At 51.2% G+C, this 71047-nt stretch overlaps 1 protein-coding gene across 2 annotated transcripts; it reads right to left on the minus strand.

Annotated features, from left to right (window-relative positions):
* Positions 1-22933: 22933 nt before the first annotated feature.
* Positions 22934-51465, minus strand: GNA13 (G protein subunit alpha 13). 2 transcript variants are annotated; one of them, XM_068977866.1, is made up of 4 exons: positions 51183-51465; positions 48567-48793; positions 25292-25342; positions 22934-23918 (listed from the first exon to the last, which is right to left on the minus strand). In XM_068977866.1, the coding sequence occupies exons 1-4, from the start codon at positions 51463-51465 to the stop codon at positions 23346-23348; spliced, it is 1134 nt and encodes a 377-aa protein (XP_068833967.1). In that variant the 3' UTR covers positions 22934-23345. The 2 variants fall into 2 exon arrangements, with proteins under 2 accessions (XP_068833967.1, XP_068833968.1); XM_068977867.1 differs by lacking the exon at positions 25292-25342 and having other exon boundaries at positions 51183-51457.
* Between the last annotated feature and the right edge of the window lie 19582 nt (positions 51466-71047).

Raw genomic sequence — 71047 nt, forward strand, 5'->3', positions numbered from 1 at the left:
CCTTGGGAACGCTTTTGCAACACACGCAGTTCTGGGAAGGTAAGCACAGTCACTCTTTATGCACAAGGACACATATCCACACAAACAGAGAATATCTCCCTCTGCGCGGTGCGGCGCTGGGTGGCTCCAGGAGAGAAGAGGCTGGGTGCTCCCAGTCTCTGTCTTCAGGGGGCTTGCAGTGTAGACTACACTGTGTGACTACAGTGTCTGACTCTGTGTGACTCCATGGACTGCAGCCCACCAGGCTCCTCTGTCCATGGGATTCTCCAGACAAGAATACTGGAGTGGGTTGCTATTTCCTTCTTCAGAGGGTCTTCCCCACTCAGGGATCCAACCCACATCTCCTATACTGGAAGGTGAGTGAGTCGCCTGGGAAGCTTTATAGTGCATCTAACCACCTAAGCCAGAGCAGAGCACAGAGCCCTGCGGAGGTCTCCAAGCCTCCCGAGATCAGAGGGTTGAGGATGGCACTGGCCGGATGGGGTCGGATGAAGAAGGACTCCTCGCCGGGGCGACCTCTGGCTGCCCCACAGTGTCACGAGGTGGAAGGAGTGACCTGAAAGCATGCAAAGTCAGGGGAAAGAGTGACGTGTCCTCGGTGGCTTCTTCTGGGCAGAAGAGAGAGAAGAGGCAAAGGGGAAGTGAGTCTGGAAAAAGGGGGTGAGATCAAGAAATGCACAAACGGAAAACAGGCTGAGGGAAGAACCCAGAGTCACCCCACTGTTCGTGTGCATGCTTGTCAAACACGGAAGTGTTCCCAAATGTTCACTCGAGAGGTGGGGGGAACCAGCTTGTCCTCCGAGCAGATGGTTCATCCCACTGAGAGTGAGTTCTGTTCGCACACTGTTGGTGCCCCGGGTGAACTCACTCCTGGGGTCCAGCGAACGGTGTGAGAATCAAGTCTGGTCCAGCTATGTCTGGGTGAAGGTGGCCGTTGAAGACCACACGGGTATCACTCGCTTGCCAGGTTAGATGCATCCAGAGAAACCGGCCAGGGAATGAATTTTTGAAAAGAAAATTTGTTTCCCGATTTTTCTTTTTGGCAGATTTAATTTATTTTTTATTGGAGTATAATTGGTTTACAACAGTGTTGGTTTCTGCTGTACAACAACAGGAAGCGGTTAAAAGTATACCAATGCCCCTCCCTCGTGGACCTGTCACTGCCCCCATTCCAGCCCTCTGGGTCATCACAGAGCCCAGAGCTGAGCTCCCTGGGCCATACAGCAGCTTCCGCTAGCTACCTGTTCTGCACACGGTCGTGTATACATGTTGACGCTTCACTGTCAGTTCATCCCGCCTTCCCCCTGTGGCCACAAGTCCATTCTCTCCATCTGCATCTCTATTCTTGCCTTATTTCCTAATTTTTCAATTAAAAAAAAAAATGAGAGTCCTGGGCTCTCAAACCTAATTCGCTCATTTCTTATCAGTTTTCTCATCTGTAAAATGAGAGTGTGGCCCATGTCTCTACATTCCCCTTCAACTGACCCAAAGGAAAGTTCTTGGTGAAGGAGGAGTTGGGGGGTTACAGGCCCGCTTGGAGGGCCCAGGGCACCTGCGGTTCCCTTTGTCCTTTCTGGATAAGGTGGCTGGAGGGGAAGCTGGTCTGGGAACCAGGAGCCCACAGGAAGGGTGCTGAGGGGTCCCAGCCCTCCGCCCACTGAAGAATCGATCACCTGGAAAGGCAAGGCCAGCAGAGTGCCTGCCAGTGGCCAGCACAGCTCTGCAGTGGACCATGCCTTCTGTACTCAAGCCCTCCCCAGGTGAAAGGTGCCTCCACTTGACCCCGTCTGCTTCAAGCAACAGGAAGGGACAGGGGGACCCTGTACCAGCTCTCAGCCGTCGCCTTAAGGAAGCTCGGTGGATCCTGCTTTTGCCCTTTTGGAAGACCAGAGCTACCACAAAACGTGTGCCCTGAGTCCTGATGGAGAGGCCACAGGGCGAACGATGCCCTGGACCCCGTGGAGAGCTGAGCACCCAGCCAGACGTTTGCCCCGTGCCAGGCCATCGTCCACCACCCTGCCTCTGACTTCTGAGTCACCTGACCCGGGGGCAGGGACAGCACCTCGGATGTTCCCCAAGACAGAGACCAGGCACCCCGTGGTCTTGTTTAAATTCCCCCCTGATCTGTGAACAAATAGCGTCGTGGCTATTTTCAGCCCTGACGCTTCAGGTCCAATGACAGGTCATGAAACCCCACGCTCTCTGGAAAGGTGCACCGCCCTCCCCCCAAAATATGCCAGGAATCTGTGCCGTCCAGCTGGTCAGGTTCTTCAGGGTCAGAAGAAAGGAGAGCGGAGTTTAAACCACAGAATGGAGGATATCCTGTTGGGAACCAAGCAGGCGTTCCCTGTGTCCCCGGTTCCTGGGCTCCGGGCTGAGGGGTGACAGGACCCCAGGTGAGCTTCTCAGAGCACCCTGGGCCGAGGGACCCGCCCTGACCTCGTTCAACTACCGCTGCGCCTCCCCAGACACAGTGACTCAGGGGCTGCGTTCCCTGGAGGCAGGGCGGGCGGGGCGGGGGGAGGCTACTGAGCCTCCTTCCAGGAGGCAGCAAGAGCTAAAGGAGACAGGGGCGGTGGGCGGGGGCATGGAGGCGGAAAGCCACCCCGCTCGGCAGCAAAGGCAGCTCCTGGGGTCCCTTCAGTCGCCCTAGGACAGGAAGCAGGAGGGAGAATGGCCGGAGGGACCCCGCCAAGAAGGGGCCTAAATTCAGGGCACGCGCAGGGGCCTCTGCAGGCAGCGCTCACTCCGCGGGGTCGAGAGGGGCAGGGTTTTCTGCACCCGGGGAGGCCCCTGAAGGTGCAGAAACAGGAGGGCAGGCCTCCTGGCCGTGAATGTGCCGTCCCTGGGGCAGGAGGGCAGGTGAGAAAGGACCCGGCCGGGTTGAGCCCACGGAGGGATCAGACATTGACCCACTGCAGCTCGCACCGGAGACGTGCTCGATGCACTTTGTTGAACAGGAGTTCACTTCCGGGTCAAGGGAAGAGTTCACTTCCGGGTCAAGGGGAGGCACTGACGCTGTGTCCACCAGGGTGAGTGGAGGGACAGCGGTGAATAGAGTGGTGAAACGGCTGCTGGGGGGGACCAGCCAAAGGGGAGATGGGGGATCAGGCCCCGAGCAGGGGGCGGTGGGGCCAGAGAGAAAGGATGGGGGACTTGTCTTCAGGAAGAACCTGGCCAGGAGGGGCGGTGGTAGGAGGGGTGTCCGGGCCCACAGGCTCTGCTCCAGCCTGCGCATCCCAGCGCCAGGTGACGCGGGCCGGCAGCCACCTCTCTGCAGGGCTCAGCTGTGTCTGAACCGAAGGGGAGAGGTTCCCTTTTGCTCGGGGACCTGGTGGCTCTGAGGCCTGGTGACTCATGTGGAGAGCGATACGGTGGTGTCAGGAAGGGCAGGAGCCAGGAGGATCAAAGACAGCTCTGGGGAGGCTCGTGGAGAAGATGATGCAGCCGTCAGCAGGAACCGGAAGTCAGGGGCGGACGGGGCTGCGCTGGGTGGGAAAGCCGACGTGTTCGCCGTTAGGGAACTTCGAAGAGGAGGATGTGTCTCCAAGTGGGCAGTGGAGGTAGAAGATCACGGCCAACGAGAACATCCTCGCTACTTCCCCCCGCCCCACAGACATCAGTTCAGTTCAGTCCCTCCGTCATGTCAGACTCTTTACAACCCCAGGGACTGCACAGACTCCCAAAGCTTCAGCATCAGGGGCTTTTCCAGTGAGTCAGTTCTTCGCATCAGGTGGCCAAAATATTGGAGTTTCAGCTTCAGCATCAGTCCTTCCAGTGAATATTCCGGACTGATTTCCTTTAGGATGGACTGGTTGGATCTCCTCTCTGTCCAAGGGACTCTCAAGAGTCTTCTCCAACACCACAGTTCAAAAGCATCGATTCTTCCGCTCTCAGCTTTCTTTGTAGTCCAACTCTCATATCCATACATGACTACTGGAAAAACCATAGCTTTGACTACACAGACTTTGTCAGTCAAGAAATGTTTCTGCTTTTTAATATGCTGTCTAGGTTGGTCATACCTTTTCTTCCAAGGAGCAAGCATTCTTTTAATTTCATGGCTGCAGTCACCATCTGCAGTGGTTTTGGAGCCCAAGAGAATAAAGAGATACCCAAGTCCTAATCCTTCAAACTTGCCAGTGCAGGAGAGGTGGGTTCATTCCGTGGTACAGGAAGATCCTCCAGAGAAGGAAATGGCAGCCCACTCCAGTATCTTTGCCTGGAGAATCCCATGGACGGAGGAGCCTGGCGGGCTACAGTCCAGTGGGTCACAAAGAGTCGGACACGACTGAGCGACTGAGCACAGTGCGGGCTTCCAGGTCCTGGTAACGGGAATGGCGCCTTCTTTCAGTGCCCAAGTCATTAAGCCACTGCGTAGAACAACTGCACTCAGAGCCCATTCGTCCCATCGGGACCTTGAGCGTCTGTCTCCTGGCACCTGCTCTGTCCCAGGGGAGCAAACAGGGACCCTAAGAGGGCGTGTTTTGTTCACTGCCTTAAAGCTGGTCCCCAGTGTTACAGTCAGAATGAGAAGCGGATTCAAGATGTTCCAATCCAGCACCTCAGGTCTATTTTAGAAGCACCTGAGCAGCTTAAATATGAAAAGAGATACTGGCTTGGTTACGAGACCCTTGCCATCCAAGGCAGTCCCAAGACCAGGCTCCAGAACTAGGGTCTGAAGTCGGATGTACTCTCTGGACACAGGCATCCTGCACACGTGAGGTGTGATGCTCGCCCCCACTGGGAGGTGCAAGGCAAGCAGGACAGGGCACTTTGCAGACCACGGTTTGGATGGGTGGTGGGGGGAGTCACTTGCCAAAACAGGTCCCTCCATTGGCTGACTGGTGGCCCACCAGGGTGCCCTCCCATGAGGCGAGCTGTTGGATTCAGCAGGGCAGCTCACCGGAGTGAGCTGGAGAAGGCGGAGAAGATTGATGAGAGACAGACAGACGGACAGATGACACAGAGCAACCTGTCTCACTGCAGAGCTGCCTTGCATCCTGAAAACTTAGCAGAAAGAGACCTCTGTGTCCTCACTGCCACCACCCTTAAGGCAGCCTCAGCAACTCTCATTCCTCCGGGAGGGTCTGAGGACCGCCCCCCCCCCCCCAGCCCCACGCCCTGTGTAGGTCACCAGACATAAAGCGGAGGCAAGCTTACACGGTTCGCAGTGCCCGCCCCAATTGCTGTTCTGCGTCTTTGCAGTGAGATGTCTACATCTTTGACTCTTTTTGAGGTGATAGTCTACTTTAAATGCTATTTTATTGACACAGAGCTGATTTGCAATGTTGTGTTCATTTCTGCTGCCCAGCAAAGTGATCCAGTTACACACATACCCACGTTCTTTTCCATGTTCTTTTCCATTCTGGTTTATCACAGGACATTGACTGTGCTCTACAGGAGGCCCTTGCTCTTTACCCATCCTGCGCCTAACAGTCTGCATCTACGAACGCTGACCTCCCCCTCCATCCATCTCCTGGCCCTCCCCCTTGGAGGTGATGTTCTTAAATGCCTTCCTGAACTAATTTTGCTGCCTGTCACCCCTGCGGATGCATCCACCTGGGCAAGTCAGATTTGCAAGGGGGCCCTCTCTCCAGAGACAGGTCCTGAGAGGGCCCCTCACAGGACCAGTTTCAGGCGGAGACCTCCTCAGGTTCCTCTTTTTCACACTCTTAAGAGCCAGAATGAGATGGGGCAACCTGGGACCCCGTTTTTTCTATATCAATGTTCCTGAAGGAATAATGCTTGAAAAATGAATGTTAAACCCTTCACCCATGGAGGAAAAGTTCAGTATCTGCCTGAACACAATGCTAACTTGGAAAAAAGTACCTATTCTGTGCTTTTCTGTAGTAAAATCAGAGGAGAGCTGAGCTATGTTGGTTGTCGGTCATGGACACGACCCGGGTTTACGCTGTGAGCTCGGCGGGCCACAGGGGCTGGGGCGCGTGTCCTATTAGCACCATTTCATCTAAAGTCTCTTCATTTGAGCCCCTGTCTAGGCAAAGCCCCTAATTGTTACCCAAAGACTCTCTTCGAAGACCTGGAACAATGGTAAACATGTATGAGACTCTGCTCCCCCACCATCTGGAGAAGAAAATATAGGCCTCTTTCTCCTAAAATAATTGAGAACAAGTAGATATTATTTCCTTGGGTCTGTAGTTCAGCCTTGGCACTGATCCTGTGTTACAAAGAGTTCTATTGGATGCCTAAAATTAAAACAGATTGGTTTCATACAATTTTATTTGTCAATCTACCTCAATAAAGCTGGAGGATCACTTGTTTTCATGAATAAATGTTAAAATACAAAAAAAGAAAATGATTCTTGGACTGTGCTTAGGGATCCCATTCTTAGGAGGGTGACCGTGGCCAACGACACTCTCCCTTCCCCACCTCCTCCCTCCCCCCAGCATCCACAACGGGGACGTGAACTCACTATCACCTTGGGTGACAAAGGTGGGATTACAGACTGGGAATTTCACATGTTGCTTTCTGATTTCTCTGGGGGGAACCTGTTGAGGTGAAAAACAAAGGAAGCAGAAAGGAGGCCAAGAGGCACAAGGAAGACAAATTCAAGTGAGTGGAAAGAATAACTTTAAAAAGATGAAATAAAAAATAAAAAAAGATCATTGTAATGTTCCTTTTGGTTGGCCAAAAGGTTTGTTTGGGTTCTTCCAATACATCTTGCAAAAAACCAGATGGTTTGGCTGACCTAATAGCTCCCCTCAGTTTCTACCTCTGGCCCCGGGGCCTTTTCTGCCTTGATGGTGTACAAACAAACTTGCCGTACAGGTGTCTGCGGTGAGGCGCCCAGTGCCCAGAAAGGCAAGGCATCTGCCTAAAGTCACACGGCAGAGGAGCCTGGGGGTTTGAATCCATGTTCTTCTTAAAGCTTCAAAGCCCATGTTCTTGTTGATCAACGGCAGAAGCACCCTGTCCTCAGCCCTTAAAACAGAGGAAAGAAATAGCAGCGGAGTCCCCAGGAAATCATTCAGAGTCGAAACTTGGGTGGAAAGCATTTAGCGCGCCTGTCCTGTGCTGGCCTCAGCCGTGTGCACCTCTCGTGTTGTTGAACAGAGAGACCATTAAAGAAACAACACACACAGAGCCTGGTGGGGAAAAGTGCAGCCCCCTGGGGGACACAGGGTAACCACGTGAGGACCAGACCAGGGCTGAAAGCGTCTTGATGTTAGGGGGCCGGCGAAACTCCACCCCAAACGCCTCCGGCTCGGCTGAGGTGGTTTTTACACTTACAACACTACCCACACAAGACTATGATTTCTTTCTTTTTTGCTAACTTCTGCTACGAACAATTTCCAAACGATCGCAGCATCTAAAAGAATAGCACGACGAGGGGCTTTCTTGGTGTCTCGGTGGTAAAGAACCCGCCTGCCAGTGCGCGAGACATGGGTTTGAACCCTGGTCCAGGAAGATTCCACAGGCCAAGGGGCGATACGCCTGTGCCCTAGAGCCCGTGCCCGCAAACCACCGGAGCCCGCTCGGCCAGGAGCCCAGGCTCCAAAGCGAGAAGCGCCGCGACGAGAAGCCTGCATACCGCAACTCGAGAGGAGCCCCTTCAGCAACAAAGACTCAGCATGGCCAAAAATGGATGAATAAATAAAATTATGAAAACAACTTAAAAAAATAAAGAATAGCAAAACAAACAGGTTTTTTTTGACCTGTTGTCTTATTTTATTCAAATACCAGGCTGCTCACACATGGTCCAAGAACACCCGAATAATAAGGCAAACATGATCACTTGTTATGTATTGGTCTTCAAACATCACAACCAGTGATGCCACACTTGGCTATGATCTCACCAGCATGAAACCACATCCACAGCTCAGTGGTCACCAAACCACCCAGGAGAGCTGCTTTAACTGGGAACTGATTGAAGCTAGTGGCTTGAACACTATTCAGTTCAGTCACTCAGTCGTGTCCGGCTCTTTGCGACCCCATGAGCTGCAGCACACCAGGCCTCCCTGTCCATCACCAACTCCCGGAGCTTCCTCAAACTCAGGTCCATTGAGTCAGTGATGCCATCCAGCCATCTCTGTCGCCCCTCCTCCTCCTGCCCTTAATCTTTCCCAGCATCGGGGTCTTTTCCAATGAGTCAGTTCTTCACATCAGGTGGCCAGAGTATTGGAGTTTCAGCTTCAGCATCAGTCCTTCCAGTGAACATCCAAGACTGATCTCCTTACTGTCCAAAGGACTCTCAAGAGTCTTCTCCAACACCGCAGTTGAAAAGCATCAATTCTGGGCTCAGCTTTCTTTTCGTCCAACTCTCACATCCATACATGACTACTGGAAAAACCATACCTCTGACTAGATGGCTCTTTGTTGGCAAAGTAACGTCCCTGCTTTTTAATATGTGGTCTAGGTTGGTCATAACTTTTCTTCCAAGGAGCAAGCGTCTTTTAATTTCATGGCTGCAGTCACCCTCTGCAGTGATTCTGGAGCCCAAAAAGATAAAGTCTGTCACTGTTTCCATTTTGCACTATGGATCGTCTTTTTTGGCATTTTGTCCCAAAATGCAGCCAATTGAGGCTTTGAGTAAGTTGCTGCAGACTTAACCAGCGCTGGGGGCTTCTCTGCAAAGTTATGGATGAACTGGGCCATGGTTCTCGGATGGAAAGTCGGTCGCCCCGACTGAAAGCTTCTGATTTTGCCCTTGTTCTGTCTCTGACTCTGGGTCTTGCTGCTGCGTCCTCTCCCCCCAGAGCCCGCCCCCTCCTCCTGGGTGAGCCCAGGCCTCAGGGCCTCTGCACCTGCTGTGCCCTCCGCCCAGAATGTCTTCGTCCTGCTTGTCTCTGTAGAAAAGTTAGCAAGTGTGGAGGAGACCGGGTGTCTTGTGATTACCATCCCTCCAAAAGAAAGTTCACATTTTGGTGTTTAGTTTGTCTTTGTGTGTGTGACTGAATGAAGGCTCAGATTCTTTCCTGCAAAAACAGTCCTACCGTGTATCTAATTAATGTACTATAAAATTCACAGATTTAAATACACAATTCAACAGTATGGTACTGGCACAAAGACAGACATATAGATCAATGGAACAAAATAGAAAGCCCAGAGATAAATCCACACACATATGGACACCTTATCTTTGACAAAGGAGGCAAGAATATACAATGGAGTAAAGACAATCTCTTTAACAAGTGGTGCTGGGAAAACTGGTCAACCACTTGTAAAAGAATGAAACTAGATCACTTTCTAACACCGCACACAAAAATAAACTCAAAATGGATTAAAGATCTAAATGTAAGACCAGAAACTATAAAACTCCTAGAGGAGAATATAGGCAAAACACTCTCAGACATAAATCACAGCAGGATCCTCTATGATCCACCTCCCAGAATTCTGGAAATAAAAGCAAAAATAAACAAATGGGATCTAATTAAAATTAAAAGCTTCTGCACAACAAAGGAAAATATACGCAAGGTGAAAAGACAGCCTTCTGAATGGGAGAAAATAATAGCAAATGAAGCAACTGACAAACAACTAATCTCAAAAATATACAAGCAACTTATGCAGCTCAATTCCAGAAAAATAAACGACCCAATCAAAAAATGGGCCAAAGAACTAAATAGACATTTCTCCAAAGAAGACATACGGATGGCTAACAAACACATGAAAAGATGCTCAACATCACTCATTATCAGAGAAATGCAAATCAAAACCACAATGAGGTACCACTTCACACCAGTCAGAATGGCTGCGATCCAAAAATCTGCAAGCAATAAATGCTGGAGAGGGTGTGGAGAAAAGGGAACCCTCCTACACTGTTGGTGGGAATGCAAACTAGTACAGCCACTATGGAGAACAGTGTGGAGATTCCTTAAAAAATTGCAAATAGAACTACCTTATGACCCAGCAATCCCACTGCTGGGCATACACACCGAGGAAACCAGAATTGAAAGAGACACATGTACCCCAATGTTCATCGCAGCACTGTTTATAATAGCCAGGACATGGAAACAACCTAGATGTCCATCAGCAGATGAATGGATAAGAAAGCTTTGGTACATGTACACAATGGAGTATTACTCAGCCGTTAAAAAGAATTCATTTGAATCAGTTCTGATGAGATGGATGAAACTGGAGCCGATTATACAGAGTGAAGTAAGCCAGAAAGAAAAACACCAATACAGTATACTAACACATATATATGGAATTTAGAAAGATGGCAATGATGACCCTGTATGCAAGACAGGAAAAAAGACACAGCTGTGTATAACGGACTTTTGGACTCAGAGAGAGAGGGAGAGGGCGGGATGATTTGGGAGAATGGCATTCTATCATGTATACTATCATGTAAGAATTGAATCGCCAGTCTATATCTGATGCAGGATACAGCATGCTTGGGGCTGGTGCATGGGGATCACCCACAGAGATGTTATGGGGAGGGAGGTGGGAGGGGGTTTCATGTTTGGGAACACATGTAAGAATTAAAGATTTTAAAATTTAATAATAAAAAAAAAAAAAAAAGAAAAAAAAAATTAAATACACAATTCAACAGTTTTTAGTCAATTAACAGTTAGGCAACCATATCTGTGATCTAGACCTGGTTTTTTTTTCTGTGCCATGCGTTAATCTATTTTATTATTTTTTAATCTGTTTTTTTTTTAAATGAAGTACAGCTGAACTAAGACTTTAAATTTTTTTTTTTTTTTTTTTTTTTGGCCATGTGGGATCTTAGTTCCCTGACCAGGGATTGCGCCCTGGATCCATAGCAGTGAAAGAGTAGAGTCCTGACCACTGGACTGCTAGGAAACTCTAATTTGAGAACAAGACCATCAGACCCCAAAGAGACTCACATCCCATCTCCCATCCCAGCAGCCCCAGGCCAGCACTAACGTGCGTTCTCTATCTATAGATTTGCCTGTTTGGGATATTTCATATTTGTGGAATCATATAATGTGATTATAGAGATATATCCATCTTCTTTAACTTAACATGTTTTCAAGGCCGTCGATGTTGTAATGCACGTCAGTACTTCATTCACTTTATTGAGTAATATTCTGCTGTACGAATCTTCCCCGTTTTATCCACATGTCAGTGGCTGGAAGTTGGGGTTGTTCTCATTTTTTTCTCTATTATAAATAAAGCTGCTCTGACTGCTCATGTACACATTTTTGTATGGATGTGTTGACACTTCTCTGGGGTAAACACCTGGCGGGGGGGGATTGCTGGATGATATGATAACTCTGTCTTCCCAGGTGGCTCATTGGTAAAGAATCCACCCACCAATGCAGGATATGCAAGAAATATATGAGTTTAATCCCTGGGTCGGGAAGATCCCTACAAGAGGAAATGGCAACACGCTTTGGTGTTCTTGCCTGGGAAATCCCACTGAAGAGGACCCTGGCGGGCCACAGTCCACACGTCACAAAGAGCTGGGCACGACTGAGCAGCTGAGTATAACTCTGTGTTTTACATTTTAAGGCCCTGACTGTATTCTAAAGGAAAACAATCTCACCAGCAGTCAATGAAGGTTCAGATTCTCCTCCATCTCACCAACACTTGTTATGGTCCTTTTTAAAAAATTCTAGCCATCCTAGTATGGAGATGGAAATGGCAACCCACCCTAGTATTCTTGCCTGGAGAATCCCATGGACAGAGGAGCCTGGTGGGCTGCCATCTATGGGGTCGCAGTCGGACACGACAGAAGCAACTTAGCAGCAGCCATCCTAGTAAGTGTGAAGTGGTTCTCATTTGTGGTTTTGATTTGCATTTCCCTGACGGTTAAGTGATTTTGAGCATCTTTTCATGTGCTTTTTGAGAGCTCAAATTCTTATTTGGGCATTGCTACAAAGATCTTGGTTACTGTGCCAGAGACAAGTACCAAGTTGCCAGTGAATAAAAACCCAAGCTTGGTAACTAAGCACCCTTCTGAGCTCTCCTGTCAGTTTAGAGCTGGTTTCTGTAAACAACCATGAGGACCTCCTTGGACACACCCCTGCTGCTGGACACGTGAACTCACCACCACAAGAAGCCCCCAAACCAATAGAAGAGCGATGAAACGATACTGACATTTAATTTTATGACGTTGAAATAAAATGTATATGCATCGGTATAAATATATGTATACCTATGGCTGATTCACGTTGACATTTGGCAGATAACAACAAAATTCTGTAAAGCAATGACCCTTCAATTATAAATGAGTAAATTTTAAAAGTCATTATTTTTCATTGTTAAATGGGTGAAAAATTATTTACTATCAGATCTAGAGATAGCGTATGGAAAGCGAGAATGTTTTTCACAATACCAGCGATAACATAGAATGCAGGGTTAGTTCTAAAGAGTTCTGCTCAACGGTACCACAAAGAATCTGAGGTTGGATGCTCAGGAAAACCTGGAAGACCATAGAGATGGTGGATTTATGAGAACATAGGATGATTTCAGAAGCAAATGCCTGGACTCAGAAACCATCTGACTTGCAGAAAGTTGAACACAAAGTAGGCATGTGAACACAAATTTAATCATCGTTGTTTCTATTTTTTAAATAACTGTATTACTTAAGTTGTTTTGTCTGCTCTGGGCCTCACTGCTGCACAGGGCTCTCTCGGAGCTGCTCTCTGGGTGTGTGCACGGGCCTCAAGGCGGCAGCCTCTCCGTATGCAGCGCAGGCCCCAGGCGGCCGGGCTTCAGGAGCTGTGGTTCCCGGGCTCCAGAGTGCCAGGTCAGTCATTGTGGTGCACGGGCTCAGCTGCTCCGAGACATATGGGATCTTCCCGGACCAGAGAGAGACCCCAAGTCCCCCGCATTCACAGGAGGACTCCTAACCACTGGCCACTAGGGAAGTCCCATAGTTGCTACTGTAAGAACAGTTCGCCCCACTAGCTTTGGCAAGAAGTCAAAGTAGAAAGATACAGGCAAGCACAAGGTGAAATATACAGCTATTTAATTATCACTGGGACTTAAGCTAATGACATGTTAATGAATCATATATACAGAAAATGAACTAGACAGAAATACTGAATTTATTTTTAGTGGTTGTGTAGAGTAGTAAAATTGGGGTGTTTTTTTTAAACCAAAAGTTTTTGGTCTTATATGGAGAATATAATATTCACTGCAAGGACTGATGCTGAAGCTCCAATACTTTGGCCACCTGATGTGAAAAGCCAAATTACTGGAAAAGACCCTGATCCTGGGAAACACTGAGGGCAGGAGGAGAAGGGGGCGACACAGGATGAGATGGTTGGATGGCATCACGGACTCGATGGACTAGAGTTTGAGCAAAGCTCCAGGAGACGGCGAAGGATGAGTGTGCAGTGCTGCAGCCCACGGGCTGCGAAGAGCCGGACGCGACTTGGTGGCTGAACAACAGACAGAGCTTCACCAAGAGGCGTTGAAGAGAAGATTCTCAGGAGCTCCTGGATTCTCATCACAGGCTTCCCTGGTGGCTCAGTGGTAAACAATCTGCCTGCAATGCGGGAGACCTGGGTTCAATCCCTGGGTCGGGAAGATCCCCTGGAGGAGGAAATGGCAACCCACTCCAGTATTCTCGCCTGAGAAACCCCATGGACAGAGAAGCCTGGTGGGCTACAGTCCATGGGGTTACAAAGAGTCAGATATGACTGCAGGGACTTAGCATGCATGCACACATATTAAAAATGTTCTTTTCCATTATGGTTTAATCTAGGATATTGAATATACTTTCCTATGCTATACAGCAGGACCTTGTAGTCTCTCCATTGTATTAATAAATACAGAAGCTTACATCTGCTAACCCCAATCTCCCGTTCCATCGCTTCCCCAAGCCCCCAGCCCCTCCCCCCTGGCCACCACAAGTCTGTCAGTCTGTTCCTGCTTCCTAGGTGGGTCCATCTGTAATATTCTGGATTCCACAGGTAAGTGATGTCATGGTGCTTGTCTCTGCCTGACTCGGTTCATTTATGATGATCCTCTCGGTCCGTCCATGTTGCTGCAAATGCCACCCTTTCGCTCTCTTTCATGGCGGAGTGGCGCCCCACTGTGTCTGTGGGCCAGACTTCTTAGCCTTTCCTCTGTCGACGCATCTTTTGGTTGTTTCCACGCCCTGGCAATTGTGAGCAGTGCTGTTATGAACACTGGGATACACGTATCTGTTTGAATCATAGTGGTCTCCAGCTACAGGCCCAGGAGTGGGCTGGCTGAATCGTTTTTAGTTTTACGAGGCACCTCCGTACTGCTCTCCACAGTGGCTGCACGAACTTCAGTCCCTACTAGAGAACTTTTTACTGCAGGTTGAACTGAGGTAATGACCAGACAATGAATGAATCTGACTTTCATATACCTGAATGCTCCAGTGAGTTTTTGAGGACCTCAGAACCTAACTTTCAGCACCTCAGAAAGACAACACACTGGAATATCTATGGCCTATTACAAGGACATTCTCCATGAGGAAAAGAGGGCAGGAAAAATTGACAACACACTGGTGGTGGGGGGCAGTGATGGTAAATTTTTTTCCAAAAATCTGTTGAGTTACCCCTAGAGTCTTCAGAGACATGTAGTTATAATTTTCCCCATAAAATCCTGTCTGTTTTTTTTTTTTTTTTCAGGAAAACTTGAAGACCTTATCATAGGAATTTTGTATCATAGACCATAATCCTATATTACACTATGGACTATTTTTGTTGCGTCGGAATATTCCAGAAGGCTTTCAAGAATCTGGGAGTAGCAAAGAACATGGGAGCCCTGGAGCTCGAGCTCCTTATCCCCCGACAGTCAGTCTAACCAGGCCACTCTCTAAGTTAGTGGCCATCCACCGACGGGCCGCTTGTCCCCAAGGGCGGGCTGAGCTCTCTTCACCCCTCAGGCTGGCTCCCCTCAGTCTCCGTCCCAACGGGGCAGCAAGTCTTCTAAGAAGGGGACCCTGTGTTGTGCCTCCTGGGGAGTCAGACACGTCAGACGGGTGCACCGTGAAAGCATGCATGTAATAATGGTGGGTTCGCATCACCCCGAGCAGAAGAGCTCAGTGCGGACGTCAGTGGCTCCACAGGAACTGCCCTGAGACAGCTGCAGCCTGGGGTGGAAGCCGTCCTGCCGTCTCCCTCTCTTGCAGCCTCAAAGAGTGCGTGAGATTTGCTGTTGTTCAGTCGCTAAGTCATGTCCAACTCTTTGTGACACCATGAACTGCAGCACGCCAGGCTCCTCTGTCTATCACTGACTGTCTCCCAGAGCTTGCTCAAATTCTTGTCCGTTGAGTCGGTGATGCCATCCAACCACCTCATCCTCTGTCGTCCCCTTTTCTTCCTGCCTTCAATCTTCCCCAGCATCAGGGTCTTTCCAGTGAGTCAGCTCTTCGCATCAGGTAGCCAAAGTATCGGAGCTTCAGCTTCAGCATCAGTCCTTCCAATGAATATTCAGAGTGGATTTCCTTTAGGATGGATTGGTTGACTCTCCTTGCTGTCCAAGGGACTCTCAAGTCTTCTCCAGCATCACAGTTCGAGAGCATAAATTCGACCTAGGGGTGGAACCCACGTCTCCTGCAAGGCCTGGTGAATTCTTAACCGCTGAGCTACTAGGGAAGCCCTTAGCAGGATTTTGCCTGTGGCAGAGAGAACCAGGGGAGAGGCGTCCGGCAAACAGCCGCGTGGTTCAGCTGGAATGAAGGAAGCAGGAGGGGCAGGCTGGCTGGAGAGGGAGGTTGATGCCTTGAATGTTGGGCGGAGGTCTGAGCAGTTTTGTTTCCTGTGCTTTAGAAAGGGCTGTGCTGGGGCTTCCCCGGTGGCTCAGAGGTAAAGAGGTTGCCTGCCCAAGCAGGAGACACGGGCTTGACTTCTGATCTGCGAAGTGCTCCAGAGAGTGCCCCACAGAGTGCTCCTGTGCTCCAGAGCCCGTGCTCCACCTCGAGAGTAGTCCTCACTCACCGCAGCAGCAAAGACCCAGCACAGCGCAGAACAGAATGTCGATGAGTAAAGAAAGGGGCGCGTCTAGGGCACGTGTGTCACACCGAGGGTTATTATTGCCGTGAAACCGGGCAGCCACCCTGGGTCTGGAATGTCCTCTTTCAAAAATGTATATATTTATTTGCCCATGCTGGGTCTTAGCTGTGGCGTGCAGGATCTTCGTGGTGGCACGCCGGCTCTAGTTCCCCGACCAGAGATGGAACCCAGGCCCCCTGCATTGGCAGTGTGGCATCGTCCCTGCTGGACCACCTGAGAAGACCCTCGCCCTCTGTGACACGGATTCATTGCATCGTCCCCCAGAACTGCCACCCACTACAGAAATGCAGGGACGGCCTGGACACCACACACTTTCCTGTCTGCAGAGCCTGGGTGCTGTGATGGTCTCTTTCTCAAGATCGTTTCAGTGGACTCGTTCTGGCGTAAAATGAAACCAGCGAGTGAATTCTCACAAAGCTGAGAACTGGGATTTTCCACGGAGAATAGAAGAGAGCACGCACCCTGCTCCTCTCCCGAGGTCGACAGTGTCGGGCCTCGTGGCATCTTAGGAGTTTGCTCTCTCCCTTCTCCCACGTTTGACGGGCGGGAAGTCCAGACCAAATCTAAAGTGGCCGTGAAGTCGGCTGACAAAATGATCAACTCTTAGAGAGGCTTCCCTGCTTGTCTTCCTTTCATGTAACTTCATGGGGAGGAGACCGAGCAACACTGCGCAGTCGCTCATCCTGGTGGGAACAGCCTCCTGCCTCCCTGGGGCCTCCGCCCCGCGGTGCCCTCGGATGGAGCCCCGCGGGAGCCTCTCGCCGTCGTGGTGGGTGTGAAGATAAGGACGCTCGGGGGGTCGTGGCAGTGTTTCTGCCCCTCCTTGCTCCAGCTGCAGTTCTGTCTGCCAGGGGCCCCACTCACTCCCGAGGGAAAGTTAAATAGTATGGCTTTTAAAACAGTGCCCAAGCCTTTTTGTTTTTTGCAGCGTTTGCCAAATTTCCTGTCACCCAAACAAACTTCTGGTTTAACCTATGAACTGCGAGTTTCCTGCATTCTCAAGGGACAGAAGTCTCTTTTCTCTTTCAGAAACCCACACTCTGGGCTACGAGCAGGCCGTTTTGCCATGGCGACGTGACTGCCAATCAGCCATGTCCGCGGTGCCCAGCACTCTCCTGGACAACAGGTTTTTAGCCGTCTCTATTGACAAATGATCATTCTCTTGTTCCAACAACAGAAGAAAGGTTGTGGGATTTTCTTTTTTTTTAAGACCTCTGGGTTTGCTTTGGGCAATTCAAATGCACAAGTGAGTTTAGTTTCAATTTTAAAAGATCTTAAATCTCACAAAGAAAGCCTGTTTGCAGTCTACAGATTGGTAGGTATTTGTAGATTTGGAAGTACCTCCAGATTTTTCTCAATTTTTCTTGTGGTTATCAGGGAAATCACACAGTAAATATTGAGTTCTTGGGCACAATTTTTGCCAGAAACGCCTGGAACCAACGAGCCCTGGATTACAGCCATCACCACGAATTGCAGTTCACACCTGCTCTGCAATCCCAATGGTAGGAAAAGCCCCTTCACTCTGCTCCGGGGAAGAAAAATCCTGCAGCAGCAGTTAAGGAAAGGAGTACACAGACCGAGTCATCAACAAACGACTTCTAATTGAGCTGAAGCTGCAAAGCGAGAGGGCGACTGGCGTCACTGCACGAGTGCGACTTCACTCTGAGGTCCCGGACACAGAGCCCCGTCTAATCACGAGGAGGACACCAGGCTGCTCCCGACAGAGGGACGGCCGACTGAACGCCGGCCAGCATCCCTCCTCAAACCGCCGAGGCCACCAGAGCGAGGGGGGTCTGCGAGGCTGTGACGGCCCAGAGGAGCCCAGACAGACAGGGCACCACCCTAAGATAGATGGACAGACTTGGAATAGAAAAGGGCAGCGGGGAAAACCAAGGTCTGAATGAAGTACAGGGTTAGTTAAGAAAAAGGTATCAACACTGGTTCATTAATTTTAACACACGCACTGTGATGGGACATGCGTGTAACGCCAAGATGCTATCGACCAGGACAGTTCAAGATGGTATCCGGGGAAAACTATCACCCACAGTGCGGAGCTTTAGGGAGCTGCTCTTTTTGCAATTTTTCGGTAAATCATAAAGTTCCTTGGAACAATAAAAGGAGAGGTGTCCTATCACTTTGCTCTTAAAACGCCATTTCAGCTTCAAAAGACGTAACAGTGTTAGGCCTGCAGAAGGGCAACCCGTGAGCCCAGACACCTGTGCACGACTTCGGAGATTCTAAGAGCAGCAGAGAGAAAAGGCGGCGTTTCCTGCTCCCGGCTGCCACAGCAAAACAAGTGTCTGGGAGCTTCCCTGAAGCCCACTTCCCTTCTTCAGTGAGGAAACACTGACTGACTGACTGAAGTCAGAGCTTCGCCAGAGGTCTGCCAGAAGCGAGATTCCTGAGGTTCCAGCCACTGGGTGGAGCTTCTTTCAGACGTTAAGTATCTGCTTTACTCTTGACATGAATCAAAGAGTTAGTTTAAATAACATCATAGTATGGAACGGTTTATAAATGTTTATTAAACGTCAGTAATTTTTACAAAGCAAATATTAATAGCAAGAGGCAAAATTTTTGCAAAATATGTACAAAACTAAAAAGCCTTGATGGCTAGGAATTCATTTTATCAAATCATTCTTTCCACTTTCCAACCTCCTGCAGAGATAATTTATTGCCAATCCTAAAACACTGACAGAAAAAAAAAAAAATGTACAACAATGACCAGATGATGTGCTCAGTTCTCGGAGTTACAAAAAGAGAGATGTTAAAAAATCTGAAGCCGCGAATACTTTGATACAGAGCTAATACAAATCATGTTGTTAGGTACAGTATCTACCAGGTTGTTACAAAATAAGACTTTTTGATAAGGCTTCTGTGGTAAATGAGCTCCACCACGCTGGAGTAGCAGGGAAAAGCCATTTCAACATTTTGCAATTCTACTTTCAAGTAAGAGGTAAAGAAAGGGTAAACGGTATAGCCTACTGCAGTTACAGGTCCTTTCCAGGAATTAACCCCTCAACAGGCATGACTGGGGATGAACACAACACTTAACTGTGGCAAGAAGTACTACAAACAGGGTTTCCAGAGAAAGCCCAGATCAGAGACTGCGTAAGGTGCATCCATCAGGAGATTCATGGACTGCCAGCGCACTGCCTCCTGGGGCCCTGCTTCCGTCCGTCTGCAAACGTTCATCACGATCAGAGCTGATGCCATTTTGGAAAGGTCGCAAAATCTCTGACCAACCCAGCAATCACTGCCCTACCACTGACACTTTTTGTTCCATGTAAGCTCTGCCATTGGAAATCAGACGCTTAGACCTAGACGCTGCGAGGATGAGCTCTTTATGCTAACTACATTCAAGTACAGACAGAAGAATGCTAGTGGTGTACTGCAAGCTCTGTGAACAATCACTTATCTGCCAAGGCCAGCAGCAAGCTGATGGTGTCTGAAAAATCCACGAAGTTCAACTTGATTACAAGTGTCCAGGCTTAGACCTGACTTTACTATCTACTGGGCTTCCCTGGGGGCTCAGACGGTAAAGCGTCTGCCTCCAGTGCGGGAGACCCGGGTTCTATCCCTGGGTCGGGAAGATCCCCTGGAGAAGGAAATGGCACCCCACTCCAGTACTCTTGCCTGGAAAATCCCATGGACTGAGGTACCAGGCTCCTCGGTCCATGGGGTTGCAAAGAGTTGGACACGACTGAGCAACTTCACTTCACTTTTTACTCTTTATAAACTTATGAAGCCCTAACCTCGTACCATAAAATAATGGGAATGCTTCCTGTTTATCTGGAACGTGGAGACTCATTCACACACTCCCTCCCTTCCTCGTGTTTACTACACTGAAAAGCCAGTCTGGATCCTATCACAAGAGCGAAGGAAGGAAAAAGCAGCATGTTTAGTCCAGCAGCACAGACCTGTGGACAGATCCCCTGTGAGTAAGGTAACTCTGCATGCTGAAATGATGCGAAAGACAGATAAAGCCAGATTTTCAACTGAAAAAAAGAGACACATGCAGAAGCTGTGCTTTTGATCCCTCAACTAAAACTTTCTTTCATTAAAAGAAATAAAAAGGTGACGGAGTGGCTTTCTCTAGGTTTATTAGGGAGATTATTACAAACGTGACTGAGATTCACAGGCATGATTTCACGGGTTCAAACAGGAAATGGAGAGTTAACACTGATTCGCAGCCTTCTCAATGCATGCACAGAAGTAACACTTCTACAGATTGCAATGGAGAGACTCTTGTTTCAGACGGCTTGGTTTGGGGCTTTGCCGCAATGTCTCATTATATAATGAAAGCACCAATTTGAGGGTTTCTCTCACAGTGATTTGAATTTCAGAACATTGCAGAACATGACTTGGTAACTTTATTCTTCATATAAATAAGGCATAACCAGATATTTGTACTAATGCTGAAAATAACATCCTACCAAAAGCATAAATACAGGTATTTGGGCAGATGCTGGAAGGTAAGATTTACTCATTTCTGCTTACAAACAATTATGGAGCCCATGATTTCTGTGCATGTAAATCAACACTTCTAATCACTCCTGGGGTGGGGGAATCTGACTTCTTCCTGCTTTATACTAACCACTGAACAAGGACTTCCCTCGGCAACCTCACCAGAGCCTAACCAGAGGACCTTCGCCGTGTGGCGGACACGTGGTGCGGCTTCCGTGACACCTTCTTCTCTTGTGCCCCAGCTATCAGGTGCCCGTTCCAGACAACACAACTAAAGATTCCATTTTAATACAGCACTTGGCAGCAAGCAATGATGTGGGTTGTTGAAAATAATATTTAAGTGGCAGAGGCATGCCTTTAAATTATTTGGATCTTCAGAAAAAATATCTGACAAAAACTCTTCCCTATTTAAGAAAAAAAAAAGGCAAAAATTTGAGGTGTTCTTTGCTTTATAAGGCAACTCTGTATACTGTAAGGTTCTTCAAGGTCAATGAAGACACTTGTGTGACATTTCTTAAGAATTAAACAAGACGTTCAGACCTAAGAACAGAATGTAATGGAGAATTAGGCACAGTTTACTCCAAATTGTAACCATGAAGACTTAGAAAATTAAATACAGTGGAGAATTTTCAATTCAAATTACATTTTTAGAGACTGGGGCGGGGGAGCAGGCACGGGGAAAACTATGAGCACCCTGGCAGCTTGGCCCCTAATTTCCATCTCCCCTTCACACAGTGGCATTTTAAACGGATCTGGTTTTCATGATACAGGTATAGGACTCTTTCACATGGTTTAAACACACAGTATACAAAGCATGAGAACTAAAGCCTTCAGACTGAACCAGCAAGCCCGTATGAGTGATTTACTGCCTCAGAATATACTCAAGGTTTTACTTTAAAAGAAAGTTGACTCTGAGACTTCACACACATCAGGAAAGGAATCTCAAATGCTCAGAATAGTATCCCATTTCTTTGGTGCTCTAACATCTGACTGTGGTGGTCAAAATGGGGACTTCTGCTTTGTCGGGCAGTGTGTGTGGGCTGTATCAGGGATCTGAACGAGGGCCTGATTGAGACCATCCCTCCTCACTGCACACACCCGGAACTGACTTTAGCCCTCACTGGAGTGAAACACCACCTCCTCCACCCAAGTCTCTGTGTCACGCACACGTGCTGTGCCCTGAAACGGCTCACTCTGCAGGTTAAACAGCACACTTGTGTTTAGTGAGCAGCACTGGACGCAGAGCTCAGACACGCGCGAGCCCGGCTCCACGGACGCCTGTGTCACAGGGCGAGGCTCGCGTCAGCAGCACAGCATCACCAGGACACGGACACACAGGCAGCTGCGGGGGCAACGATGGAGGAGCTTCAAATGCGAGGAAAGTCAGGCGCCCGACAAGCCCTGGTCAGGCCCCGGCAGAGTCCTATCCTAACCCAACCGCGACACAGACCCAGAGCCCGACCGGGGAGGGCTGGGGACCCAGAACTCTGGCCAGCCTTTCAAGGACTGCTCGCCTATAAAACGCCTGAGAACACAGTCAGCTGTGCAGTGAACGGGCAGGTACCACAGCCAATCACAATGGAGCGGAGAAACCCACCGGGCTCTCCAAACTGTCACCCGTACACCTGCTCCTCTACCCGACGGCAGCGCCCCACAAAACCCACAGGGCGGGCCTCTTAATGCCGAAAACCAGCCACTCTGAGGTGCTCAGAGGGTGCGTCTGTTAACGCCAAAGCTCCTTGGGGTGCGTTCTAATTTGGGGCGTGGTGGGCGAGGTCACATGTGACCATCTTTCAGCAGGAACTGAACACGACTCCTCATTCTTGAGAGAATCCTTGAACCTTCCAAACACACCTCAGGAGAGCTGGAATTCCACGAACAACAGTGCTGCCAACACATACAGCCTCTTAAGAGACACACCGAGAAGGAACGAGAACCTCAAGCAATGGCTTCCTGGATAGTCTGACAGGAAAACATTGCCCTTGGCAAGCTCCAAAAAACCCCAAAACCCCCATAAATGCTGCCCTCCGGAGCTGACGGGAACAGGAAGGCGCATGAAAGAACCACGTCCATGATGGTGCGACAGGGATTCCCACTGTGGGACCTACCGTGTCTGAGGCGGGGGCTCAAAGTCTGCGAGTAAATAAACTATCCTCGGGAAGGGCTGGGTTTACTCAGAAAGCTCTGCTGCCAGGCTGCACTTCCTAGCTGCTGCGATGGCCAGTGTTTCCTGCATGGCACCTGGAGGACATGTCTCAGTATGCGAAAGGCAGCCTGCCCTCCACTCTTTTGGCTTCTGATCAAAACACTGGGAACGGCACGCGCCTGTGCACACTGAACCACATGGGAGCCTCCACCCGCGCCAGAGGAGACACCCTTATGTGAACTAAGACACACGCTGAGCACTGCCTTCAGGAGCCACAGAAAACTCAGAACAACTGCTGGGGACACGAGCAATCAGAAGAACGTGAAGGCCAAAGCCAGGGAGGTCTACGGACCGCCGCTGCTCAGAGCAAACTTCCCCAGCGGCCCTCCTTTCCCAACAGCCCACCGAGGCTGGGCACAAGCGCAGCTGCCACATGCGGTGACCGAGGTGCCCCGAGCGGTCCAGGGCCTGCGCGCGCTCGGCCTCGGGCTCGCCCTGCGGCGCTAAGGGCGCCTGCCATGCTTGGCGCCACAGGAGCACTGTTTGAGAAGTGGAAGGGTCAAAGCCGGAAGGACAGCGTGTCTGAGGCCTGGCGGGAGGAGGGCCCGTCCACGGAGGCCGGAGCTGCGCCCAAGGGGGTCAGCCGAGGGCAGCCCTCCGCCAGGGGCCGGAGTCCCCGGAGGAGGACTGAGATTTCCAAGGAGTTAAACCCAGAATCAAGACTGTTCTAATTCCTGCTGTAAACTTCTATTTTAAAAATAAAACGAACAGAAAACAGGAAGGCGGGAAGGCGGCGGGCCCTTGGGGCGTCACTGGAGCATCAGCTGCTTGAGGTTGTCGTGCAGGATGGTGTCCTTGACGTCGCGGAACACCAGGCGGATGTTCTCGGTGTTGATGGCGGTGGTAAAGTGGTGGTACAGGGGCTTCTGCTGCTGGTCCCGGCGCTTGCTGCGGAAGCACTCCACCAGGAATTTCTGGACGTCTCTTAAGCAGTGGGGGTCCCCTTCAAACTCTAGGAAATAGTCTTTGATGCTCACAATTTGCACTTTCTCCTCAAGCAAATCTGTCTTGTTCAAGAAGAGAATTATGGAGACATTGCTGAAAACCCGGTTATTGACGATGGTTTCAAAAATGTTCAGCGACTCAGTCAGGCGGTTGGTCAGGCGGTCCTCCATGAGCACCTGGTCGAACTCGCTGGAGGAGACGAGGAACAGTATGGACGTCACGCTGTCGAAGCACTCGAACCAGCGCTTCCGCTCTGACCGCTGGCCGCCCACGTCGACCATTTTGAAAGGCACGTTCTTGATTTCAAAGTCATACTCATGGATGCCTTTGGTGGGCCTTCTGGCGAGCAGGATGTCTTGCTGGGAGGGAATGTACTCCTGGAAAAAAGCAAAGTGTTTCCTGCTCAGCGATTCAGGAATAATGAGAAAGTGGAGTGTGCCATTAACTGGTCTGCACATGACCCTGAGCGAACTCGGGAGACAGTGGAGGGCAGCGGAGCCTGGCAGGCTGCAGGGCATTTGCTGAGGGTCGACGAGGCGCCAGGCCCTGTCGCTAAGCAGCAAGAACTCAGCTCTTCAGAATCAAGACACATGGTCCCTGCCTTCAAGGACAGAGGGGGAAAGACCAGCCAACCTCAGGTGCGTCAACAACCGTAACGCAAGCGGTGGAGCCTTAAAGCAGAGGAGGGGCCGTGAGCGGCGCGCTCGCGGAAGGCTGCACGGAAAGGCCAGCTCAGAACAGGCCAGTTGGAAAACACGAAATAACTCTCAAAAGCTGAGGTTATCCACCAGACCTTCTCTCCACCTGGCTGGTACTTAACTTTTTTTTAAGGCTGACTACAATCTAACCCGATGGAAGAGTGTCAGTGAGGTAGGTCTTCACACACAGTCTCACTGATGTGGACGGAGCAGACAAAAGAGACAAACACTGGGGCCTACAGAGACCGCCCGGAGGACACCCGCGCCTGGGGAGACACGTCCCGAGTGCAGGGGGGACAAGTGCCGTTGAGCAACATACAAGGGAAAATGCAAGGCGTGTCCCGCGAGAGCAAAAGGAGGTCCTTCTCCACAGGGCTGGATACGGGGCTGCTTCCTACCCACAACAGGGCTCATCCTGCTCTCCTTCCGATTTATGTTCAGGGTTAAACAAGGAGGGTCAGGACTGGCGAGGCGCCAGGGCAGCAGCCCTCAGGGGCCTTCTGAGCAGCGTGACGCCTCCTCCAGGGAGGCCTCTGCCTGAGCCCGGTGTGGAGAGCGGCCAGCGCCAGCCCCTGCCGCTTGGGGCCACGGGGGATGCACCGCCGGACAGTCCAGCCGGTGGCTCCCTCGGCAAGGGTGACTCGCCCGCGTCACAGCCTCGAGAATCCAGCTTCCTACCCTCCCACCCTGCAGGCAGGGGTCCCGAAAGGGAAAACTGCTGCCGGAAAGTTCTGAGCTCAGTGGGCACTCTGTGTTCTGCCTCTGCTTACAGAAGAGCCAAGCCTGCGCATGGACTTGCTCATGTGCCGTCTTCTTTTCAAGCACAGACTTCTTTCTGTAAAGAGTTTTACTTTCATGAAACCGTGGGCAGGGCATTCCTCGTGGAAATGGCAGCGGTCAGGAGAGGAGAGGGAGGGAAAAATGAAGCAGGAACAATCCGAATACAGCCACGAGGAAAAAGGAAATAGCTCAGTACCTAATTTCTCCAAATTTCCTCATCCTGGCTACTGCTTTCTAACGACAGTAAACATAAACACTGCCTGAAAACTTACTGGTTCTCCGAGTTTATCCAAGTTATCCAGGAAATATTTTACAGATTCACCCTGAAAACAAGAAGAAAATAAATCGTTATTAGCTCTGAGAAATGGAAGACTTTGCTACAACAGTTTATGTTAAACTGTCTGGTTGTACACTTAATCCAAACATACTCTGTTTAGTCACCAACTTCAGACGGAGCAGCTGACCCCACTAAAAACGTATAAAATGCCGGCCTCCGCCAAACCCTTGGAGTCTCTCAGTCTCTGCACGAGCATCCCCTGCGACCACCCCCTCAAAGAGGACTCCACACAGGCATATCCACGCAGCTGCAAGTGCCCAGGGAAGACCTGAGAGAAAGGTGTAAGCTGCTTTCGAGATGAACATGCGACCGCAGTCCCAGTGGGGTGACTTGTTTGTGCCTCCCATCTCAAGTTGGTCGTCTTCTGAGACAGGAGCAAAGCATGGATGAGGCAGGGACCGCTGAAGGGACAGACGAGCCCAGACAGGCGCCCCCGAGCCCTGAGCCCCAGTGCCTACATTCTCTGGGCTCACACTGCCCCTAGATTTCAGGCAGTGTTGGACACCTCAAGCGCATGGAAACACCTTCCTCAAGGAAATCCTTGAACAGCAGACAGGTGAGCGGGGAGCACCAGCGCAGAGAAGGCTGTGGGCTCAGCCCCCGCTGGGTCTCTGCAGCCCCGAGCTCGTCTGCCGGAAGCTGCTCCCCAGGTCTGGCTCCAGAAGGCAGTACCTCCCTGATGCAGAACAGTCGGCGGGAGGTCTTGTCTGCAGGCAGTTTCTGCAATCAGGTGACTTCTGGGGCCACACTCTGAGTCATGAGGCCTTAAAGCTGCAGATCTCAAAATTTTAGTCTCTGGATTCCCTTTACACACTTAAGATTCTTTAGAACCCCAAAGAGACTTTAAGTGGATTACAGCTATAATACCATGTTAGAAAGTAAAATGAGGCAGCTTAACAAATATTTTACTCATTCATTCATTCAAAAATACCAATAATAAACTCATTCACACGAACTTAGTAAAGACAGAGAGACAGTCGACTGCTCCTACACCCGCCCTGTCACCAAAGGGGACTTCAGCTGGAGCCAGTTAAGCAGGTCTGGCCACTGGAAACGGAGTATCTTAATAGCCTCTGCAACTGTAGGTATTTTTGTTTCTACACCAGAATTTGACAAATGACAGCTCACTAAAAGCCTACTTCGTACTCGGAATGGGTCTTTTACCCCCCCAACAATTTTGCAGCATCAAGCCCTGGGCTACAGGCATCAGGTGCACAAGACCTAATGCGGGGAAATCGCATTCACTGCCACCCTCACACTCTCGTAACAAGCCTTGTGGCCCGGGAAGTCGACAAGCTCACAGCGGCAAGCAGACGCAAGCTTTCCTAAATTCTGATTTGTAGTTGAAAGCTCAAGTTTTATCAATGTCAACAAACTTATTTTCCTCAAATTGGTGGGCTAATAATTTCATTCATTTTCTTAAAAAAAAAAAAAAAAAAGCCCATCAAATGCCCAAGTGTGAGTAAGTTGGTTGCCTATTTCAAGGAAAAATGGTGTTCCATGAAAAATACAGTGAACTCGAACACAACACGGCCAGTCACCAAGGCGCTTCCCAGAGACTGGTCTGTGCAGGAGCCTGCTGCGTCCAGAGCTCTTCCCGTGGAGATCTGAAACAGTCTTTACTGCTCGGTCAAGGACAGTCTTAGGGGAGCCTGGTGCGTGTTTTCCTTGGGGCTTCCCTGGAGGCTCAGACAGGAAAGCATCTGCCTGCAATGCGGGAGACTTGGGTTCGATCCCTGGGTCAGGAAGATCCCCTGGGGAAGGAAATGGCAACTCGCTCCAGTGCTCTTGCCTGGAGAATTCTGTGGACAGAGGAGCCTGGCAGGCTATAGTTCATGGGGTTGCAGAGAGTCGGACATGACTGAGCGACTTCACTGGTTCACTGGTGCGTGTTTCCAGCTGAGGACGCTGAGTGGCGTGTCCGGGGCTCACCCTGCGCGGAGGCTCCAGCAGCGGCAGCCATGCCGCTCGGGGCTGTTGGCGTGTGTCCACCCGGCGACGGGAGAGGACGTTCCAGGGACACCACAAAGAGTGCAGAACGTGAAGCCTCCTTTTAAAGGCTTTCTGGAATCCCTGTGGCCCAGGGACCACACCTGGAGAACTGCAATGCGGGAGACCCAGGTTCAATCCCTGAGTCGGGAAGATCCCTTGGAGCAGAAAATGGCTACCCACTCCGGTATCACTGTCTGGAGAATCCCGTGACAGGAGCCTGGCGGGCTACAGTCCGTGGGGTTGAAGAGAGTCGGGGATGACTAACACTTAACTGCTAAACTGAGGCAGATGATTACAAAGCGACGGACCACAAGCCCCCTGTGAGCTTGGCCCCACCACGCCCGCGGCAGCAGAGCCGACCTGAGCTGCCACAGGACTCTGCGGTCTTGACTTCTCTTCCTGGGTGAAACTACTCAAGTGTTTCGCTGCAAAACACGACGGCGATCACACAGCACGCAGTATCTACCCGTAATCCAGAAAATTCCTAATTCCGTTAATAAATGTGGACTCGGGGGTTCATGATAAGAATAACTCTGCAGTACACAGGTTTTGGTTTTTGTTATTTAAAATATGGACAAGGTAATTTGGCAGTTCTGAGTGACTATATTCTCTTCTCAAAACAGGAAAATCACCCCCATTTGGTCTCCTCTTGGTATTATTATACAAACAAAAAGAAATATTTTAAATTTCACTGAAGCTTCCTGATTTAACTGCATTCCCTAAGAGGGGGGAGGTCTCAGAATGTGCCTTTGTTTATTAGGAATTCATAACCTCACCAAAATCACGTGATGATATTATACAAACACGCATATGGTCCGTTAACAAGTTTCAACTTCTACTGCAGAAAGTTTCATCAGTATCATCTACAAAGCCCTTTGTGAACTCAACATTGTACAAAATCTAAATAAAAACGTTTTAATTCATTTTCACACATTTCAGTGTGTGGATTATCACTAATATTTTAAGTCCTAAATAAGGTGCCTTTTGCCTTCTCCCCTAACATTTGGCCAGTATCTATTCAAGGACAAGAAATGCTTTAAAATATTATTCCTATGAAAAACATGTTTTGGTTTAAAACAACTCCTCGGTCAAGAAAAGTGATGTTATCTTTTATATCACCGGTGATATGACTGACCCTCCATTAGCGAGAAGACTGGAAGTAGGAATGATAATCTTAATAACCTCAATGACCTTTCACTGCACGTGGTGTGGTGATAATGGAGGCCGCTGACTGTTAAGGGGTGAAGTTTTCCCCCAAACCTGCCCCGAGACAATACAAGTTTAAACACACACGTGTGGTGTGAACGCACATGCTATAGAAGGGTGAACACGCTTCTGAATTTGCTGACTCGGGAAACTCCTTACAGGAGCTTTAAAGACCTCCACTGGGGAAACAACAGAGAAAAATCTGTATTTTTACAACATCAAAAACAAAACAAAACAAATTAAAAGATAAAAAAGGACCTCGCCGGTGGTCCGTGGCTGAGACTCCGCGCTCCCTCTGCAGGGCACGGTTCGATCCCTGGTCAGGGAACTAGAGCTCTCATGCCACAACCAAAGTTCAAATGGGCAACTAAGATCCGGAGCAGCTCAACAAACATTTCTTAAAATACATATAAAATGTGTTACTCGCCACGGAACCACGAAGGACACAGAAAATGACCGGCGGCACCCTGTTCTCAGGAGCCTCTGTCTGGGCGAGCGCCCCGAGGGCGAGCGCCAGCCCGACGCCGCACTCAGCACGCCCGGCGGGGCCCTCGGCTCCCCCAGGCTCGGGAACGAACTGTGAAGAACCGGCCGACCTCCCGCAATCCTGTGCCCGGACCACTTCCGAGGTGATCGAAGTCTTCCCCGTCTAACATCACCTTTGATTCGAGGCCTCTCCTCAACGCTGAGCGAGCTGGCAAGCCCCTAAACTCCGCTGAGCCTCAGTCTAACGGTCGGTAAAACGAGGAAGTCCCCTGGTTCCACGATAATCCCCAAACTTGTGCCCGAGCAGCAGTTGCAGTTTGCGCGGCTGATTTCAAGTGAAGGCCTCCGCTCCCGCACCCGCGCCGGTGACGCCTGAAGCGGGCGCCTCCGCGGGGACTCGCCGCTCGCGCTGCTCCGCCCGCTGGGGACCTGCAGGTGCGGGGCAAGAAGCGCGGGGGCTCGGGACTCGCTCTTCTTCGGTTACGACTCGAGGCGCCGTCAGAACTCTCCTCGGTGCGCGTTATAGCACTGAAGAGAACGTCGTAAACTTCCAAAGACAAGCCGTCTCCCATTTACGACGTTTTAGATTTGCGACGTTTGGGGCCCTCCCCTAGGGCTTCTGTCTGAAGGCAGGCGAGCTCCCGGGCTGCCGCGGCGGCCGGCTCGGCGCCCCCAGGGCCAGACAGCGCGGCGGGTGAGGCCAGCGGGCCCGCGCCGCTCCGACCCCGAGTCCAGCCCGTCAGCCACAGCTCGTGCAGCTGTACGGGGCCGAGCCTGCGCGAGCAGCCGCCTCGACGGCGCCCCTGGGCAGCGGGCCCGCGTCAGAAACGCCGTCTCCGCGCGCAGAGCCAGCGGGCGTGGGCGCCACACGCACCGCGGGCGGACGGCGCCGGGCACCACGGCGCCGGAGCAAGCCCTCGGAAGGGAACGCCGCCGCACGGAGAGCCAGGCAGGAGCGCTGACATTTTACGCGGAACAGCGCATCACAGGACTTCTTCCCACGAGGCAAAAACGGAAACGGGGCTGCAGCTGAGGGCCGGCGGGCCTCCGGGAGCCGCGGGAGCACGGCCCGCACCGCTCAGCGGTGGTTTCCTCAAGGGGTCAGCGCCAAGCGCGAACCGCCCGACGACGGAGCCCGAGCGAGCCGTCTGCGCCGACGAGCTGCAGGCCAGAGGGCGCAGCCTGCGGCGCGACCGCCAGCGGCAAAGGGTGTGGAGCAGAAAAGGCCACTTCAGACTGTGGAAACGGTCACACCACAGATTCTTCGGGAAGGTTCCCCTGGAGAAGGGAACGGCAACCCACTCCAGTGTTCTTGTCTGGAGAATCCCACGGACAGAGGAGCCCAGAGGGCTGCAGTCCATGGGTCACAACAGTCAGAGACGACTGAGCAACTAAACGCCCCCCTCCCCCCAGACTCTACCAGCACGGACTCTGCAGGAAACACCTGATGTCTACACTGTCTTACAGAACCAGCGCTGTTAACGAAAGATTTAATCCACTCTCACGGATGGGACTGTCACCAGGCCCACGAGCTGGGTCACCAAGAAAAGCTGAGTACGCTGACCTGCCCTGTTACACCAGTCCCATGTCTCAGCAGATGTAAATTTTCAGTGAGATTTTTGAACTAATGGATGAAACCAATTTTTTCTACAACAAGAACCCACCTTCAACCACTAAAACAGAACAATTAACGGCTTTTCAAAATCAGCTTTGGGTAAGACTTGACTACACTTCCCAGTAAGTTCAATCCAAACCTAAAGGCAAAATACATTATGTAGGTAGGGGCTTCCCAGGTGGTTCAGTGGTGAAGAATCCACCCACCAATGCAGATGAGGGTTCAATCCCTGGGTGGGGAAGATCCCTTGGAGAAGAAAATGGCACCCCACTCCAGTACTCTTGCCTGGAAAATCCCATGCACAGAGGAGCCTGGCGGGCTACAGTCCCTGGGGTCGTAAAGAGTCAGACATGACTGAGCACGCACATGCATGCAAAAATCACTGACAATCAGCATTCCTGGAATTACAAGCAATGTCCAACCACTTAAAACATGTTCTCTGCTGTCAAGTTAAAACAGTGGGCCTCCATTTCATGCAAACATACAGCAGACGGATATTTCTAAAATAAAACATAGTTCTAGCAACATCTTTCAGACCAAAATGCAAGTGTTAACAAAAACGCATCCATACTTCAAAATCCACTCAGCTGTGACGACAGCAAAGCTGCAACGGAAAGGCCACGCCCAGAGGGACACGGAGAGGATCCAACGGAACTCTCCCAGGTCTCTCCTGCTGGGACCACAGGCCCGACCGCACCACCGTCCGTGGGTGGGATGCACGGCCTCGCTCCAGATCCACACAAACGGTGAGCACCCGTCCCTGATTCTGGCGACAGCAGAGGCCTCCCGTAAGCAACACGCTGTTCCCTTCCAGAAGAATCTAACTCTCATCAGTAAACCTGCACTAAGAAACATGGTGTGCAACTAACTATTATGGATTTCGTCAATAAAAAGGCTGTGGAAGTTTGAATTCTCTCTTGTTAACACAAATACCTACAAAATGCCCTTGATTTTGTCCTTTGGCATGTGAGGGTCAAAATATCATACCATTGAGCCTGTGACAGGAATTTTTGAAGAGGGTGTTCCTTAACAACAAAGATTCCCTAGGCCGAGCACAGTTCCACCAAATCAAAATTTTAACAAGTCCCACAAGAAGTGATTCTGAGGAGCCAATGCCAGCATCAGTTCACGTCTGGACATATTGAATATTTTATTCAAAATTGGATTTCATATTATCTTCTTTTTAAAAAAATTATTTTTATTTATTTATTTAGATATGCTGGATCTTAACACGCAGCCTCTGGAATCTAGTTCCCCTACCAGGGATCGAACCCAGGCCCCTGCATTGGGAGCGCAGTCTTAACTACTGGACCACCAGGAAGTCCCTCATATTAATTTTATCTTTTGATATTGATTTGCCAACAAAGGTCCGTCTAGTCAAGGCTATGGTTTTTCCAGTGGTCATGTATGGATGTGAGAATTGGACTGTGAAGAAGGCTGAGCGCCGAAGAATTGATGCTTTTGAACTGTCGTGTTGGAGAAGACTCTTGAGAGTCCCTTGGACTGCAAGGAGATCCAACCTGTCCATTCTGAAGGAGATCAGCCCTGGGTGTTCTTTGGAAGGAATGATGCTAAAGCTGAAACTCCAGTACTTTGGCCACCTCATGAGAAGAGTTGACTCATTGGAAAAGACTCTGATGCTGGGAGGGATTGGGGGCAGGAGGAGAAGGGGATGACAGAGCATGAGATGGCTGGATGGCATCACTGACTTGATGGACTTGAGTCTGAGTGAACTCAGGGAGATGGTGATGGACAGGGAGGCCTGGCGTGCTGCGATTCATGGAGTCGCAAAGAGTCGAACACGACTGAGCGACTGAACTGATACCAAACCAGCTAGGGTTTTTAAAAAGCTTTGTGAAAATGCCAAGAATATTAAGAATCTATATTATAAACTTATTTAGCTTTATCTTATGACCAAAGTAGATTTCAAGCAACATTTACTTGAGCTGCACTAGGTTTCACAGGAAAAGCATCAGGCCTTCCTTTGCCGTATCTGAACTGTGACCTGAAGATCGGAACTAAGCCCGCGAGCAAAGCTCTCTTTCTGAAGACTGGCGCGGTGGCTCAGAGGCGCTTTACTGCCTGTGTTACTGCAGCTCCAGCCGCTTTCCTCTCGGCACCCTGAGAGCCCGTTTTCAAACGTCCCACACAGCCCACAGCCTTCAAAGGTGAGCTCCCAGAGCCTCCCGTGGTTACAAGTCAATGAAACTGGTGCTACAGCTGTAATCAAGTAAGCAGCTAAAAAAGCACAGACAAGAACAACTACCAGAACTGCTACGTATATTTTAGCAGCAGGGCCCTAAGGAACTGAAAACCTCAATTTGTTATAAAATTAATTTGCTTCTTCAACAGACACCTGAACTTTGCATGACAGGTAAATCAAAGCAATCTGTTCAAGAGCAGTCTATCTTTTTACCAGGTAAACAGGTAAAAATTACACTTTAGAAAGAAAAGAGCTGATAAAATTCAATCAAATGTGAACTGTAAGTACTGCAGCGGATTTTAGCTTGTTACTAAAATGCTTAATCTTGTAAAATGTCTAGAACTAACTGTCGGCTGATTAGGTATGTCTCATAAATGGTAGAAAATTCACTGTGAATAAAGTCAATTCTTACGCTTACTCCTTGGAAGAAAAGTTATGACCAACCTAGATAGCATATTCAAAAGCAGAGACATTACTTTGCCGACTAAGGTCTGTCTAGTCAAGGCTATGGTTTTTCCTGTGGTCATGTATGGATGTGAGAGTTGGACTGTGAAGAAGCTGAGTGCCGAAGAATGGATGCTTTTGAACTGTGGTGTTGGAGAAGACTCTTGAGTGTCCCTTGGACTGCAAGGAGATCCAACCAGTCCATTCTGAAGATCAGCCCTGGGATTTCTTTGGAAGGAATGATGCGAAAGCTGAAACTCCAGTACTTTGGCCACCTCATGAGAAGAGTTGACTCACTGGAAAAGACTCTGATGCTGGGAGGGATTGGGGGCAGGAGGAAAAGGGGACAACAGAGGATGAGATGGCTGGATGGCATCACTAACTCGATGGACGTGAGTCTGAGTGAACTCTGGGAGATGGTGATGGACAGGGAGGCCGGGCGTGCTGCGATTCATGGGGTCGCAAAGAGTCGGACACGACTGAGTGACTGAACTGAACTGAAAGTCAATTAGAAAAATGTAAGTGCTTCTTAATGGAAGCATCCCATTTTAATGTGTGGAGGCCCTTCTAGTTACGAGACTGCTGTTGCTCTTTAGTCACCAAGTATGCCTCTTTGCAACCCCACAGGCTGTAGACCACCAGGCTCCTCTGTTCATGCAATTTCCCAGGGAAGAATACTGGAGTGGGTTGCCATTTCCTTCTTCAGGGGATCTTCCTGACCCAAGGATCAAACCTTCGTCTCCTGCTTTGGGAGGTGGACTGTTTACCACTGAGCCTCCAGCGAAGCCCCAGTTATGAGACTAGCACTACTTAATAGTTTTTAAGAGTAAATATGGTAGTAGAAGAAATACTAGAATTCAAAGAAAATCTGAATCATCAGGATAATTAAGCAGCGAGAAGTTTTCCTCTGAGACCTAAGCATACGCGTGATTCTGAAAACAATGACGTAACGCGAGTCAATATTCAGCTCTTCTTTACCTAGAGCGACCACCAGGCAAGCACCGTGACCAGTGCGTGCGTCCTGAGGAGCAGTGAACTGCAAAGCAGAGGCCTGCATCCCCAACAGCCAAGCCCGGCGGCGCAGCGGCTCTCACGCCTGCTGTTCAGTTCAAGCCCTTCCACCCGCCAAGTCTGGAGTATCTCAAAGAGGAAACAGAATCAAGAGGTGAGAGAAAATGACAAAGTTCTTTCCTTCTTACACTGATCCCAGCTGTGAGCTGGCCTGCCAGGCGGTGGTGCCCCGCCTCTCATTGGAAGGTGTTTCTGTACACCTATAACGCGCCTTTACTTTCCATCCGTCTTACAATCCTCAAACTAGGCCAGGTAGACATGTTTCCTGAATACTCATTTAGTAGGCTTCACCATATGGATGTTTAAAGAACATCTACTCAATAGGAAACTTATTAACTTGCCTTTAAAAGTGACCTAGAAGGTGTTTTTTTAAAAAATCAGTAATTCACATTTGTATACACTGGTAATTTCAGCCCTGCAAATATCCTGGTGAAGCCACATCTAAATAGACTTTAGAGGAGACTTTAAATAGTCTATGAATAGACTCTGTGTAACATAAGCCTTTCCATCTGGCATTTACTTATATATAAGGTTTACAGCAAGAATCAAATGCCAAATATAAACAAGGACAAAATGGAAATGTTTGAGGTTAAAGCTGGTTAGTGAATCGGGACTTCTCATTCCAGTCTAAGGATGTGGCTGGTAATAAAGGCAGGAGGCAATACTTCTTGCTGGATGGGCCCCAGGGTGTCTCCCCCATAGTTTTTATTTTGAAGAAAGAGGTGGTGATGAGGCTGGTGGGCTCCCCGCGCCAGTGGGCATGGTGTGCTCCTGTGCCTGGCTCCCACCTCCCGCATCTCACTTCTTTCCTTCCCCCCTGCCCTTCCAGACGCGCTCCTTCTGCCTGTCTCCACAAAGGACCCACTTTACTGCTCCTTATCTTCGAGATGACCGACTCTTTTTTTTTTAATGACTTTATTCATTTTTCTCTGGAGAAAACATCGCCGGGCACTGCAGTGATGCACAGCACGAGTTTGGTAAGGGCAGCTGCCTCACCTTCACCGCCAAAGCATCCTTCAAAGTGCCACCACTCACGCCTGGCACGTGGTTCACAGGGAGAAAGACTGTGTTTATTTACATTCAAAGAAATATAAGGACTCTTCCCTTGCTCAGTGGATAGGTCTAAATTAAGTGGAGTCCAGCTGAATGCGCTTACAAATATCCCATTAGCATCTTCTATGTGCACCACTCAAAAGAGCCAAAATTAGTCGGTCATATTAAAAAGCACCCAAACGTTTTTTTCAAATTAAATACCTCTCCAGACTAAGCTAGGTTATAATAACCTAAGCAGAATTTTGGAAAGAATACCTCTAACTTAAACAGCTTCAGCTTTCTCTTGCATATAAGCTAGAAAAACAAGTGGTGCACACCACCAGTAATAAGACTTTGGGAAAGAAGTTAGGGCTTTACTTTATAAACTGACACTTTCTTGCCACTGCTCACAAATACAATCTTTTAATATCAGGTTTTCTAATTAGACTTATCACCCAAATGACTTAAAGCTAATGATCTTAGTTTATAACAGTATTCCTGTAGTCCCACCAAATTCCAATATTCATATAACACAAAATGTAAACGGAGCTTAATAATTCTACTACAGATGTTACCAAAAAATGAAGGACTTTATTAAAATGCTTCATCCTGGAGAGACAGAAAAAGACAGTTTGGCCGTATGCTTAATAAGTTATGAATGCACATGTCTTACACTTATATGGTGTTCAGTTTTGTTATCTTAAAGTATCAACTGGGACTTCCCTGGTGGCTCAGAGGATAAAGTGTCTGCCTGCAATGAGGGAGACCTGGGTTTGATCCCTGGGTCGGGAACATCCCCTGGAGAAGAGAATGGCACCAACTCCAGTGTTCCTGCCTGGAGAATCCCATGGACGGAAGAGCCTGGTGGGTAATGCCCATAGGATTGCAGAGAGTCACACACGACTGAGCAACTTCACTTCTAAAGTATCAATTATTTTCAAAAGCCTGTAAAAGAATTACAGCCCCTTCTTTAAAATGCAGGCTTCAGAGTGGCAGACAGTATTTCCTTATAAAACCTCACTCCCTGAAAAATCAAACGCACATTTTCGGACTGTGGCAGGAGGCAGTCCTAAGAGGTGGGCAAGCTCGGACATCGTGTGCGACCCTCTCACCAGGGCAGCATCACGACAGGACGACCTGTCACCACCACCACGCTTCACAAGACACTCCCGTGTGGCTGCTGGAAGGAGCTGGCCGTGCACATCAGAAATCCACATCCACTTTAACACCGTACGGGTCCTGAGAAAATCACCTCCTTCCAGTAAATGCTAATGGTACAACATTAAATGAAGAGGATATGAATTCTGTACAGAAACTATAGGGGAGTTTAACTCAACAGGCAACACTGTATCCGAAGACTGGAAGAAAACATAGCAACGAACCAACACAGACGGAGGCTCAGCGGCTGACCGGACGATGCCTACTGTGGGCACAGGCGTGCTTTAAAATCTAAATTAGAAAAAAAAAAGCTATTTTGGATTCTGGAGGCTATTACAAGTAATTCCCTCAGAAAATAAAAACAAAAACCAACCACCTTGTTTTCAGATAATGACAACACTAAGAAGCTTAAGAGTTCTGAACCCTGAAAAAGTCCTCAAAATTAAATACTTTTTGGAAAAGGACCAATCATATACAATCCCAATAGCATACAAAGAACTGTTGTGAGTTCAGAAAGAAACATCCTTAACTGCTGAAAAAAACAAAACAAAAACTGCATATTATGTTGGAATATGCAGTTTTCCAACAACAACATAACTTCCCAAATCAAGTTTCAATTCCCCTGCCGTCTGAACGGAGGAGCCCACAGGCGGGAGTGCACTGTGACCCCGGGGGGCCTCTGCACAGCCGTATGGTGCTGCCCCTAGCAATCCGCAAGGCCCAAACACAGGCAACAGTCAACATTAATTAACCAAGTCTTTCTACGCCTGAGAGCGCACTGCAGGTGAGAGGAAAACCCTGGTCACTCCACTCCCAGTTTGCTCTTCAATCCAGAGCCCCACACTCGGGACAGCAGAGAAGCCGGCCTGAGTAGTAGGGAGCCACCCCCAGCTCCAGTCAGGCAGGCCAGAAGGCGCGGACGCGGGCAGGTGGCCTGTCTCACACCCTGCTGGGCGTGGCCACAGCTCCCAGCGCCCACAGTCACTGCTGGGTTAGCTGTGCTCTTAAGGGAGGCAGGCGGCACCGCAGTCAGGATCCCACCGTGACCCCACCCACCCACACTAGCCATGACCTTACCCTCAAAGGGCCTGCGCGCCTGGGTCCTTCCTGAGCTGGCAAACGCGCGCCGATTCCGCACGCTCGTGGCAGGGAGGCTACAGATCAGTGCTCGATACCGTTCACGGGGTCACCAGCAGCAGCGAAAGGGACTCACCCGCCCCTCACTGGACCCCGAGCTCTGTGATGGCAGGCCGGCAGGTGGGTGCCTGGTCCCCAGGGCCTGCCCATCCCAGGACACGGCATGGCAGCTGGTGAGGAGGGGGAGCTCCTGGGCGCCACGCCCCATCGCTCGATCGTGAGCCATGCCCACAGGTAAGCAGGGCCAGGCTCCGGGGTGGCGCACAGGCTTCAGATGGGCGTTGGCTGGCTGCTCCTTCCCGGGTGCCCACCCCCAGACCCCGCACACGTGGTCCTCCTCCTGCCTGTCGGGCTCAACTCTTCCCTCACCTTTCCATCCCTGGGGTCTCAACCTCACCCTCGGCTCTTGTGACACCCTCCTGCTCTCGTCGCTGTCCTTTTCCTCCAGAGCATTTAACGTGTGTGGCTATCTACTTCTTTGCTTTTTAATGTGGGTTCCTCCGAATAGCATCTAAGATTGATTCAAACAAAGATTACTTTCATTCGATTCACTAGCAAGTACTCAGCCTGCTAAAAAGTGCCTGACTGCTTGGTGGGTGGCCAGGACCATGTCCTCGAACAGCTGCTGAAAGCTGGCAGCTGACATGGTTTCTTTAAGGTTTAACTCATCTCCTGAAAAGTGCTACATAAGGCCTTCTTGTCCGCTTACACTTGCTCTTCAGTTCACACATTTGAAAAGAATTCAGATTATCATGATGAAAAATGGATACTCTAAAAGTAATGCTAAACCGTCACATCTGCAGAGAGTATAAAACAGTTACACATAAAAATCTCAAATGGATATGTTCATGTATATTCCTATACAGAGAATGAAGTTATACAGGATGAATTTTTTTATATATAAAGCTCCTTTTTCAAAAGAAAGCTATCTTACATTAAGGTCAAATGTGCAAAATACAGGAGGTGGGGACCTTGGCTTCTCACTAGATTCCAACACCAGTCTTAAAGTTGATTGCAATATTTGATCGTAACAATTTAAAAGTTAAGAAAAAAATTAAGTATGATACTCCTCACCCTAGCGTAGGGTTGAAATGCATATAATGTATATGACAACAATTCAACATCCCCATCATTTTTGAAGCTGCAGCTAACAAAGACAGTTTTACTACAAATGTGACAAACAAATTAGTATCATTTGAAAACGGCAAATCATTTGCAATGCAGTATTTTAACTTTACAGGCTCAATCACAGTCCTTTTATGAAAATACTTCAATGAGGATATATAGTATTTGCAGCTTTGTAAATATAGAGCATTTGACTATTAAGGTTTAAAAAACATTAACAGAAAATGCCCTGAGAAGCCACCTCACACCTGAAGAGCTCCGTGCCCGCCTGGCGTGGCGCGCGCCTCCTCTCACCTGTGGGGCCCGCCAGCCGGGCACCGCTCTGAGCCGCTCCCCAGACAGCGGAGAAGCTGGTGCCACCGCTCACGGCCGGCGCCGCCCCGGGGTTTCCTTTTACTTAACGTCACTAAGTGCGAACCACTGCGCTTCACGGCAAGAAGCCTCGGCGCACCGCGCGATGTCAGAGCGCAGACTCGCGACACGGTTTCTGCTAAGGCGGTTCATCCCACGTAACAGGAAAACAGCTTGAAAAGATCGCTCAGGGATAAAAAGTGGTAACCAGGACACTGAAAGGGAAAGTGAAAGCCTCTCAGCCCGCGACAGTACTTACTTCCCAGCACCTCTTGCTGAATTTTCTAGAAAAGAGAAGACACACCCCCCAGGAAGAGGCTGACGCAGCTGCCCCGGTGGAAGAACCCGAGACACCAGGCTATCTGGGAGAGGCAGGGCTGGCAACGAGCGAGTTCTGTTTGCAAATATGGAGCTTATTTTGCTCCATTACTCTATTAATGTTTCTAGTTGGTATTTTTTTAACAAAATGGTCAGGAGTTCTGAAATCTCTCAGAAAGTGACATGAAACTTTAAAGAAAAAAAAGAGATTCTGTGTTTTATCAATATAACGAATTTTTCTAGGTTGGAAAACCCCAAACACCCTCCTTAAGATGAATGCCGACATCATCTCTGCCAGGGAATGGCAGAAAGGGAAGCGGGTCTGTGTGCGCAGCAGGCTGGGGGCGGGGGGTGCTGGAGAAGTTCGGGGCTCGGGCCAGCGCAGACCACACACCTGAAGCGTTGGCGGAGCACATTCTCCAAACAATTAAACAATTCCGGTTATACATCTCATGCAGTGCAGGAGACCCAGGTTCCATCCCTGGGTTGGGAAGATCCCCTGGAGAAGGGAATGGCAACCCACTCCAGTACCCTTGCCTGGGAATCCACAGCCACAGTCCATGGGGGCGGGGGGAAACGGTCAGACACAGCTGAATCAACCAAGCACGCGCGCGTGCAAACGTCAAGAACCACATCTCGAGCTCTCAATCTGAAAATCAAGCGCAGGGACGCTGGGAAGGAAACAAGAAGCAACACAGCAATGAACACCTCACGCCCTTCGTGGTGCTGCCGCCGCCAGAGACCACGGGGTCTGATGAGAGTGGAGGACTCTTCTGCACTGGTTACAACGCAGGATTTTCACACTGGAAATCAAGCTCAGAGCCAAATCAAGGCTGACAGTGCTTCATACTGTAGAGAACGGCTTACAGTCTATGGGTGTGGCAGGACTGTTAACAGCTAATGACGGCAGCATCATCAGTGGGTGTCGGGCACTGGGCCACAGGCTTTACTTACGTGGATGATCTGAGCTCATGGAATCCCTGCAACTCGTAATAGTCTCAGAATCGTCCCCACTTCACAGTGGAAGAAAGAGGAAGTCAGATAGGCTGGGGGCCTTGCGGGGGCTCACACAGGAGAGGCGCAGCCAGGACGCCAGCTCCGTGTGGCCTTCAAGTCCACTTCACCCCGTGGCACAGCCGGAAACCACACCACACTGTAGAGTGCCCATGAAAATGCTTTACAGTTTGCGAAATAAATCAATAAATGCAGGCACAGGTACTTTCTAATTTGATTGGAAGATACAAAGTAAAGTTCCACGCACCAAAACCAACTGTGCAAGGCTTATGACTTAGACCAAAACCACAACAAATGCGACAAGAGTCGTTCCACTGAAGGCTTCCGTGGCCACGCACAGCAGCTGTGGATGGAAAGGTAACCCACTGCACTGATTCAAAACTGCTTCTATTCATTTTGCAGAAGAGAAATTAAATTGGAAAGATTAAGATAAACAACTCCCATCACTGAAAGGGACTGGCAAATTTAGCCAAGGCCACTGAAGTCCAGTTTCAAAACAAAACTATTTCCTTGATCCATATCAGCCCGTTCTAATAATGTGGATGTGACAAAAGCTCTTCAAAAAAAGCATCTTGTAAAAAAAAAAAAGTCCACAACAGACTGAAGGACTGTATCACATGGCTAGGAAAGGGCCACACAACAAAGATCACTGCTGATTTCCAGAAGCAGGTACTTCATAATTGGAGGAAAAATTTGCAACAAACTGTCATCTGAATCGGAAATGCTCATAAGCAGAATGCAGTCTGTGCAGCTACGTGAGAAACGTGGTGAAGGGATTCATAAACGTAACAGAATGAAAGCGCCTGACACCCTCCAACCCCAGAACAGCACCGAACAACTGTGCACATGCGCGTGCCAAGTTCCCACGTCCCTTCCCTAGGAAACTGTGCGCCTGCGTTCAGATGACTGGCTGCCACTGAGCTCCCACTCTTCAGTTCAGCCGCCAGGCCTCCCTGTCCATCACCAACTCCCAGAGTTCACCCAAACTCATGTCCATCAAGTCAGTGATGCCATGCAGTCATCTCATGCTCGGTCGTCCCCTTCTCCTCCTGCCCCAATCCCTCCTAGCATCAGGGTCTTTTCCAATGAGTCAACTCTTCTCATGAGGTGGCCAAAGTACTGGAGTTTCAGCTTTAGCATCATTCCTTCCAATGAACACCCAAGGCTGATCTCCTTTAGGATGGACTGGTTGGATCTCCTTGCAGTCCAAGGGACTCTCAAGAGTCTTCTCCAACACCACAGTTCAAAAGCATCAATTCTTTGGTGCTCAGCCTTCTTCACAGTCCAACTCTCACATCCATACATGACCACTGGAAAAACCATAGCCTTGACTAGACGGACCTTTGTTGGCAAAGTAATGTCTCTGCTTTTGAATATACTATCTAAGTTGGTCATAACTTTCCTTCCAAGGAGTAAGCGTCTTTTAATTTCATGGCTGCAATCACCATCTGCAGTGATTTTGGAGCCCCCCAAAATAAAGTCTGACACTTTTCCACCATTTCCCCATCTATTTCCCATGAAGTGATGGAACCAGATGCCATGATCTTCGTTTTCTGAATGTCGAGCTTTAAGCCAACTTTTTCACTCTCCTCTTTCACTTTCATCAAGAGGCTTTTTAGTTCCTCTTCACTTTCTGCCATAAGGGCATCTGCATATCTGAGGTTATTGATATTTCTCCTGGCAATCTTGATTCCAGCTTGTGCTTCTTCCAGCCCATCGTTTCTCATGATGTTCTCTGCATAGAAGTTAAATAAGCAGGGTGACAATATACAGCCTTGACGTGCTCCTTTTTCTATTTGGAGCCAGTTTGTTGTTCCATGTCCAGTTCTAACTGTTGCTTCCTGACCTGCATACAGGTTTCTCAAGAGGCAGGTCAGGTGGTCTGGTATTCCCATCTCTCTCAGAATTTTCCACAGTTTATTGTGATCCACACAGTCAAAGGCTTTGGCATAGTCAATAAAGCAGAAATAGATGTTTTTTTGGAACTCTCTTGCTTTTTCGATGATCCAACAGATGTTGGCAATTTGATCTCTGGTTCCTCTGCCTTTTCTAAAACCAGCTTGAACATCAGGAAGTTCATGGTTCACGTATTGCTGAAGCCTGACTCGGAGAATTTTGAGCATTACTTTACTAGTGTGTGAGATGAGTGCGATTGTGCAGTAATTTGAGCATTCTTTGGCACTGCCTTTCTTTGGGAGTGGAATGAACATTGACCTTTTCCAGTCCTGTGGCCACTGCTGAGTTTTCCAAATTTGCTGGCATATTGAGTGCAGCACTTTCACAGCATCATCTTTCAGGATTTGAAACAGCTCAACTGGAATAGCTCTACTCTTCAGGGTACATTAAAACCATGTTCACTGATGAAACATCAGGTGACAATCACCAAAGCTAGCTTTCAAGGCGGAGAATGTCCCAACAGCCTTCACCATGACGCCTGCTGGATGGGACAGACTGTGCCTCTTGAAGCTAGTAAGTTTGCCAGCGCCTCTGGGGTTACTGCCACCAGCATCACACATACGGCAACACAGCAGCAGAGGAGTGGCGCGGGGCGTTAGGGGAGCTCAGAGCACGCGAGCAGCCCTGTGCCCGAGTGCGGTGCCCCCGTCCAAGAGGACCCGCGCTCAGAACAAGGCGCCAGGACGGCCCCGGGGAGTGCTGGCCGAGGGCAGGGAGCACCCGAGGCCGAGGCGGCCCCTGGACAGGAGACGCACACTGGGCACCAGGCCCACCCTGTCACCGTGGCCACCCTGGGACCGGAAGGCACGGCCGTGGGGCCTCCGAGTCTGTTCACCTGTGAGAGCAGGACCAGAGCCCACACTGTGTGTGTTCTTTTACTTAAGGACTCAGTGACGATGCACGTGATAGCAGCAATCAATGTGCTCTGAAAAGCACAAAGCCATTTCTGCAAAATGTAAGGGACTAGAACGCCATGTGATTAGTCAGCAGCACTTGAGTTTTCCGGAGAGACCGGTGCCTGCCGTGGGCCAACAGGACGAGACACGGCACAGCGGGTGGGCCGCCTCTCTGTCAAAGGTGAAGCAGGACCACGCGGCGCACGGGGTCCCGGGGCCGCTTTGCTTTCCTTACAGGCGAGCTCCCAGCCCTTCTCCCGAGTGAGGGCTACCCTCCAGTCAAGAAGAGCAGTAACAGGCACGACACACACAGCAACACAGGGTGCTACTCTTCAGCACCAGAGCTCAGGTCACCCACAGCAAGCCCAGCTTCTACCTAAAGTGCAGTGACCTACACATGAGCACGTCAACTTGACATGACGCACCAGGAGCGACACTCAGAACGCGTGGCACATGCAGTGTGCATTCGTCCCTCAGTCGTCTCTGGCTCTGAGACCCCGTGGACTGCAGCCCGCCAGGCTCCTCTGTCCACGGAATTCTTCAGACAAGAATCCTGGAGTGGGTAGCCATTCCCTTCTCCAGGGGATCTTCCCAATCCAGGGATCGAACCGGGGTCTCCTGCATGGTGGGCAGATTCTTTACCAGCTGAGCCACCAGGGATCCCTGTGTTTGCCTCTCACACACACTCTCACTAAGTCACACTAAAACTACAAGCACGTGCCAGACCAGCCTCTCTGTTTTCAACGTAAACAGCAGACAGCTGTGGGTTTCCAAGGCTTAGATAAAATATAACCATTCTGACATCTGATCAAGTTCACCGAAAAAATAAACAAATTCTACAGAGACCTAAATTAAAAAATCTCTACAAATTCTAATGTTACATATAATCCTTGTAATACAAACTGAAATATTTCACCCTAAGCCTACCATCAGATTTTTAGCAACTTGAAGTCAAAGTCCTTTATTGATTTCATTTCGTAAAGAAAATGGACCAAATCCTCCAACTATTTTCTAAAATAGTTCACAACTGAAACTAGTGCTTCTCCCTTGAAAGCAAACCCTGATCAGTGCTAGGGAACAACGAAGGCCTCTCTCCCCACAGCACCTCGAATCCACGGTGCAGTGCCAACAAGAAACCGCCTCAGCCTGAAGGAAGCCCCTATTTTACACTGAGCTCTCGGCGCCTCTCACAGGCCCCCGCCTGAGGCTAAACAGTTACTATCACCCAGACTGCAGGAAGCTCAGTCCTAAGAAAGACTAGCTCATCAGCCTGGAGAGGTGAAGCCGTCCTCAAGCCCCAGCTGCACCCCTGGAGCAAGAGAAACCACGTCAAGCTCTAGGCACCTCACAACACAGGAGGCAGTTTCAGTTGCGGGAGTTGCAAAGGCAAGACCGCCCGTCACAGGAAGCGGCACTAACGCTGACGGCGCAGTGTGTGTGCAGAGACCCAGGAGTGCGCCCCCCAGGGTCACACACTCTCTTGCCCTGTGTAAGGAGGCCTGCCCATTTTGCTTAGGCTCCTGAATAAGCAACTGTGTATTGCACACCCCAGTGACTCCTGGCCGTGCTGTTAGTTCTGACACGTTTCTCCAACCTCTGACTCCCATCTCTGGAGCCATCTCAGCAAATTCCCTAGCTACGGTCACCTTGCTTTTCTAGAGAGGGTATCTCTCCAGTGCAGTGGCAGGCTATGGCAAAGGCATGCCCCAGGCAGAGGGTTACAGACATTTAACTGAGACGCTAAGAGACCCCTCTCAGGATGCACTGTCCTCAGTGTGCGAGTTCAGAGGAAGGAGAAAAAGACAACGTAAGCTGTAACAACATGAACCTTTAGACTTTTCTTTTCCACAGTAAAGCATTTAGCTCACTCACAATGATACTAACCAGAAAAGGAAATGTTTGCCTTTGGGAGCTAGAGAAAGGAAACAGTCATGTTTGCACCCAAAGTTATTACTAACAAACAAACAGCCTGCTAAAAACTAAAAACCTATGCTATGCTATCACTACCCTACCCTCGGCCCAAAAACTGACTCAAGGGCAGTTATTCCTCTTAAGCAAAAAAGCGGTCAAGAGCTTAGAAACTGCCCCCTTTTTTTGCATTTAAATTTTCATTAATCAGCTTAATAATTAAGTGGGAGTCAAAACCAAAAAGGTCATTTTCGTTACTTTAGCTGCTAAATCCTCTCATTTCCCGATGTTTACTCTTCCTATCCAAGATTCAAGAATATACTACACGGTTAAACACAACAAAAAAGAAAAATCGATTCCATAACACAGGAACTTCCCATCTCCTGAAAAACTAGCAAACCAGCACACAGAGAACCCCATGGAAGAGAAGCCTGGCGAGCTGCAGTCCACGGGGTCGCCAAGAGTTGGACACAACTGACCGACTAACACAGCAACAACATACAGAAACACCCGTGTTTCCCAGGAAGAAGAGCATTATAATTCAGGTCACCTAACAAAAAAAGGAAATGAGAAAGTGTCAGACCCTGTGGCAGCGAGAGAGAGCCCAAACAGAAGGCCGCCCAAAGGGGACGCTGCCTCAGAGGGAGGGCGGCCCAGGCGGGTCACCGGCAGGCAGGCCGGGCTGCTGCGGGTCCAGCGGGAGGACCAGGCGAGGCCGCTCGCAGGGCGCTCGGCGCCGGACACGCCAGCCCTCACCCTCGCGTGGGCCTGCCACAGACACTGCACCGACCAGGCGCCCTCCCAGGCTCCCCAGGTGACGAGGGGGTCGTCGCGGAAACTGCTCTGTTCCTCGGGTTCCAGCTGAGCCCATGGAGAGGGCCCAGGCCTGCAGGGAGTTGCGTCCACCCTGTTCTGTGAAGGGGAGCCCGGATGAATGGTACGGGCATGAAGGAGCCGGGCAGCGGGCCTGCTGAGGGCGGCCGTGGGCAGCAGCCCTCGGCGCGCGGGGTCTGAGCGGGTGCGGGCTGTGGGGCATCACCGGCGAGCCCCTCAGCATCCAGGCTCATGGAAGAGGCGGCCCTGTGTTTCAGAAGCAGCGGAGCTGAGCAGAGCTTCCCAGCAAACCCGGCCAGGTCTGGACAATGTACCTGAGGTCCAGGGAGGAGACACCGGGCCCGTGGGAAGGAGGGGCGGAGTGGAGGAGGCAAGAGAGCTCCAGAAAAAACAGGACTTGGGCTTTGTGTGTGCAGATGAGAGAACGAACGGAGAGGACTTGGGGGAAAGTTTAAAGAAGCAAAGTGACTTCCCAGTGTCAGCCACGTGCCAGGCACCAAGGAGCATCCCAAAGTATGGGAGCCATTAACTCCACGCAACGACCCAGTACCGACCAGCTGTGCCAGGCACCATCAACAGTGCGGGGCAGGCGGGAAGGACCCGTTCCCAGGAGCCTAACCAGGCCTCTCCCTGCCCCTCGCTCCCTGCGCCTCTCCTTCTTACCATGAACTTGCCTCTCCTTGCCCCGGAGGCTGTCTCTGCTCTGAAAGCATCAGCTGGCTCAAGCCAACCATCTGCAGGTCCTCAGCCTGAGCGGTTTAACAGTCTGTTCTTAATGGCAAATAAATTCTCAGGAACATCTGCTCAACAGTGATGGCCACGAGACTGTCAGAGGTGAACGTTCAAACGCGAGAGGCGCCAGGGAGGCCCATCCTCACCTAAGCGGACTCGCAGCGCTTCCCCACAGAGGCCTGTGCACGGTGGCAGGCCGGTCACTCTCTGGACCAACATGCACAGTGTGCTGTTACACACAGACGCTTCTTCCCTGACCTGCAAGGATGAACCACCTCCTGACACGGTGCACAGTGAAATGTGGGGCTTGTTGAGAAAATGAATTTAGAAGAAAGGAGCATAATCCACACTTAACAACAGCAGGGAGGGTACAGGAAGCTGAAGACGGGTGTGTGAGAGACAGAAATGAACCCCGAGTCCAGGCGTTGGATGGAGGCTCCTCATAACTTTCAACACACAATGCTTCCAGCTACTCAACTTTAACAAGGATGTAGGGCCGCCTCTGCCGCTCACTAATGCAGTAAGGTAAAAAAATACACGCAACAAAGAAGAGAACTGAGCCAGACGGGACACAATCAAGTGCTAGGCCGTGTGGCACACACGGAGGCCACCGTGCAAACAAAGCAGAGATTCAGGTCTCAGCTTCACCAAAAGCTGCCATGAACACTTTCCGAGAACTTCTGGTAGCCAAGGCTGCTGCTGAGTACAAACTGTAATAGCAAGGACTGCTGGCTGCATGTCACTCTGCAGCCACACCCAGATATGTGAACTGTCTTAACACCGTGACATCATCAAACAAGCTGCTGAGCAGTTTTACTTTTAACTGTCACTTTATTTTGATCACATTACAGTAAAACTTACTTTACATCTGAACTCCCTCCAAACTGTACACAGGAAAGATGGCTATCATTCCTGGGATCTTTCTGGTCTTTGGCAAATAAAACCCCAAATATAATCAACACATTCACAATCAGATTTTTTTTATCAAGTGCTTTGCAATTTATTTAGATGATTATTTTTTACCTTCAAACTAGATCAGAACCGTATCTTCCACCCTCTCTTCAATGCTGTGTAATAGCTGCAAACTGTTACAGTCTTGTGTGAAACAAGGTAGAAATAATAAATGCAAAATAAATTCTAAGTGTTTCCCATGGAAAAGAGAATTACAAAAAACATCATGTTATTTTAAGGAGGAACATTTTGTAAAATGTGCTTAGAAGCTTTTAAAAAGCATAGCATGCAAATCTATAAAAAGCTCATTGACTGTTAAACATTAAGAATTTTAACCTCTACTGATGAATTGTGAATTAAACACCTCTAATGGCTAAAGAGCATACTTAAACAATTAAGTTACTGAACTCTTAATTCAAAAATAAAAAGTCAGTTTTTAGAAAGATCAATACTGCTGCTATAACTGAGATGAAATTATTTTTAAAAGGAGAAAAAATCAGATGAAAATGCCTGAGAAGCTCATTATGATCTTACCCTCGAAAAAGAAAAATGACCAACTAATTACTCAATATAACAGCTTCATCAAACCCATTGGGGGTTTGCCTTATTTTTACCTTGGTTAGTTTATAAAGCTCATCTAGAAAACTATCCACATTTCTGAGGCTAAAATTTCGGATACATACATCATATTGTGGAAGGCAGTGAAAAAAGTGTGTTACAATCAGATGGTAATAAATGCTGTTAAAATAAAATCACAACATTAAAAAAAAAAATCTCTTACCAGCTGAAACTCTCGACGCCGGTCGTAGGCATTCTGTATGCCACTGTCTGCCCATAATGCTCTTATAGCAGGAAGGTACTGTAAGAAAACTTGCGTTTCCACAATTCCCTGGGCGGTCAGGGGCGTCCGGGTATCGAATGCCATCAGCTTGTCTCCATTGAGCTGGTTTGAGTTATCCCCCCAAGGAATGTGGAGTTTCTCTCGGGCATCTACCAGCACCCTCATACCTTTGTTTAAGAAAAAAGAAAGCGTGATGGGAGTCATTAGACACTCTCAGAGATTCGATCTTGTATTCTTTCCTTAAACCTCTTGAGTACTCTAGGCCCAGCAGCTCCAAAACATGGAGACCGACATCATAACAAACAGAAGTCACTTCTCAGAGTGTAAAAAAAGAAAAATTAAAACTCAACAGTTGTTCAGTCATAAAATTAGAACCTTGAAAAGCAAATACAATTAACACAAGTGCTTCTTTTGTAGGATTTTAACGTGTTCTAACTAATAAAATAATTCCTGGGCAGAAGGGAGTCGCAAGACAACCAAGACCAGCAAAGGAAGAAGAAACGCCACGGCATGACCTGACGTCCAGGCTCTGAGTCTCTCAGAGACTTTTATGAGACGCCAAGAAGAGACTCAGCGCCCCGTGTTCTCCCGGTCCCTGAGCACCCTGCCCAGCCCAACCCACGGCTTCCAGGACCTCGCTCAGAGCTCAGACACTTCTCCCCTCCCAAGCTTCCAATCGGGGTGAGGCTCAGGGTGGCGTGAGGCTTCCCTAAAAGGAGGAAGACCAACCGCACAAAAGATGTGGAAGCAGAGATTTCAACTCACAGACTATTCCAAACCCATTATTTTTAACACTACACTGTCACCTTTAGTCCCTGCTAACAGTCATGTGACTGTTAGGTCATTTGTTTCGATAACTGAAAAACCGTTTGGCTGTCAATTTTCTGATCACATCAACTCAGAAAATGTAGATGGCTAGTGACTTCATCTCATCAACACTCGAAGTAGGTCACACTTAGGAGCCAGTGTACAAGAGGAACCAGGTGTTAAACAAGAGCCAGGTATCTACCTAGCTCTCAGTCAACAGCTGGTCTGATGCTGGGAGGGGTTGGGGGCAGGAGGAGAGGGGGCAACAGAGGATGAGATGGCTGGATGGCATCACCGACTCGATGGACGTGAGTCTGAGTGAACTCCGGGAGTTGGTGATGGACAGGGAGGCCTGGCATGTGGCGATTCACGGGGTCGCAAAGAGTTGGACACGACTGAGCGACTGAACTGAACTGAAGTGATTCATTAACAGAACCCCTTACAATCAGCTGCATCAGATACAAAGGTACCTTCGGTTAAGGGCTGACTACAGAGAGTCTTGGGCCTTGAGAGAGACCTTAGATTAATTTTGTACTAAACCTGAAGAAAGGATAAAGTCAGCCTCTTTTTGCAGCTTACTGCAGAAGTCCCAGGGCTGGCTGTGGTCTGTGAGCTCCTGATGTCCTGCCCCTCCCTCACCATTACCCCCACAAAGCTCCCCTCTCCATTCCCCGCACCCCAAGCAGTTTTCCTCCACTCCATCCTGGGAGGGGAAAAAAAAAAAAGTGACTCGAAAGAGTAACTTAAGTACTTCCTCAACAAAATCCCCCCTTAAAAAAAACGCTGCTTGGAAAGGCTTGACATTACCAACCCTTAGATAAACTGCTATCCAGACGCCAGAGAGCACCCTCAGGCACCTGAAGAATCAGGCGCTGTATCTCAATTCTGCCAAAATGCCTTTCATAAAGTAGAAAACAGCTGGACGCTAAAAAGAGTGCTAATTATAGCTCAAATGACAAAAGTAAAATCTCCCCCACTTGTTTGAAAGCCCAGAACTAAAATTCCTGTGCGTTTTTCACTTGAGAACAAAGATCAACTCTAGTTTTAAAAATACCCACGAACAGCAGCAGAACCTATGACCCAAGCCGACACTGATTCATCGACTCAGCCTGCACGGTCTCAGGCCCTAGACCCTCTGTACCCACACACAACCCCGTTTAAGCAGAAGACGCTCCCCCCACCGCAGTCAGAAGCAGAAGGAGGGTGCAAGGTGCTCGGTGATGACAGGCACACATCCTGCCCGACCGTGACACTGGGGCGAAAAACCACTGATGCTAAAACTTTTTTAGGCCGACTGCATGCTGCGCTTTCCTGACGGCAGCAGAGCAAACAGGACACCCTCGAGTTTCACATCCGTGCCCCCAACGGGCCAGGAGCCTGTCACCCTTCGCCCTTGACCAGAGTCTCAGGCACAAGGTTCCGGAGCTCCGCGGCCCGGGAGCTGGGAGTAGCCCCGACCCCATGCGACTCGGCCACCCGCCACCCGGGGCGCGAGGCGGGGCGGGCAGCGCCCGGGCGCGGGGTGGGCTGGCTCGTCCGGGGGAGAGGCCAGCCTGCACCCCGGGGTGCCTCCCTCCCGCGCCGGCCGAGGCCAGAGGCGGGGTGGGGGGCCCCGGGCCGCGCCCCCTTCCCGCGCGCCCGACCAGGGGCTCCGGAGAGGAGGGCGGTGCCCGGCGCCGCCGCCCGGGCCCCCGGCCGCGGCGCGCCCCGACCCCCCGCTCCGCGGCCCCCCGCTCCGCGGCCCCCCACCTTTGATCACGTTGCTGTAGATGGTGGGGCGGAACTCCTCGCGCGCGCGCTGGTCGAAGTCCTGCCCGTGGATGATGCGCATCTGCTTGAGAAACGTGGACTTGCCGCTCTCGCCCGCGCCCAGCAGCAGGATCTTCACCAGGCGCTTCACGTAGGTCTTCTCCCGCGACAGGCACTTGTCGATCTCCTTGGACTTGCGCTGCTGCTCGGCCTCGCCGCTCGTCAGCACGCAGCCCGGGAAGCACACGGACAGCACGGACCGCGACGGCAGGAAGTCCGCCATCTTGCCGCCTCGGCGGGGCCCTGCGGCTTCTCCGGCCGCTCGGCGCGCGGCTCCGGCTCCGGCTCGGCGGCTCGAGGGCGGGGGGGGCGCCGCGGCGGCCCGGGCGCGCCGGCGGAGGGCGGGAGCCGGCGGTCTGACTCGCAGGGCGGGCCGGGCAGGGCGGGCCGGGCGCGCCGCGCAGGGAGGGCGGGAGGGCGGGCCCGGCGGGGCGGCGGCCCCGGGGCGTGCGCGCGCCCGCCGCCCGGCGGGGACGCGCACGCACGCCGCGCCCGCAGACTCGCGTTCTCTCGCGAGCCCGCGAGCTCCGCCGGGCGCGCGCGGGGCGGGGCGGGGCGCCCGGGTGGGGCCCGGCGGTCACGTGGCCCGCTCCTCCGCTGCGCCTCCTGCCTCCCTGGAAGGAGCCGCACCCACCTCGGGGCGCGCGGCTCCTTCCGGGGATCCAGGGGGCAGGAGCGCGGCCCCAAGCTCTGCCTTTTGGGCTGCCCGCGGCTCCCGCCGCTCCCAGTGCCCGCCACCGGCCGCCGAAGCCCTTGGCTCCAAAGTTGTTCAAACAGAGAGCGGGCGTTTGCGGTTTCGGTGCATTTTCTTCCAGTGGGTCCCTTGACACCCCGCCCTCCCGAGCCCGGGATCGGAACCGGAGTGACCCCCCCCAGCCCCACCCCAGACCCTGCCAAGACGCTGCTTGGGGAGGAGGGGCCGGGGAGGCACCGAGACGGGCTGTGGATGCCTCCCGGACGCGGTCCGCACGCGGGCTGACGCCCACGTCTGCACGGGTGAGGTCAGCCCGAAAATCCCCCCCGCACCGGACACCGACGCGGCTGTTCCCCAGAGGAAGCAGATAAGCAGACAGACCGAGGACCGGAGCCGGCGGAGGTTAGGTTTCCTGCCGGATTGCAGAGGATGTGACCGGCCAAGACTCGGGCCCGGACACCTGCAGGGCTGCGGGGCCACAAGTGACACCTGGGCTGGCAGCGGGACCCCTCGCAAGGACCCCGGAAGCCAACTTCTCTCTCCGCGCCCTAGTTTCAAGTGGAAAAGGCCCTCTGGGCTGGTCTCTGTGATAGTCCAGCTCCTTCCAAGAGCCTTGCCTGGGGCTTCCGGGGCTCAGAAGCTTGTGTGTGTCAGGCAACGAGGTAGCAAAGTCAGTGCCCCGAGAGGCTCAAGAACATGTTTAGACAAAAAAATAAGTGCTAATCAGTTTGCTGGCCGGATTGAGTTAATGGCTGAGGAGCCCCATGACTCAGTAAATTGGCTGCAGTAAGCAATACCTGTGGTAGGATTATCTCCTGTTGTCCTGGCCAAGCCCATCGGGTGGACAAGCTGCCCTATACAAAGTAGGGTAGGTTCCCCTCCAGTATCACTAGGCCGTGCCTCTAGGCAAAATAGATAGTAAAAGTCCACCCAGGTTGGAAGAGCTCTCTGCAGCTTCAGCTACTGTTTGGGAAGCTTGGTTCTCCACCCTTGAAAGGACAGACCTCTGCCCAGGACAGGGTATAGCGCTGGCCCCCAGGCAGCGTGTCTGCTTGGACTCCACATGCTAATCTGAATGCCACAAAAACAGGAAGAGGGGAGCCTATCAATTAGATAGTTGGCATCCTTTTTCTTCCTTTTCCGGGAGTGCTCACAGCATAATTGAAGCACCAAGGATCCCTCTTCAGGCAGGAAGGCTTTCCTGCCCTGCCAGTTCATGCTGTGACATGTAGAACAGCAGAGAAAGGTGTCCAGAGCCCTGCCTGTAACCGCATTGAACAAGCTTGACTCATATCAAACCCTGCAGCCTGCCTCAGCGCTTCAGAAAAAAAAGAGACCTCTGTGGGCCCTGCCTGGGGTCACACTGCAGTCGTCCAATAGCTTCTGTCTGGTTGTCAAGCCACCTTGAAAGAGCGAGCGTTAAAATGAGCTGGTGGTATAGTAGATAAGAATCCTGCTGATCCAGGGGCCACAGGGTTCGCTTCCTGGTCTGGGAAGATCCCACGTGCCGCAGAGCAGCTGAGCCCCGTGTGCTACAGCTAGTGGGCACACGGGCTCCTGCGCCCATGCTCTGAGGTGAGAAGCCTCGAAGTGAGAAATGCAAGGTGGAGAAAAGCCCGTGCGCCGCGATGGAGACCCAGGGGCAATCAGAATCGAATAGATGAATGAAGGGATTACTTTTTAAATGCGCTGCAGGGGCTTCCCTAGCAGTCTGTTGGTCAAGACTTCACCTCCCACTGCAGCGGGCGCAGGTTCAATCCCTGGTCAGGGAGCTAGGATCCCACATGCCTCTTGGCCAAAAAACCAAGCCTGAATCAGAAACAACATTGTAACAGAGACTTTAAAAGAAATGGTACACGTTGTTTAAAAAATCTAAAACCAAAGAGCTAGAGGTTTGATGGTTCCTCAGAAAGTTACACTTAGGATTGCCATAGGACCCAGCAACTTCATTCCTAGGTATATACCCACAAAGAATTGAAAACAGGTGCTCAAAGGAAAAATTGTACACCTGTGTTCATGGCAGCACTATTCAGAATAGCCCAAAGGGGTGAACAACTCATATATCCCTCGATGGGTGGATGGATGAACAGTGTGGTGTATCTATGCAGTCCAATTATTCAGGCATTAAAAGGAATGAAGCACTGGCACGTGCTACAACGTGGATAAACCCTGAAAACGTGACGCTATGTGGAAAAGCTGGCCGTAAAAGCCCACACGGTGTAAGCTCCGTTCATAAAGAGTGCCTAGAATGGACAGACCCATAGAAACAACAGATTAGCACTTGCCAGCAGTAGGCAGAAAGGACAGGCACGCACAGGCTGTTCGTGAGCGTAGGCTTTCTTTCCGGGCGATGGAGATGTTTAAGAATTAGATAGTGGTGATGGTTCGCTCACAGAATTTTGGGAATATATTATATACGTCCCGTATGCATAGGGTGTGCTCAGTCAGGTCTGACTCTTTGTGACCCCGTGGACTGTAGCCCACCAGGCTCCTCTGTCCGTGGGATTCTCCAGGCAAGAATGCTGGAGTGGGCTGCCATTTCCTCCTCCAGGGGATCTTCCGAATCCCAGGGCAGAACCCGTGTCTCCTGCACTGCAGGCGGATTCTTCGCCCACTGAGCCATGGGGAAGCCCCTGGGAATCTACTAAATGCCCCCAAATCACACACTTTAAAACGGTCGACTGATGAATTTAATGTTATGTAAATTTCACCACAATAAAATGAGGTAGGGAAAACAACAGCTTCCATAAAACAAAAGTCACCGGAGTCATCTACCATTGAAGACCCACAGTATACGATGTTCAGTGAATGAAACTATGAGTATGAGTTTTTTTTCTTTTTTGGCCATGCAGCTTGTGGGGTCTTAGTTCTCTGAGCAGGGATTGAACTCAGGCTCTTGGCAGTGAAAGAGCTGAGTCCTAACCACTGGATAGCCAGGGAATTCTCTGGTTATGTTTATTTTAAAGTAACTCGAACAATTAAAATTATTTGCACCAAAAGCAAATCTAGCTATTGCTTCAAGTCACATTGTAATGATATTAGTGAATATTATAATTTTCAGACAAATTGTTTCATAACTGACAAGAGAATCTAAAGTTTTTAAGGGAATATAGAGTCTGTTGCTTGGAATTGGATCTGCTGGCTACTGTATTTCCGATAGACACAGATGTGAATCCATTGGAAACATCTGAATTAGCCGGTTAATCCGTGGGCAGATGAGGGGTTCAGATAGCCCGAGAAGGAGCTGTGATAAAAAGATTGCACAGTTAAATGGTTAGTTAGTTGTAGTGAGGCTCTGTTCTTACTGGAAACTCAAAGTCTAGTGGCAAGCAATCTTGCTAGATAAATAACCAAGGTGTGACTAACAGTGGAAACACATTTCCACGCGAGTTTTCTACTCTAATGTCACCGTATGAAGGATCAGGCCCTGTCTAGCAATACTGTCGATTCCTTAATCTTTCTGTTCTGTTCTTTTCCTCCTTGGCTGCTCCTTGGCTTGTGGAGTCTTAGTTCCCCGGCCTGGGATGGGACCCGAGCTCCCTGTGGTGGAAGCGCCGAGTCCCAGCCGCAGAACCTTCAGGGCAGTCCGGCTATTTGTAACTTTCTGTTGGAACTGAAAGAAAGACAGGTGTGCTGTCTTAGAGTCACAGTTTTCTGAAAAGAGTGGGCTTCCTTCATGGCTCAGTTAGTAAAGAATCCTCCTGCAATTCTGGAGACCCCGGTTTGATCCCTGGGTCCGGAAGATTCCCTGGAGAAGAAAACGGCAACCCACTCCAGTGTTCTTGCCTGGGAAATCCCGTGGACATAGGAGCCTGGCAGGCTACAGTCCATGGGGCTGCAAAGAGTCAGACACGACTAAGCAACTAACACTTTTTAAAATAGTGGCACTACTTAGCTCACTTACCAGGCTCTGTGACAGATAACTCTGGGCTGTTTACAAAAATCAGTGTTTTTCACAAAGGACAAAAATGTGTCACCCTCAGACATGTTCGAAAGAATGTGCCAGAGGCACTTGGAACGATTCCAAAACAGGAGTTCTAAAAGATTTTGGAACGATGGGAAATATAATTTAAATAAGCGCTTGGCCTGCCAAGGTGACTACTCACTCTTCAGGATGGGACAACACCCATTTAAATGTGTTTATTTAAAAATCAGTCACGTTACTGGATGGGGAAACCGTGGGTTAATTTTCTGATAAAGACGGCAACACACCCAGGGTTTTCTCTACTTGACTTTTCAGTCTCATCACCAGTGTTATTATAACAGGTGGATTCTGCTTCTTTTTTTCAGATAAAACAGGCGTGGGTTTTTCGTGTCTTCCTTTCTGTGCTAGGAAAGGAAGGGAATTCCCTAGTCTTCCCAGAATACAGATCTTCTGAGCTGTGTGTGTGTGTGTGTGTGTGTGTGATGTTTTAAATGCCCCAAAGCACTTTAACCGACTTTATCTCATTCTCTGCTCACAATAGGCTGAGGGAGCACCCAGTGTTAAGCTCACTCCCTGAGCAGGAGGAAGCCGGGGGAAGAGAGGCCTGAAGACTCGTAGCCTCCCTCTGACTGTCTGGGGGCAGGGGCAGAGCAGAACCAAAACCGCCTCCTTTTGACTCTAAATCCAGGGCCCTTTCTGAGTCACCAGAAAGAGGTAGTTCCCTGGGTGCCCGGGTGAACGAAGATCGCATTTAAGGAACACGTGAAGTTATTTGTTGGTTGGTTACACAGTCTGTTTTTCCAGCCCCTTTGGGGCTAAATGCCACCTCAAAGTTTACCAGCTTGCGGGCTGATTTGAGCACAGTCAGATGCTCTGCACTGGAGCTCAGACTCTGGTTTGTAAACTGTTCTGGGTGACTGAGGTGAAAACGAGAAAAGAGGAGGCTGGCTTTGCAGCCATATTTACATGGTGACGGAAACCCCAGATGGTCCCTTCACGTGAGTCTGGTATGAAAACGCAACTTTCTTTGTTACGAAATGCGATGGTGCCCTTACCAGGATAAGCCTCTCATATGGAGAGTTTTGTATGAAACCCAGCATGTGGGATTGCCTTCGTGGTGGTTTTTGTTGCTGGTGTTATTGAAGGAGAACGTGACTTTAATTACTGGCTGTGTTTTTCTCAGCCTCTAAGGAAGATCCATGGGCTGCTGTTGGGCAGTCGTGACCTCTCAGCTTCTCTGGAGTCAGAAGCCTGCCTCGCAAAGACACACACCCGTCCTCGGAGAAACCCTCTCACCTCGCTTGCTCAGTGCCCTGGTTGTGTTTGTGGGAAGTCTATTTATGTGACCGTGAACACGAGGCTTTGCTTGGAAATCTGAGATTCTTTCTGGGAAGCTCAGGACATCCTGCTCAGCATGCCTCCTCTTCCTTACCGCTTCTGAAGGTGAGGTTAGCTTTTTACATTGTGCTGCCTGTAAATGGCCCGCACCTTGCCGATACCAGTAAAGCTTCTCTAACGTAGGTTCATGCAAAGATGGGCTCAATAAAGGACAGAAATGGTATGGACCTAACAGAAGCAGAAGATATTAAGAAGAGGTGGCAAGAATACACAGAACTGTACAAAAAAGATCTTCATGACCAAGATAATCACAATGGTGTGATGACTCACCTAGAGCCAGACATCCTGGAATGTGAAGTCAAGTGGGCCTTAGAAAGCATCACTACGCACAAAGCTAGTGGAGGTGATGGAATTCCAGTTAAGCTGTTTCAAATCCTGAAAGATGATGCTGTGAAAGTGCTGTGCTCAATATGCCAGCAAATTTGGAAAACTCAGCAGTGGCCACAGGACTGGAAAAGGTCAGTTTTCATTCCAATCCGAAAGAAAGGCAATGCCAAAGAATGCTCAAACTGCCGCACAATTGCACTCATCTCACACACTAGTAAAGTAATGCTCCAAATTCTCCAAGCCAGGCTTCAGCAATACATGAACCGTGAACTTCCAGATGTTCAAGCTGCTTTTAGAAAAGGCAGAGGAACCAGAGATCAAATTGCCAACATCCGCTGGATCATCGAAAAAGCAAGACATTTCCAGAAAAACATCTATTTCTGCTTTATGGACTATGCCAAAGCCTTTGACTGTGTGGATCACAATAAACTGTGGAAAATTCTGAGAGAGATGGGAATACCAGGCCACCTGACCTGCCTCTTGAGAAACCTGTGTGCAGGTCAGGAAGCAACAGTTAGAACTGGACATGGAACAACAGACTGGTTCCAAACAGGAAAAGGAGTACATCAAGGCTGTATATTGTCACCCTGCTTATTTAACTTCTGTGCAGAGTACATCATGAGAAACGCTGGGCTGGAAGAAGCACAAGCTGGAATCAAGATTGCCGGGAGAAATATCAATAACCTCAGATAAGCAGATGACACCACCCTTATGGCAGAAAGTGAAGAGGAGCTAAAAAGCCTCTTGATGAAAGTGAAAGAGGAGAGTGAAAAAGTTGGCCTAAAGCTCAACATTCAGAAAACTGTGATCATGGCATCTGGTCCCATCACTTCATGGGAAATACATGGGGAAACAGTGGAAACAGAGTCAGACTTTATTTTTCAGTTCAGTTCAGTTCAGTCGCTCAGTCGTGTCCGACTCTTTATGACCCCATGAATTGCAGCACACCAGGCCTCCCTGTTCATCACCATCTCCCTGAGTTCACTCAGACTCATGTCCATCGAGTCAGTGATACCATCCAGCCATCTCATCCTCTGTCGTCCCCTTCTCCTCCTGCCCCCATTCCCTCCCAGCATCAGAGTCTTTTCCAATGAGTCAACTCTGCATGAGGTGGCCAAAGTACTGGAGCTTCAGCTTTAGCATCATTCCTTCCAATGAACACCCAGGGCTGATCTCCTTCAGAATGGACTGGTTGGATCTCCTTGCAGTCCAAGGGACTCTCAAGACTCTTCTCCAACACCACAGTGCAAAAGCATCAATTCTTCAGTGCTCAGCCTTCTTCACAGTCCAACTCTCACATCCACGCATGACCACTGGAAGAACCATAGCCTTGACTAGACGGACCTTTGTGGGCAAAGTAATGGCTCTGCTTTTGAATATGCTATCTAAGTTGGTCATAACTTTCCTTCCAAGGAGTAAGCATCTTTTAATTTCATGGCTGCAGTCACCATCTGCAGTGAATTTGGAGCCCAAAAATATAAAGTCTGACACTGTTTCCAGTGTTTCCCCATCTATTTCCCATGGAGTGATGGGACCGGATGCCATGATCTTCTGAATGTTGAGCTTTAAGCAAACTTTTTCACTCTCTTCTTTCACTTTCATCAAGAGGCTTTTTAGCTCCTCTTCACTTTCTGCCATAAGGGTGGTGTCATCTGCTTATCTGAGGTTATTGATATTTTTCCCGGCAATCTTGATTCCAGCTTGTGCTTCTTCCAGTCCAGCGTTTCTCATGATGTACTCTGCATATAAGTTAAATAAGCAGGGTGACAATATACAGCCTTGACCCACTCCTTTTCCTGTTTGGAACCAGTCTGTTGTTCCATGTCCAGTTCTAACTTGCTTCCTGACCTGCATACAGATTTTTCAAGAGGCAGGTTAGGTGGTCTGGTATTCTCATCTCTCTCAGAATGTTCCACAGTTTATTGTGATCCACACAGTCAAAGGCTTTGGCATAGTCAATAAAGCAGAAATAGATGTTTTTCTGGAACTCTCTTGTTTTTTCAACTTTATTTTTGGGGGCTCCAAAATCACTGCAGATGGTGACTGCAGCCATGATATTAAAAGACACTTACTCCTTGGAAGGAAAGTTATGACCAACTTAGATAGCATATTCAAAAGCAGAGCCATTACTTTGCCAACAAAGGTCCATCTAGTCAAAACTGTGGTTTTTCCAGTGGTTATGTATGGACGTGAGAGTTAGACTGTGAAGAAAGCTGAGCACTGAAGAATTGATGCTTTTGAACTGAGGTGTTGGGGAAGACTCTTGAGAGTCCCTTGGATTGCAAGAAGATGCAACCAGTCCATTCTAAAGGAGATCAGCCCTGAGTGTTCATTGGAAGGACCGATGCTAAAGCTGAAACTCCAGTACTTTGGCCACCTCATGTGAAGAGTTGACTCATTGGAAAAGACTCTGATGCTGGGAGGGATTGGGGGCAGGAGGAGAAGGGGACAACAGAGGATGAGATGGCTGGATGGCATCACCAACTTGATGGACATGAGTTTGGGTGAACTCCGGGAGTTGGTGATGGACAGGGAGGCCTGGTGTGCTCTGATTCATGGGGTCGCTAAGAGTTGGACATGAGTGAGCAACTGAACTGAACGTAGGTTCTGTTTCTCTGGAGAAGTTGACGTGTGCGGGGTCTCAGCTGACACCTGTGTCTGCACACCGTCTGCTCCCAATCCAGTTTTTTCTTCTTCAGAACATGGACTGGCAGGCCCGGGCCTGCTGCTTCCGTGAACCGTGCTCCTGCCTCGCTAGCAGCCAGGTGTAGCATGGCACGCCGAGACTGGCCTTTGCCTCTGTACCTCCCAGGATGCTGACCATCATGTGGTCAGGGCTCACCCAGGGGCGCCGAGAAGCGGTCCCCTGGGCCTTTGTCAGGCCGTGGCAGCCTGGCTCCCCGGGGTGAATAATGCCATCAACGCTCCATCTCCAGACTCGTGTGTCAGCCACTAAGGGAAAGAACAGGCTGGCTCCCGGCAGGACTCAGCGAGACACCAGCTGCTGAGTCAGCGTCACAGCGGCAGAGGTCTGGAAGCTGAGCCACGAAGGCCTTCTCTGTCTCGCTGTAGTTACTGCCTTCCTCCCGGCCCTGGGAGGGTTGGCCGGGCCCCCCACCCCACGCAAGAGGATGAGGAGGGGGTAAGAGCAAGAGGAAGTGTTTCCTCGGCTGCCAGCAGTTTTGCACTCCTTGTTTGCCCTTTCTTTGCTTGTACACGGCTGGTGATGGGAAAAGTCTTAAGCAATGAGTCGAGGTCACCTGCTTCTCTGGTTTAACCCTGTGAAGCAGATCAAATCGTCTGCTGGTCATTTCCTTTCCCAGAGAAGGAAAGGAGCGAGGTGCGGGACCCTTGGGGAGAACTCACTGAACGTAGCGTGCCTCGCTTTTCCTGTCTGTAAAATGGGAGTTTGATGATGATGGTGGTGGTGATTTTTACCTTTTGGCCACATCGAACAACGTGAGATCTTAGTTCCCCGACAGGAGATGGAACCTGCGCTCCCTGCAGTGGAAGCTTGGAGCCCTGACCGCTGGACAGCCTGGGAAGTCGCCCGGGATGAAAGCGTTTTCCTAGGGAGACATTGCTCCTGGTGAATTTCATGCCATCCCAGTCCAGTGCCGGCCATTTTTCTCCTTTGGCCCGCGGTGGTAGAGAACAGCCAGGGTTCTCCTTGCTGTATTTCCCAGGCCCTAGCCCTCTATCTCACTCCTTTCCTTCTCGGACCTCCACCCCTACCCCCATCTCCCACCCACCTCCCCACCCTGTCTCATTATTTCCCTCCCCTCCTCCCTCCCCCACCCCTCAGGGCTGATCGAGGTTCCCAGCCTCCGAGGTCCCCCAGCATTCTCCCGCCCCACCCTGCACGCCCCTCAGATCGTGGTTCACAGCAGGCGGTAACTTCCCCTCCCTCCCCCACTGCCCCGGAATTCCGGTCCCGAGGCCAGAACCACAGCCAGCTCACGGTGCCTTCAGCATCCAGCATGGCGCGCGCTCGTGTGCTGAGCTCAGCTGTGTGCGACTCTCTGCAACCCCATGGACTGTACCCGCCAGGCTCCTCTGTCCATGGGGGTTCTCCAGTCAAGAATACTGGAGTGGGTTGCCGTTTCCTTCTCCCGGGGTTATTCCCGACCCAGGGATCAGACCTTCATCTCTTGCATTGGCAGGCGGATTCCTGACCACTGAGCCCATGGGAATCCCATGTCATATGGTAAACACTCACTGAGTGTGTGTCATTTGAATGAGTAGTCACCATCTGCCTGCTCCCAGACGTCTCCCGTCTCCCTGCGTTTCTGGCAGCTGCCAGCTGCATCTGCAGCCCCGCAGGCCTGGAAGGGCGTGTGTGCGGTGACCAGAGGCCCTTGTGGCCCTGCCTCGCGACGCAGAACCAGGGTCCAGACCCCGCGGGATGCTCCGCTAACTTGGCACAGCCGGACACCACCCGTGAGGGGCTCTCAGGTGACCTGAGCTAGCCGGGGGGTGTGCCTGCCACGGGGCGACTGGGCCGCGCCATCACTCACTGCGATCAATCACGTGGCCACCCCCACAGGGCAGGCAGGACGCTCCGGATGCCCGCGGGCCGGGAGAAAACAGAATTTGAGCTGTCACCCCTCTCAGCCGCTGCCCACTCCTGTCAGGCTCAGGCTGGGGTCGCTGAGAGCGGCAGGGAGAGTTGGGCGCGAGTGGGATCCAATCTGAGCTGCCGCCCCACCCCCATGGACTGCAGCACACCAGGCTCCCCTGTCCTTCACCATCTCCCGGAGTTTGCTCAAACTCATGTCCACTGAGTGGGTGATGCCGTCCAAAACATCTCATCCTCTCGCCCCCTTCTCCTCCTGCCCTCAATCTTTCCCAGCATCTACCATGTGAATCCCGAAAACAAAAAACACACACACACACACAAACTCCCTCAGCTTCATTTCTTTTTCTTAAGAAATTATTTATGTATTTATTCGCTGCTCTGGGTCTTGGTCATGGCCTGTAGACTCTGGTTCACTGACCAGGGATGGAACCTGGGCCCCTGCGTTGGGAGCGGGCAGCCTTAGCCAGCAGACACCAGAGCTTCGTTTCTGTCATCTGAAAAGTGGAGCTGATTCTGCCGACACGTCACTGGGCTGCTGAGAGGGTTCAGTGTGATGGTAACTAAGCACCTGGCAGAGTGCCTGCCTGGCCCCACGTAGGTGTCACGTAATGTAGCATTTGCCGCTGTGCATTGGGGGATTGAAAATGGTTAGTGGTTTTGTTACATAAATATGAAGGTTAAAAAAATACAAACCATGTTGTTGTTTAGTCGCTAAGTCCTGTCCGACTCTTTTGCAACCCCACGGACTGTAGCTCGCCAGGCGGGCTCTTTAGTGAGGGCAAGGACAGAGGCACAGGTGCTGGGAGGCGTGGGGGCTGCCCGTCTGGAAGACTGGGTCGACCCGGAAAGGCTTAAGGAGCCAGGGTGCCTCTGTCCGTCAGAAAGCTCCTCTCCTAAGGACTGAATGCAGGCCCAGGAGACGTGTGTGTGCGCGCGCGCGCGCGTGCATGTGTGTGTGCATGCCCGTGTGTGTGTGTGTGTGTGTGCGCGCGTGCCTGTGTATTTTAAGACATATGTGTAATTTATGACATCTACCCCACCCTCTGAATCACACCAGTGACCCTAGACTTTGCCCAGAGTCTCTGAGATTGTGAAGGACACTCCTTAAATCTATCGAACTCCTGGAGGTGCTGGGTCCAGGCTGGAGACATCAGAAGTTGAAGGGAAAGTCAAGTCTCTGACGGCTCCCTGGCTGGCTTTTCAATCCCCCTCATAGCTTCCCTGGGAAAGGCACGGCTTCTAACAGGACTTTGGGCTCTGCTGGATTGGAGGGGGGCAGACTCTGCTGGAAGGGAGAGCTGCCCCACCCACCCGCGGGCCTCCCCCTTGCCCCAGCTCTGCTAATCCTCCAGCGGCCTGAGTCACTGTGACCTGTCTCCTTCTGCAGACCGTCCAGGTCAAAAGCCAGCCCGTGGTGGCTGACGTACAGGGAGGGACCGACCTACGGCCCATGGTACCAGCCCAGCACTGCCCGGCCTGGACGTGTGGGGAGCGTCTGTGTGGGCTGGGCACTTTGCCCTGTGTTGTGGGCTTAGAAGGGAGGGACATTGCAGGGAGGGCAAAGTGGATGAGGCCAACTGGTCAACCAGCCATCACGGTGCTAAGTCAGGAACAGGGACAACTGATGTGTTCGAGCAAGTCCACCAGCCTGGGAACTCAGGTGTGGCCTTGGAAATCAGGTGGATGGTATTTGAGTTATTGTGAAAGAAAAGAAGGGGAAGGTAGGGAAGGGAAGGTGAGCATTCTGGGCTGGGGAATAACATTCGGGGAAAGATCAGGATGCTGCTGGAAGTTTGTGGTCCGGGAGCTCTTGCTCTGTGTTGGTTGAGCCCTGTTCCCATTTCCCGGATGGGTAGACTGAAACTCTAAGCCGTCAGGGGCACTCATCAAGGTCTCACTCAAGGGGTGATGCTGACTGAAATCAAGAAATGCCTGACTCCGGCCACCCCACCCAGCAGTGTGCGGCCCCCTGAGGACTGCAACTCATGACTTCACGCCAGGGGCACGTGGGGACCTCACACTGATTCACAAGCACTTTTTCCTTTCAATTGTCTTGATGAGTAGACCTAGCTGGAGGAGCTGAGCAGGTAGCTCCGTGCAGGACACGAAGGCGACCCTAAGTGATGGTCGTGCCCTGCCCAGCGCAGCGGGTCCATAGTCAGGGTGGTGTGTGCAGTGTGGCCCCGCCCCCGGGCACGTAAAGCAGCTCTGGGCTCACGGGCACTTCCCCCGGGTGCTGGCTGGGCAGCAGGTGTGGATTTCTTTCCAGGCCGGGCGGCCCGAGGATGTGGTCAGTATAAGCTGCAGGCCCGGCCGGAGCACGGTGGGAACAGACTATCTCCTACCGCAGGGTTTCCTGTGCAGAGGCCTCTTCCAGCTGGGGCACTTGATTCCAACTTCCTTATCAACTCGAGCTTCCAACCCTGATATAAGGAAGCTATTAGAGTCCACTTCCTGGTGTTGCCTTGACCTCCCCTGGCCTTGCTTGCGCTGGCATGGAGCTGTCTCATCGAGTGACGGAGAGAGACAAGGGCCCTGCGTAGCCTGTGCCTGGGTTTGAGCTCCACGCTTCGGTCCTGCCCATCCAGGCCCTTCTCTCCCGTCGTGGCCCAGACGCTGGCTCCGAGACGCTCTGACAGCCAGGTCACTGGAAAGCTCAACTGCTCATCTCAACGTCCGCTCCCTCCCAGTCCTGCCTGGGGGCCTGGGGGTCCAGGAGGGGGGAGCTTGGGGGAAAAGAGGGGGTGTGTCTCCTGAAAAACTGGATCCTGGTGACCCGGGGCCGCTGCAGGGAGCCCGGCTTGAGCCAGGCCCTGCGTGTCCTTTAGGGCCCCTCCAACGGGGACCTGCTCAACCATTGCTCTTCAGGTGCTCCTTCCCGACTTCCCTCCCGAACGTGTGGGGAGGGCAGGAGCAGACAGCTAACGGCAAGGACGAGGGCGGACTATATAACCCGAGGCCGGGGTGGGGGGTGGGGAGGGCTGGTCGGAGCTCAGGGCTGTCAGTGTTGACCCGCCGGCCTCTGGAAGCAGGGTGCCAGGCGGCACGGAGAGAGGTGCTTTACGTCTGTTCCAGGAGCTTCTGGAAAGACAGAAGAAGGGGAAGGGAAGCCCAGCCGGCTTCTCTCCTGGGAGCCGTGAGGCACCCTTGGGAGCACAAGAACCCAGCAGGGCCCCGGAGCCTCTGCCTGGAGGTCTGACGGTGGCGAGGCCTCCCCGGCTGTCTGAGCCCCAAGGGCTCCGTGCACACAGCACCGGTACTGGGTGACTCGGCGCAAGAGGAACGCACGCCCCGCCGCGGCAGGGGCCACGGAGAGCGGGGCTGGGGGGTGCGTCAGGGGGCGGAGGGGTGGTGGAAGGGCCGGAGGGGCGTCAGGGGGACGGGGAGAGAGCCGGGGGGGGGGGGCATTAGGGGGGCGGGGAGAGAGCCGGGGGGGGGCATTAGGGGGCGGGGAGAGAGCGGGGTGGGGCATTGGGGGGCGGGGGGGAGAGAGCCGGGGAGCATTAGGGGGCGGGGCGGGGGAGAGCCGGGGGGGGGGGCATTAGGGGGCGGGGAGAGAGCGGGGTGGGGCATTGGGGGGCGGGGGGGGGAGAGAGCCGGGGGGGGGCATTAGGGGGGCGTGGGGGGAGAGAGCCGGGGGGGGGGCATTAGGGGGGCGGGGCGGGGGAGAGCCGGGGGGGGGGGCATTAGGGGGGCGGGGAGAGAGCCGGGGAGCATTAGGGGACGGGGCGGGGGAGAGCCGGGGGGGCATTAGGGGGGCGGGGAGAGAGCGGTGGGGGGCATTGGGGGGCGGGGGGGAGAGAGCCGGGGGGGCCGTTAGGGGGGCGTGGGGGGGGAGAGAGCCGGGGGGGCCGTTAGGGGGGCGTGGGGGGGGGAGAGCCGGGGGGGGGCATTAGGGGGGCGGGGAGAGAGCGGTGGGGGGCATTGGGGGGCGGGGGGGAGAGAGCCGGGGGGGCCGTTAGGGGGGCGTGGGGGGGAGGGGAGAGCCGGGATGGCATTGGGGGGCGGGGAGAGCGGAGGGGCGAAGGCGGCTCGCAGGCCCGAGCCGGACTCCAGACTCGGAAGGGCGCGCGTTGCTGGTGAGGACAGGGTCCCGCGCGGCCGGGCGTGGGCGGCTGACGCGGGGGCAGCAGGGGCCCCGGGGGCTGTGAAGCTGGGAAGGGGGGCACAGCACGGGGGCTCTGAAGTCACTCACGACGAGGACGAGAGACTGCCCGCGGGGGAGACACCTGGCAGTGCGAGGAAGCGGAGCGGCGGGGGTGGGGGCGCCCCAGGGGAGCGGGGCTTCCAGCCTGGGCGGGTGGGGGGTGGCGGGTGGGGGGTCCTCTGCTCTGGGCCGGGGGCGGGGTGCGCAGTGGAAGGCCCTGCGGGGGCTGCTGCGTGGAGTTCTTGGGGGGCAGAGGGCAGTTCGTTTAGAAAGAGGGTCCCATGGGGCTGGAGAGTGTGCGATGCAGGGGCCGGAGGGGGGGTGACAGGAAGCTGTCCCGGCCCCCGCGCTCCCCCGGGGACGCCCATAGTGCAGCGGGGACCCGGGCCCCTGGGAGCTGTGTGCCACACGCGGGCGCCGGCCAGCCCAGAGGAGGAAGGAGGCGCTCGGGGCGGGGGGGCTTCGGGGCCGCCGAGGTCAGACCCGGGCGGGGGGGAGGCTAGAGCCGACCGCAGGTCCAACATGACCCAAAGCCGCCCCCTGCGCTGACCGAGGAGGGCGGTTCGGGAGGGTGAGGGGGCAGCACTGGCTGGAAAATGAGCTCAGATCCCCGTGGCCTTGGGGTTTCAGGGGAGGGGCGCCGTTTTCTCCCGGGAGGCAGTAGGGAGCCACAGAAGGTCTTTGCGGGAGGGATGCTGGCAGTCCCTTGCGGAAGATAAATTCTCTTGAGTTTGGATTAAAAAAAATGTTGGTGTCTGCAGAGCAGCCTTGGCTTTGGTCCCAGAAAAGCTGCCTACCCAAGGAGCGAGGAGGCTGGGGGATAGGACTGCTGCCCCCGAGGTCAAGGTGCTGCTCACGTTCCCGGGGAGAGAGGGGGGCGGGGAGAGGGCAGAGAGGCGGGGGGCGGGGGGGAGGGGCGGGGGGAGGACCGAAGTTCCCCGCGTCTAAATAAAGAGAGTGAAACTGGCGGTGGCCGTGAGATGGGCCCTCGCAGGTGCGCCTCCTGTCTTCACTCCCTGCCGTCGGTCAGCTTGCTGAGCCCTCCGGAGGGGCTCTTCCCAGGAAGACCAGAGCCGGAAGGAAGCAGGGCGGGAACCTTGGAAAGTCCCTGACTGGGGAGCATCGGTTAAAAGGACAAGGAGACAGTGCTTTTCTCTCTGATCAGGGCGTGGCTGGAAACCTGAGCTTAGTCCGAGGGTCCAGCGGGCCTGCGGAAGCCGGAAGGAGACGGGATCTCCCGGCTGGCCCGGGGCAGGGAGCGCTGGAGCGATGCTGCCTGTGGGAAGCCCCGGCTTGGGGGGAAAGGGCTTGCCCGTGGGATGAGTCACCTCCGCCCCAGGACGGAGGGAGCAGAGGGCAGAGTCGGGGTGGGAGGTCGGGGTGGGAGCGGCCTACAGCTCCCTCGCTCCTCCTCGTCTGTATTCCACAGGCGCTTCACGCGGGAGTCGCAGAGCCCCGCGGCGTTTCCTCTGGACTTCGGACCTGGCCTGCTGGGTTGGAATCTCATCTCCGCTCCTTCCTAGTTCTGGGCCAGGCCTCCTGCGGTGTACAGGTTCTCTCTTGAACACGGAGCGGGTGGGAAGGGCATCCATGTGACATGAGGACTAACTCTTGAAAACACACTTGGGATTTCCCTGGCGGTCCAGTGGTTAAGACTTTGCCCTCCGACAAAGGGGTGTGGGTTTGATCCCTGGTCGGGGAGCTAGGATCCCACAGGCCTCAAGGCCAAAAAAAAAACAAACTTAAAACAGAATATTGTAACACTATTGTAACTAGTCAATATTGTAACTAAACAACAATATTGTAACTAAAGTCAATAAAGACTTTAAAATAGTCCACATTAAAAAAAAAACAACAACCAGCCTTTAGGAAAGGGCCTTCCCTTTAAATCCAGGGGCTCCAGTCCACTTCTCTCCCTCCGCCATCCCACTTCAACTCACCCAAACCTCTTTTCCTAGACTACATGCGAAGTTCGAAAATTTGCTTCTATTTCTGTATTTTCAGAAGTGAGCATATATTTGCAGGGGAACAAGCTGCTCCGACGTCTCCGCTCCAGGCTGAAGTGCTAGAATAGGGCTGGTTGACTCATCTGGAGAGATGTCAGTTTTCTCAAGCAGAGTCCACCGGACTCCTGCTTAAGGAAGGGAGAGTGATGTCTTCTGGGGAACAGAGGATGGGACAACATGGTCCTATTTGCCTCTGATCATTTCTAGCAGGTGTTTCTGGGAAGTGTGTGCCCTGGACTCACTGCAGGAGCTCTTCTCCTTAGGATGGAGAAGATGGAGGGGAATCCTGCCTTATCATAGAGGGGCATCCTGGAGGCGACTGGGAGGTCTCGCTTGGCTAAGATCATTCTACGTGGAGTTCCTGAAGCCACATTCCCGTGTTCCTACCTGCTTCCATCCCCGACTCACTCACTCACTCACCTCACCTGGAAGCTATGGAGTTGCAGCTCAGGTTGAGAAACAAGACGTCCTGTTACTTCTGAACTGAGCTGATCGGTTTCGATAGACAGGCATGACTTAATCAATTGTCTTGCAAGGAAAGCAAATTTTCATCAAACTCCAATGTATTTTCACCACACTATTCTCCTTCTCTCATGCATCTTGGACTAAAACAAAACAATGTAGGTTCCACAAACATTTGGATGAATATAGTCACTTATCCTGAACACCACTTCGACTGCACAGGTTTTCCTTTCTCCCCCCACCTTGTCCAATTCATCAAGTCAACTCCCATTCGCTACTCAAATACAATTTATTTCCATCCCAAGTCATTCCAAAAAGGACTTGTGGCGGACCAAAACCTAGAGAATGAAACCAATCATACATGAATTCAAATAGGAAGACAGATTGGAGAAAAAATCATGAAAAATTGAACATTCATTCCAATTCTTGCAAGAGAGCCTGATGCCGGATTTGTTCTGCTGCTCAGGGTGGGAAATGCCTGGGTGCACATCTCTTTTTGACCAAGGGAAAGGATATGCTGTGATTTCCGTCTTCATGGAACTAAACTTGGAAGGAGATTTCTTTTGTGGTGTTTGTTAGACAGACACTGTCTTGACAGTAGTTTGGGGTCAAGTCAGAATTTTTTTGACAAGAAATCCACGTGATTTGTTCCTGTAATGACTTCTGGTAACCACTGGAAAGCCTCACACTGTAGATTTGCCCAGAAATGCCGATTCAACGTGGGCATTTGAAGGCACACTGGTGGAAGAATTTTTGGAGGCAGGTGTTATTTCGTAATGTACTGGCCACTGTTTTCTTTGGCATCTTTGGAAGTGTGAGCATTGTGTCGTGAGTGTCGTCAGCCAGGTCATCACGATTTTTAATAGGATGCCGTTGGGAGAATCCTGCGACATGCAAGTGGGGACTAAGGAGGAGCTGGGGATGTGGCCGTCTGGACATGGGTCCGTGTGGTCTAGTGCTCGTCCACAGTCTTGGTTCGTTTATGCCTTTCCTCTTTCAGGGCTTCCCCGGTGGCTGAGACGGTAAACAATCCTCCTGCAGCATGGGAGACCTGGGTTCCATCTCTGGGTTGGGAAGATCCCTTGGAAAAAGGAAAGGCTACCCACCCCAGTATTCTGGCCTGGAGAATTCCATGGACAGAGGATCCTGCCAGGCTACAGTTCATGGGGTCAGCTGCAAAGAGCTGGACACGACCGAGCGACTTTCACTTTCACTTTATGCCTCTTTCACAGTTGGATCAGTGAGGGGCACAGGAGATGCTTAATACAAAATGCGTGTGCGCTTAGTCGCTCAGTCGTGTCCAACTCTTTGTGACCCCCTGGACTGTAGCCCGCCAGGCTCCTCTGTCCACGGGGATTCTCCAGGCAAGAATACTGGAGTGGGGTGCCATGCCCTCCTCCAGGGGATCTTCCCAAACCAGCGATCCAGTCCAGGTCTCTCGCATTGCAGGCGGATTTTTCACCATCCGAGCCACCAGGGAAGCCTTAATATAAAATGGTAAGCTGTAAATTAGAACTCAAGACAAGGAAGGGGTTCCCTGGTAGTCTAGTGGTTAGCACAGTCTCACCCCAAGCTGTTGAGTCAGAATCTGCGTTTTTACAAGATCCCTGGGGGACTGCTATGTGCATTAAAGTTTGAGAAGGTTGAAGAGCGGACTCTGGGGAGCGCTGAACAACTCTGACCGGGGACTGGGATTTCCTGAGGTGACGAGTCTTGCCTGACGTCCCCAGTGGGTCAATGGTAGGTTTGGAATCAGCATCCAGGTGCCCTGAGTCCTAATTACGTTCCTTCTCCCCACCCTACCTTGTCCCCTTCACCTGGGAAATGAGGCTGCTTGGCGAGATCCTTGTTGGAGTAGTAAACTGTGCAGTTTGTCATCCGAGCAAGGTCACCTTAGAGAGTGCCAGAGGACCATGAACGTCTTCAGGCTGGCAGGAGACACACAGTGCCTCAGGTGGCCACTCTGCGCACCTAAGCTTCTCTCCCAGTCGACAGAGCCCGCTCACAGCTGTTAAGTAAGTTAAACAGCAGAAATATCCAGTGACCAGATGATCGTAACATTCTATCTTTTCAATAAAATCTGATTCTCAAGGAAACTACACACAATCTCCCAATAGACAAGTCACCATCTAACCTAGTTGAGAAAACAGAAAGCCTAAGTCAAAAAATGAAAGAGTGGGGAGACAGGTTCGCCAGTTATGAGACTCTGCAATCGGCCTGCTCTCCCCACCCTCGTGAGTCTGGGAGCCTGGCTGAAGCGGGGCTTT

The sequence above is a fragment of the Capricornis sumatraensis genome, chromosome 8, assembly GCF_032405125.1.
Source record: "Capricornis sumatraensis isolate serow.1 chromosome 8, serow.2, whole genome shotgun sequence".
NCBI classification, from domain to species: Eukaryota; Metazoa; Chordata; class Mammalia; order Artiodactyla; family Bovidae; genus Capricornis; species Capricornis sumatraensis.

Bases quoted from the DNA above. Each gene is read 5' to 3' on its own strand.
- GNA13 (XM_068977866.1), bottom strand. From the start codon at position 51,465: ATGGCGGACTTCCTGCCGTCGCGGTCCGTGCTGTCCGTGTGCTTCCCG. The intron at 48,794-51,182 runs GTGGGGGGCCGC...TCTTAAACAAAG, and splicing joins CTACAGCAACGTGATCAAAG to GTATGAGGGTGCTGGTAGAT. The intron at 25,343-48,566 runs GTAAGAGATTTT...TCTTGTTTTCAG, and splicing joins GGCGTCGAGAGTTTCAGCTG to GGTGAATCTGTAAAATATTT.